General features: G+C 39.3%; 2 protein-coding genes and 1 pseudogene across 2 annotated transcripts; 2 read left to right on the top strand and 1 right to left on the bottom strand.

Annotated features, from left to right (window-relative positions):
* Positions 1 to 25,049: 25,049 nt before the first annotated feature.
* LOC136163428 (large ribosomal subunit protein uL18 pseudogene) lies at positions 25,050 to 25,909 on the bottom strand (annotated as a pseudogene).
* A 3,051-nt stretch (positions 25,910 to 28,960) lies between these two features.
* On the top strand, positions 28,961 to 52,282 carry NMI (N-myc and STAT interactor). Its single transcript, XM_065931518.1, has 9 exons — positions 28,961 to 29,192; positions 29,274 to 29,419; positions 37,738 to 37,827; positions 38,581 to 38,676; positions 41,183 to 41,345; positions 44,565 to 44,671; positions 44,756 to 44,942; positions 47,536 to 47,642; positions 48,422 to 52,282. The coding sequence occupies exons 3-9, from the start codon at positions 37,744 to 37,746 to the stop codon at positions 48,605 to 48,607; spliced, it is 930 nt and encodes a 309-aa protein (XP_065787590.1). The 5' UTR covers positions 28,961 to 29,192; positions 29,274 to 29,419; positions 37,738 to 37,743; the 3' UTR covers positions 48,608 to 52,282.
* Positions 52,283 to 58,048: 5,766 nt separating this feature from the next.
* Positions 58,049 to 67,626, top strand: RBM43 (RNA binding motif protein 43). The gene is made up of 4 exons (XM_065927844.1): positions 58,049 to 58,156; positions 64,436 to 64,643; positions 65,517 to 65,605; positions 66,403 to 67,626. The coding sequence occupies exons 1-4, from the start codon at positions 58,154 to 58,156 to the stop codon at positions 67,132 to 67,134; spliced, it is 1,032 nt and encodes a 343-aa protein (XP_065783916.1). The 5' UTR covers positions 58,049 to 58,153; the 3' UTR covers positions 67,135 to 67,626.
* The last annotated feature ends 4,463 nt before the right edge of the window (positions 67,627 to 72,089 follow it).

The raw sequence follows: 72,089 nt of genomic DNA, 5'->3' as shown, positions 1-72,089 counted from the left end.
GACTGTGAAGTCCACGAAATTTTCCAGGCCAGAATACTGGAGTGGGGTAGCCATTCCCTTCTCTGGGGAATCTTCCCAAGCCAGGAATCAAACCTGGGTCTCCCACATTGTGGGTGCTTTCTTTACCAGCTAAACCACCAGGGAAGTCCAAGAATACTGGAGTGGGTAGCTTATCCCTTCTCCAGCAGATGTTCCCAACCCAGGAGTTGAACCGGGGCCTCCTGCACTGCAGGTGAATTCTTTACCAGCTGAGCTACCAGGGGAAGCTCTTGGACCACCAGGGAATTCCCTACATTTAATTTAAAATTTTTACCAGAGTTTGCAAAGTCAGTTCTGTAAGACAAAATATAGCAACCTCTTGTCTGACCTCTCTTTAATCTGCCCCACCCATTTAATTTCTACTTCATGTCAATCATTTTAGATTCAGTAGTTTCTTTAGGTATTTATACCTCTGCATTTCTGTTATAATATGCTTATAGTACTATTTCTTAATTTTTAACTTTAAGTTATTATCCACTGGTTTTCTACTATGAAAAATGAAGATTTAGGTCTCTTATCTCCTTATCATCTCCACACTTTCCCACCCTCATCTTCCCAATAGAGTTGAAGTATAAACATTTATTTAAGTGCTTATGCTACTATGACTATGCATATACATAAATGGCTCTCTTTAGCTGAGTCAGGTAAGTATACTATGATTAAATATGCATTCCTGTATAAGATGGATATTTTCTCTGAAGATACTATCTCTGAAGGTAATACTTGCCTTTTCCCCCGTTTGTTCAGTTTTCTCTGCCTATATTGCTATTTCAGCTCTAAAGCTCCTGCAGAATTATATGGCAGCTTTCCATGTAGGCAAACATGTTCATGAAGCTATCTGTTCAAATTTGCCTGGAGATATCGCTAAGGCCCTTTGCAGAGGAGGAGGGTCTATTTCTTGGCTGTGCAGGGTAGTGGGAGACCTAGTGGTTGAACTGCTTTTATGCCAACCACCAGTCAATCTCGTTTACAACTGCATCTGCTTCCCCTGTTGTGGGAAGACAATTTGTGGCTCTAATTTCTGGGCTTTAAAGGATTTGGTGACTCAATCCACATGCTTCTTGGCGTTCTCTAGCCTCACTCTTGCTGCACACTTCATTTCTTCTTCCTCTAGTCTGCTAAATTATCCTGTCTGTTTTGTTGGTGTCTCTTAGCAGCTATCATCTCCTCTCCCATCCTCTCTATACTTGTAAATTTTTGAGGTTTTTCTTTTAAGCATTTTTCTACCATGATTCCAGTGAGATTTTGGGGTAATGACAATGAGGGTCAAGAGGTGTTTTTACTTTGCCATATTGGAATGGCAGTCCAAACTTCTCACGTTCTAATATAAATATAAATGGTAATTATTTCCCAATGGTCAAACTTATGGAGAATCAGAAGAAACTGTGACCCCGTTTGCTAATTGTCCTCCACTAATTTTTGGCCAATCAAATACAAAGAATTGATGAATACTAATTCTGCTACCTGGCATTTGGACATGGACAATATATATGCAGGAGGCACCCTAGAGATGGCAGATCAACAATGTAAAAAACCTGAATCCTTGACACTGTGATGCTGTCATACCCTTGTGCTTGCAAAGTTTTGTAGGAGAGAAATTAACTTCTATTTTATACAAACTTCTCTTACTGCTTTTTATTTATTTGGTTGGTTGGTTTATAGTCACTAAACCAGTATCTTACATAATGAACAACAATATTTTTTGTTAATGAAATCAAGATATGAGAATAATCATGAAGAGAAAGGTTGAAAAAGAGAGGAAGAAAGGAAAAAGAAATATTAATAAGTTTTTACTCTGAGTGATTTTATACTTCATTAAAATAAAACAACACTCCTTTAAAACTTAGAGTATAAAAATTCTTATTCTGCTTTTGGAAATCTTTCTAAAACAATCTTCTATGCACCATGAAACTTTGAGTTTTTTTCTTTAATATGAAAACGTTAGAGAAAAAGCAACATTATGTTCTACTTGGTAGTTGACTAATCTTAGGTTTATTTTTATTATTAGAGAAAAATGGAACTCTTTCCTCTATTCCTGTATTCTAGTCAGACATGATATCATGCAAGCTGACTGCATTAAAATAGTTTTTCTCTGGTGATTCAGAATCTTTCTCATTTCTTGCACCACCATGTCTAAGTTCCTGGGTTGGAAGAAGATGATGTTAGACTGATATGTTTTATTTAACATTGATTAAAAGAGTTCAGAATGTTGACAACTTTTGTTTTTAAGAACTAAGCCTAGATTACTTTTTAAAGACTTATTTTTACATTTTTTCTTTATCATTCTTTTAGTAGAGGTATAATTTACATAAAACGCACAGACTTTAGATGGTTTGTTCAATGAGTTTTTATTAAATAAGACATAGAACACTTCCAGCTCTCAGAACTTTTCCTGTTGCTCCTTTCCAGACAATACCCTTAGAACAACCCGAGGTAAGCCTTGTTCTAATTTCTTTCATCACAGATAAGTTTTGCCTATTTGGGAATGTCATTTAAATGGAATCATATAGTGTATTTTCTTTTACAGTTACTTTCTTTAGATATGTTGTTAGATGTATTATTGTTCTCATGTAGACAGGACTTGGTGCCTGAATGGATGCAAGGAACCCATGAAATAACTTCAGCATTCACAGGTTGGAAAATGCGGTTCTGAATAAGGTTGGCAGTTAGGTTCTTTGTTTTCTCAAAGTGTTCCCAGTCATGCTGTTCTTGTGCTTTAGTGCAAAACCTGAACCAAGAATTCTGGCAGGAAGTGCAAAGAAAGATGTGCTAAGGAGTGCAGCGCTGCTCGAAAGCAATCCTTCCAGCCAAGTTAGGGGAGTTTTGTCTCCATAGCCAATCATTGTCAATGAAATTAGGTACAGTTTATTTTAAAAGGATATAACTCAGAAATAGCCAGATGATAGAGATACATAGGACAAAGTTTGTGAGAAGGTGCAAGAAACTTCCAAGCTCTTACCAGGGTTTTATCCCTGAACCTCCACATGTTTACCAACTCAGATACTCCTTAGAAAATTCTTGACCACTATCTCCTCACATGCTTCTTTTCCCCATTCTTTCTCCCTTCTTTATGGGGATATAGTACATATAATATATGTTAGACCATTTGTTGCTACAACTCCTAGATTCACTGTTCCATTTTGTTTTCTTTTTTTTTTTCTGTGTTTTCACCTGTATTTGAGTTGATCCTTTCCTCTGTTCTGTGCAGACTTCTGCTGAGCTTATGAAATTGATATTTCTTGTTTTTTTGTTTCAGATATTTACAATGAGTTCTTTTTGGTAGGTTCCATCTCTAAAGAAATTATACATTATTCATGCATATCATCTAATTTGTCCCCCAAATCACTGAACATTTTTAACATAGTTACCTTAAAGTTCCTGTCTCTGGTCTTTAGTTTCAATTTTAGGTTTGCTCTCTTGACTACATTCTCTCTTAAAATTAGGTCACATCTTGCTGCTTTATATGTCTTATAAATAAATTTTTATTGTATGCCAAAGGTTTTGAGTGGAGACTTCAGTTGAGACTGAAGTAAACGAATGGCTTCCTCTGTTAGGCTGCAAGTCTAGTTGACTGCATCAGTCTAACCTATGATTTTCTCCTTCTCTCTCTGGTCTGCTAGTAATGAAAGCAGCTGTGAGTCTCATCTCTTCTAGAATGGGCTTATTACTTTCTATAATTTAGTTAACTGAAGAGATTTTTTGGGGGGGTGTTATTAGTTCTCTGAGATATATATATATATATATATATATATATATATATATATATATAAATTGACGTGTAATTGACATACATTGTATTCGTTTCAGGTGTTCTGATTTTTTTTTTAAACTATGGTTTTGTAGATAATACCTTGTTCTCATCAGTAGAGTAGAAGTAAGTGTCTCTCAAGACTTTGTAGATTTTAATTTGAAATAGAAATTTCTGTTTTTTTTTTTTTTTCTTAATATGTTTGTGGAAATACAGGCAAATGTGGAATTACATAGCTCAAGAATCAGGTTTTCTCTCCCTTAAAAGATCAGAATATAATGTGAAAGACTTTAAAGTGAGCAAAAGTTTACTGGTACCATTTTCAGTGGAAAACTAAGTATTGTACATTTTGCTCTTTACTTGTACCACAGCCTTGTCTAGCTCAATTAAACTATGAGCCATGCCGTGTGGGGCCACCCAAGATGGACGGGTCATGGTGGAGAGTTCTGACAAATGTGGTCCACTGAAGAAGGGAATGGCAAACCACTTCAGTATTCGTGCCTTGAGAACCCCATGAACAGTATGAAAAGGCAAAAAGATATGATGCAGAAAGATGAATTCCCCAGGTCAGTAGCTGCCCAATATGCTACGAGAGATCAGTAGAGAAATAACTCCAGAAAGATTAAAGAGACCGGTCCAAAGCAAAAACAGTTCTCAGTTGTGGATATGACGGGTGATGGAAGTCAAGTCCAATACTGTAAAGAATGAATACGTCATAGGAACCTGGAATGATAGGTCCAGAATCAAGGCAAATTGAAAGTGGTCAAACAGGAGATGGCAAGAGTGAACATTGACATTTTAGGAATCAGTGAACTGAAATGGACTGGAATGGTGAATTTAATTCAGATGACCATTGTATCTACTACTGTGCACAAGAATCCCTTAGAAGAAATGGAGTAGCCATCATAGTCAACAAAAGAGTCCTAAATGCAATACTTGGATGCAATCTCAAAAATGACAGAATGATCTCTGTTCGTTTCCAAGGCAAACCATTCAATATCACAGTAATCTACATTCTGACCCATAATGGGCAATCACATTGCCCTGACCGATAATGCTGAAGAAGCTGAAGTCAAATGATTCTATGAAGATCTACAAAACATTATAAAACTAACACCCCAAAAAGATGTCCTTTTCATTACAGGGGACTAGAATGCAAAGGTAGGAAATCAAGAGCTACCTGGAGTAACAGGCCAATTTGGCTTTGGAGTACAAAATGAAGCAGGTCAAAGGCTAACAGAATTTTGCCAAGAGAACACACTGGTCATAACAAACACCCTCTTCCAACAACACAAGAGAAGACTCTACACATGGACATCACCAGATGGTCAATACTGAAATCGGATTGATTATTTTCTTTGCAACCAAAGATGGAGAAGCTCTATACAGTGAGCAAAAACAAGACCAAGAGCTGACTGTGGCTCAGATCAGGAACTCCATATTGCCAAATTCAGACTTAAATTGAAGAAAGTGGGGAAAACCACCAGACCATTCAGATATGACCTAAATCAAATCCCTTATGATTATACAGTAGAAGTGACAAATAGATTCAAGGGATTAGATCTGATAGACAGAGTGCCTGAAGAACTATGGATAGAGGTTCATGACACTGTAGAGGAGGCAGGGATCAAGACCATCCCCAAGAAAAAGAAATGCAAAAAGGCAAAATGGTTGTCTGAGGAGGCATTAAAAATAGCTGAGAAAAGAAGAGAAGCTAAAGACAAAGGAGAAAAGGAAAGATATACCCATTTGAATGCAGAGTTCCAAAGAAGAGCAAGGAGAGATAAGAAAGCCTTCATAAGTGATCAATGCAAAGAAATAGAGGAAAACTATAGAATGGGAAAGACTAGAGATCTCTTCAAGAAAATTAGAGATACCAAGGAACATTTAATGCAAAGATGAGCACAATAAAGGACAGAAATGGTATGGACCTAACAGAAGCAGAAGATATTAAGAAGAGGTGGCAAGAATACACAGAAGAACTGTACAAAAAAGATCTTCATGACCCAAATAACCACGATGGTGTGATCACTCACCTAGATCCAGACATCCTGGAATGTGAAGTCAAGGGGGCCTTAGGAAGCATCACTACAAACAAAGCTAGTGATGGAATTCCAGTTGAGCTATTTCAAATACTAAAAGACGATGCTGGTGAAAATGCTGCACTCAATATGCCAGTAAATTTGGAAAACTCAGCAGTGGCCATAGGACTGGAAAAGGTCAGTTTTCATTCCAATCACAAAGAAAGGCAATGCCAAAATATGTTCAAACTACTACACAATTTCACTCATCTCACACGCTAGCAAAGTAATACTCAAAATTCTCCAAGCCAGGCTTCAACAATATGTGAACTATGAACTTCTAAATGTTAAGCTGGTTTTAGAAAAGGCAGAGGAACCAGAGATCAAATTGCCAACATCTGTTGGATCATTGAAAAAGCAAGAGAGTTCCAGAAAAACATCTACTTCTGCTTTATTGACTACACCAAAGACTTTGACTGTGTGGATCACAATGAACTGTGGAAAATTCTGAAAGAGATGGCAATACCAGACCATCTGACCTGCCTCCTGAGAAATCTGTATGCAGGTCAAGAAACAACAGTTAGAACTGGACATGGAACAACAGATTGGTTCCAAATCGGGAAAGGAGTACGTCAAGGCTGCTTGTTTATTTAACTTTAAATAAAGTTAACTTAACTTTATTTAACACCCTGCTTATTTAACTTATATGCAGAGTGCATCATGCAAAAATGCCAGGCTGGATGAAGCACAAAGTGGAATCAAGATTGCTGGGAGAAATAGCAATAACCTCAGATATGCAGATGACACCTCCCTTATGGCAGAAAATGAAGAAGAACTAAAGAGCCTCTTGATGAAAGTGAAAGAGGAGAGTGAAAAAGTTGGTTAAAGCTCAACATTCAGAAAACTAAGATCATGGCATCTGGTCCCATCACTTCATGGCAAATAGATGGGGAAACAATGAAACAGTGACAGACTTTATTTTGGGAGGCTCCAAAATCATTGCAGATGGTGACTGTGACCTTGAAATTAAAAGATGCTTACTCCTTGGAAGAAAAGCTATGACCAAACTAGACAGCACATTACTTTGCCAACAAAGGTCCATCTAGTCAAGGCTATGGTTTTTTCAGTAGTCATGTATAGATGTGAGAGTTGGACTATAAAAAATGCTGAGCGATGGGAAATTGATGCTTTTGCACTGTGGTGTTGGAGAAGACTCTTGAGAGTCCCTTGGACTGCAAGGAGATCCAACCAGTCCATCCTAAAGGAGATCAATCCTGAATATTCATTGAAAGGACTGATGCTGAAGGTGAAACTCCAACCCTTTGGCCACCTGATGTGAAGAGATGACTCATTAGAAAAGACCCTGATGCTGGGAAAGATTGAGGGCAGGAGGAGCAGGAGATGACAGAAGATGAGATAGTTGGATGGCATCACCAAGTCAATGGACATGAGTTTGAGTAGGCTCTGGGAGTTGGTGATGGACAGGGAAGCGTGCTTTGCTACAGTCCATGGGTTCTCAAAGAGTTGAACAGGACTGAGTGACTGAACTGAGTGACTAACAGATTCTTTACTCTAACGGACTTTATAGATGTCCTTGTGTTTCATTATCTGTGAGCTATTTCACAACCTAGTAAATTAAATAAAGCTGACAGTAATGTAACTTGTTCTCATCGATACATATGTAAGTAAACTTGTCCAACGGAGATACAATTATTGTCCTGTGGATATTGGTCAGTTTTGTGTTTATTAGTCAATTAATTTCAGCATTCCTGATGCTCTATATCTTGTGGGATCTCAGTTCCCCGACCAGGGGTGGAACCTGGGCCCATGGCCGTTAAAGCACCAAGACCTAACCACTGGACTGCCAGGGAACTCCCTATTTGTTTTTCTATTTTTAGCATTTTACTGCATTCCTAATTAATTAATGAGTTACAATGAAATATATGTTCATTTTATATTTTATTGAGAATTATGACTGTATCCTTTACAAAAATTACTTTTTAACATGAGTCACTTTTCTCTAGAAATGTTGGCCTGAAATCTTGTATTCTCTCTGCTGCCCCAAGTTACATGTGAATAAGTTACATGACTCAGCTTGTTGCCATTTTCTGGGCTTTTTGGGCACAGACTTTCTATAACATGCTATTTGCTCTTGCTCTCATTAAGCATCAGGTAAGCGTGTGATAAGGAGAAGGCAATGGCACCCCACTCTAGTACTCTCGCCTGGAAAATCCCATGGACAGAGGAGCCTGGTAGGCTGCAGTCCATGGGGTCGCAAAGAACACAACTCAGTGACTTCACTTTCACTTTTCACTCTCAGGCATTGGAGAAGGAAATGGCAACCCACTCCAGTGTTCTTGCCTGGAGAATCCCAAGTACGGGGGAGCGTGGTGGGCTGCCGTCTGTGGGGTTGCACAGGGTCAGACACGACTGAAGTGACTTAGCAGCAGCAGCAGCAGCAAGCGTGTGGTAAGCCTCAATTCCACTTAGAGCTCTTTTCCTTTATTTCCTACAACATCATCACTTAAAGTCGTAAAATGTTTTTATACTTTACTGAAGGATTTGGTAGATAGCAGATATCTGTTAGGGCTTCCCTTATAGCTCAGTTGGTAGAGAATCTGGCTGCAATATAGGAGACCTGGGTTCGATTCCTGGGTCGGTAGATCCCCTGGAGAAGGAAATGGCAACCCACTCCAGTATTCTTGCCTGGAGAATCCCGTGGACAGAGGAGCCTGGCAGGCTAAATTTCATGGGGTTGCAAGAGTTGGACACAACTTTGCGACTAAAGAGAGAAAAATACCTGTTATTTGTGACTAACTGAAATTTTTGAACACATTCTTCATATTTTGATGGTTAGCTATGGTAGAAATCTTGCCATATTAATGCAGAATCCAAAATCGTAATTTCCAGCGTCCTTTCTGCAGGGTGAGTATGGAAATCACACCAATCAGATGCATCACATGAGACTGGCACAGAAATAGTTACTTAATAAAATAGGCAGGACGCAGATCATCCCTTTTACTGGCATCAAACTAAGCAAGAGCAGTGTTGCGTTGGTGCTGGCTGCTTCGGCCAGCTTCTCAATCATGACAGATGCAGCAATGGTGTATTTTACATTGGGATGAATGAGTGCAATAGATTATTATACTAATGACCTTCAATGAATCATGTCTCTCCGTTTCTATGTCCCTGTGTAATATGACCTTGCATTCACTTCCTCAGGAAATGAGTCTCTTTCTTCACTGTCTGGGACCTGGTTAGCCTTGATCATCATACTGTGAAGATATCCAGATTGGCCTAGTGGAGAATATGGGATTGCATAGAGGAAAATCAAAGCTCCCCTGTCGGCAGACAGCATGATATTCTCAGAAATGTGGTGAGGTCTTCTTGAACTTTCCAGGCCAGCCTGGCTTCTGCTTAGAAAGAGTCACATGACCAGCAAGCCCATAGTTCAGGTGAGACCAGCAAAAGCATCCAGCATGCCAAACAGCAAAATTATAAGAAATAATAAATTATTAGGGATTCCCTGATGGCTCAGAAGGTAAAGAGTCTGCCTGCAATGTGGGAGGTCCAAGTTCAACCTCTGGGTCGGGAAGGTCCCCTGGAGATGGAAATGGCATGTCATGCCAGTATTCTTGCCTGGAAAATCCCATGGACAGAGGAGCCTGGTGGGCTACAGTCCCTAGGATTGGAAAGAATCGGACTTGACTGAGCCACTACACTTTCTTTCTTTCAATAAATTATTGTTGTTTCAAACAATAATTGGGTGGCATAGAGTGTTTTGCTCTATGTATAGAGCAATAGATAACTGAAACAGGAGTTGGGCTGTTCTTACGACAAAACCTTAAAATACTGGTTTGTGAATCAGGCAGCAGGCTAAGGCTAAGGAGATGGCAGGGAGAGACTATCAGTGGAGGTTGGAAGTCTTCAAAAAGGGAAACTGATATAATGTAGCAGTGGAAAAATTAGTGACATGGTCAACTTCTCCTAGTAAACTGGAGAAGGCTGATGACAACACTGAAGGTGCGAAATGGTTTCTTTTAGCTTGGGATATAAAGGAGTCATAAAATAGAGAGGAACTAAAAAAAGGAACCATTTTATCTGCAAGCAGAATGCAGGGGAAATGTGGACAGCCCGAAACTTGCTAACAAGTACCACACATCCTGTATTTCCTACCTGAGTTTATCTTCCTGTTTCTAAGCCTGCCCGTATATTGGTAATGGTATCAGTAACATCAGATGCCCACACTGGAAACTGGGACTGACTTTACACTTTGCCTTTTTTTATTCATGTATCTGATTATTTATTATGAACTTAGATACTTTGTGCCAGCAGATATAATTGTGTTTATCAATCCTGCATCTTCATAGACCTCATAACCTGAAAAGCTCTAATTGATCTCCAAGTTCCACTATTTCTGCTCCCTAAATATCACTGAACTCTATCCTTTCCTCTCCATTCTCTCAGCCCCTACTTTAGTCGGTTGTCATCCTCTGACTATTCTGTGTTCTGCCACATTTCTGCCTTCTATTAATTTGTTACTCTGATACAAGAGTAGTCTTTTTACATGCAAGTCAGAGAGTGTCCTCCCTTTCTTAAAATCCTCCAGAATAAAGTTTAAACTCTACAATTTGATAGTAACCTATATTTCCACTGTGCCCAAAGGTGTCATTCTTTTTCTCAAGTCTCTGTCTTTTTTCTCTTCTCTCTGAAACACATTTGGTGAATTCATTCTTCAAGATGATTGGATCTCCCTGGTGATCCAGTGGTTAAGGATCTGCCTCCCAATGCCAGGGATACGGGTTCAATCCCTGGCAAGGGAACTAAGATTCCTGCCTTCTAAAGGGCAACTGAACCTCATGCCTCAACTAGAGTGCTGTGGAACCTGGGCTCTTCAACTAGAGAAAGCCCACTCACCATATCGAAGCGTCCACATGCCCAATCATTCTATGCACATTTTTAATATAATACTTAGGACATGATATTATAAATCTTTTCTTGGTTATATTCCCCAGTTTTGAGTATAGGAATTCTAAGTATCCAGGAAGGTAAGAATTTGGTTATATTTGTCTTTGTTTTCTGAAATACTATCTGATATATAATTAATTCAATAAATTGTTTGAGTAAGTGAGTGAATGAATGAGCCTGTGTAACGGGTATAATATTAAGCTCACCAAATCTATGATCATTTTCTCTTACACATTTAGCAACTTTATTCAGCACTTATTTGTTTCACGTCTACTTTGTGCCAGACAGCAATCCCAAAACAGTAACAAATAAGACATAAAAAGTTACTGCTTTTGTGGAACTTATATTCTAGACACGGTGACAGATTAATAAAGTAATAAATAAATAAATGAGAAAATTATCAGATAATGATAATTGCTTTGCAGAAACAAAGTAAGGTGATATGATAGAGAAAGACTGGGAAGCTTCCAGAAAAGAAAGTCAGGAAAAGCATCTCTGGGGAAGTGAAATTAAAGCTTAGATCTGAATGAGGTGAAGAAAGCGTCAGGCAAAGATCAATGGCCAAGTGTGCCAGATAGATTGAAAGGCTGGAAAATATGCTCTGGGGCAATTATGAACTTGGCCTCTACCCCAGGGACAGAAAGGAGACCAAGGTGATGGAGCTGAATGACAGGGGAAAAGCAGGCAATGACCAGTACTATGTGGTTATGGAAGTCACTTCAGCAGTGGAGTCTAGTCTACATGCAATAGGAAACTATTGGTTGTTAAGCAGGAGATGTCCTAGGTGGTGCTGGTGGTAAAGAACCTACCTGCCAATGCAGGAGACATAAGAGGTGCGGATTCCATTGCTAGGTTAGGAAGATCCCCTGGAGGAAGGCATGGCAACCAACGCCAGTATTCTTGCCTGGAGAATCCCATGGACAGAGGAGCCTGGCAGGCTACAGTTCATAGGATTGCAGAGTTGGACAGAGGCAACTTAGCAAACATGCAAGCCATGATTTAATCTACGCTTTAGCAATATCCCTTTGGAATCTATTCAAAAAATAACTCATGGTGGGTTACAAAGGGAAACAGGAAGTCATGTAAGGAGGCCCTGCAGATATCCAGAGAGAGAAATGGGATGGTGCCATGGATAGTGGTAGTAGCTCTAAAGAAGAGGAAGTGTGCTGACTTGGGAATATTTTGGTTTGGAGGTTTGCTCCTGATTTTGATGAGAGGATAAGAGCTTTAAAGTGTAATTTGATTGAATCTAAGTCTTTTATTCACCTTTCTTACTAGCTCTTACTTATATTCATCACGAGAGGAAAGGGTGTAGGAGAAGATTCAAAGATCTTGCTTATGGCTATTGAACAGAAAATCAAGGTGGAGAAGAGTGTGTCCTTGGAGAGAGGGCATCCCTGGAAATACTGAGTCTTTCCTTGAGGAAGAGAGTGCCCAGGTTACAAATATTTAATAATTTTCCCTCTCTGTCTGACTTACAGACAGTGAAGGAGAAATGTCATATGACATCCCTTATTGTGGAATCTAAAAAGAAATGATACAAACAAGCTTACTTGCAAAACAGAATGATTCACAGACATAGAAAATGAACCTCATGGTTGCAGGAAGGAAGGCATATTTAGGGCTTTTGGCAAGGTCATGTATACACTGCTGTATTTAAAATGGATAATTAACAAAGACCTATTGTAGAGCACATGAAGCTCTGCTCAATGTTATGTGACAGCCTGGATGGAAGGGAAGTTTGGGGGAGAATGGATACATGTATATATTTGGCTGAGTCCCTTCATTGTTCCCCTGAAACCATCACAACATTGTTAATCAGCTATACCCCAATACAAAATATTTCTGGTGTTAAAAACAATTAAATTTAAAAAGCACTAATATTTAATAAGTCCAGGCCAAAGCTCACCAAAACAGATCAGCCGGAGGTACATAGGATCTGCCCATACCAGTAACATCAGAAGTTGAAGATACCAACACAGAAAGAGCTCCTGGGCTTTTCCTGTAGGTAACTGTGAGGTGTGCAGAGACAATGGGACATGGTAAACCAAAGTTTTTTCCTTTTTGTAACATTTATTTGGTTGCACCAGGTCTTAATTCAGGCACAGGAGATCTTCAATCTTTGTCGCCACATGTGGGACTTTAGTTGCAACATGAGAACTCTTAGCTGCAGCATGTGGGATCTAGTTCTCTGACCGGGAATTGAACCTGGGCTCCCTGCATTGGGAGTGAGGAGTGTTAGCCACTGGACCACTAGGGAAGCCCCTAACCAAAGTATTTCTGAAAACGCCTTCGAAGACAGCATCAGGTTGCCTACTGGAGCACTTTTCCAGCGAAACAGGAAAAGTGTGAGTGCCTTGAGAGCAAGGATTGTGTCTTAGTCATCTTTGAATTCTTACTCAAGGCTTAACAACAGGTGTGACATAAGATAAACCCTAAGGTTCAACATGTATTGAATAAAGGAGTGGGGTGGAGAATCAAGCAAAGAGAAAAATGACAATTGTCTCAGATAATGCCTCAGTCCTTTGTATTGTGTTATCTTCAACATCAATTTATGTATGTATTTTATGTATTTATGTATTATGGTTTAGTTTTGATCCTATGAATACTAATCTCTCTGTCCTTGGAAACAGAAGGCCATCACCAATTCCTTCACCCCATTTGTTTGATTAGACTCAATTCTCCCAGGTACATTTCAAAGTTAATTCTTATTTTTTATTGTGTTGCAAATATTATATCATTATATGAGCTAATCACCACTTCAATTCTTTTCACTTACATGAATAAGCACACTTTATAGATACTTTTTTTTTAGACATTTTCTTCTTCTTTATTGAAAATATAATAAACCTCAGTTGAATAAAAATTACAAGATACAAATAAACAAATACCCATGATTTTACTTGCACAGAAACTGTATATTTCTGTGGGGACCTTATACTAGGTATACACAGACACACATTTGGGAGGGGACAAAAATGGGATCACTATGGACATAATGTTTTGTAATTGGATTTTAATATTCTTTCAAGATAAAATTAATAAGTAAGAAAAACTTGACTTTTAGCTTAGAGTGTGCTTATTTCTTTTTGTCCTGAAAGTAGTTCTTTTGTAAGAACCGTCTATGAACTTAAAAAAAAATGAGTGAAAGATCAACTGAGTAGGATGCCAGCCCTACTGAAGGAACAATTGTGTAGAGAGGATTCAGGCATCTGTCTAACAGTTTGGACCACATGACCTCTGAACTCTCCACCTCTGAGATTCTGTGAATGAAGAGAGGAGACAGGAATTTCTAAGGCTAACCAGACTGAAATGGCTGAAGGAACTAGTATAAGGGAGTTCTGGGAAATTAGATTGGAAAGTCAGATTTCAACTTGGCTGCATTTATATCTTGGTTCCAAAGCTGGGAACATAGTGTGTGTGGAAGCTTGTGGGAGTGAATTTGTATGAAAGTGCCAAGGTCAGGAGTCATTTTCTTCCTCTTCTTCTTCCTCCTTCCTCTTTTGCTTTCTCCTCTTCCTCTTTCATTTACTTTTTTGTGGGATGATCAAGTCCTTTCAACATTCTGAGTCTCCTCTTTCTTGAATTCCCGTATGAAATAACTTGAGCTCACTTTCCAGATACATGAGAAATTTAATGCCAGATACACAAATCAGTCTTCTTTTTACCCCATCAATCTGGAAACAGTAAAACAGTGATTGATTTTATTCACATCATTTTACAATGTTATACAAAACTAACATGCAAATAGGACTACAATTTTTATTTTTAATTGTGGTAAATAGAATTTTGTTGTTGTTGTTATTTAGTCGATAAGTCACATCTGACTCTTTGCAACTTCATGGACTGTAGTCCACCAGGCTCCTTTGTCTGTGGGATTCCCCAGGCAAGAATACTGGAGCGGGTTGCCATTTCCTTCTCCAGGGGATCTTCCCCACCCAGGGATCAAACCCACATCCTGCTTTGGCAAGCAGACTCTTTACCATTGAGCCACCAGGGAAGCCCAAGTAGAATTTACCAGTAACCATATTAAGCTTACATTTCAGTGGCATCAAGTACATTCACACTGTTGTGTGATCATCACCATCCATCTCCGAGCCTTTTTGTCATCCCAAACTGAAATGCTATATCAAACTCTCCATTTCTCCCATCCCCCAGCACCTGGCAACCATGATTTTATTTTCTGTCTCTATGAATTTGACTACTCTCAGTACCTCATAAAAGTTGAATCATACAATATTTATTCATTTTTAACTAGCTTATTTCACCTTGAATAATGTCTTCAAAGTTCATCCATGTTGTAGCTTATGTCACATTTATTTCCTGTTTAAAATGATAACACCATTGTACATATTTACTGCATTTTATTTGTCCATTCATCTTACCAGACACTTTCTAATAGTAATCCTATAACCCATAGTTAAGGCCTTTTACGATTATTTCACTTGAAAGTTTCCCAACATTTCCAGATTTTGGCAGCCTAAAATTCTTTGAGTTGTTTTTTATTCTCAGACATAGCTGCTACTCTCCCAGGGAGGAGGTCATCTTAGGGCCAGGGCTGTGGTGTAAATAGGTAAAGAGTGTGGTCAAGGCCGTGAGTTGATTCATATTACCTTATTCAACAAGTATTTCCAGGTTGCTTCTGTGCAGAAGGCAAGCCCTTAGTCACTCTTCCGATAATGGCCAGATGGCCGTTTGGTGGAGAGAATAGACAAGAGTGCTGAAACAGTAGGCTTAGTAACTACTTCAGCCCTGTGCCCAATAACCAAGACAGATTGTTGGAGAGAAGTTGCGTGTTTCACTCACTGCACAGGGACTGCCATAAATCAAGAAACAGCAGAAGACAGTCAAGTGACTCTGCCTCCCCCTCTCCCCACCATCCCACCCTTCTCACCACCATTCCTTGCTTCTTGCAGCTTGCTTTTGACAGCATGTTGAATTAGCTTCACAAGATCAGGGGAATTACTTCTGATGCTCACTCCCTTGACCACCTGAGATCGCCTTGATCTCACACTGTCATCACAATGTTTGCACTATACAGAATGACAGAGAGAGAATTCATTTTCTCCTTTTCAGACACTTCCATATCCCATCACAGTTGTCAAAGTGGATGAAAACTAGGGCTGCACTGAGTCACAGCCTGTTTTATTGCATACCCTCTTTTGGATATGTGTCCAGAGAACTGATGTAATTCTCCAAAGAGTTCTTGGAAAATATCTACTGTTTTTTTGTGTCTCTCAGTAACATTACTTTGGTCTTTGGCCAAAAAAACCAAAGATTAGCTCTAATTTTTTTTTTTTTTTTTGGTCTAAGTGTAGTTGATTTACAATGTTGTGATAATTTCTGCCATACAGTAAAGTAACTTAGTTACACATGTATAAACATTTTTTTTTAAATTTTCCATTGTGGTTTATCATAGGATATTGAGTACAGTTCCCTGTGCTATATGGTAGGATTTTGTTGTTATCAATTCTATATATAATAGTTTACATCTGCTAATTCTAAACTCCCACTCTATCCGTTCTGCAGCTCCTCTCCCTTTGGCAACCACAAACCTGTTTTCTCTGTCTGTGAATCTGTTTCTGTTTCACAATTAAGTCCATTTGTTATATTTTAGATTCTGCATATAAATGATATTGCATGGTATTTTTCTTCCTCTTTCTGATTTACTTCACTTAGTGTGATCATCTTTAGTTCCATCCATATCGCTGCAAATGGCATTGTTTCATTCTTTTTTATGGCCGAGAAGTATTCCATTGTATATATGTACCACATTCTTCTTTATCCATTCATCTGTTGATGGACATCTTGTGTGTGTGTGTGTGTGTGTGTGTGTGTGATAGTTTCCGCTATACAGCAAAGTGAGTCAGTTATACATACACATATATCCACTCTTTTTAATATTCTATTCCCATGTAAGTTATTACAGAGTATTGAAAAGAGTTCCCTATGCTATTCAGTATGTTCTTATTAATTATCTATGCTCTATATAGTAGTGTGTATATGGGCTTCCCAGGTGGCACTTGTTGTAAAGAATCCACCTGTCAATGCAGGAAATGCAAGAGACACAGTTTCAACCCCTAGGTCGGGTAGATCCCCTGGAGTAGGAAATGGCAACCTGCTCCAGTGTTCTTGCCTGGAAAATGCTATGGACAGAGGAGCCTGGTGGGCTACAGTCCATGAGGCTGCAAAGAGTTGAACATGACAGAGAGAGAGAGTGTGTATGTACCCCAATCTCAGTCTCTCAATGAATCCCTTCTGATTGGCTCTAATTTTAATTGGTATTTACTGCCCTGTTTGTCCATATTATTATTTTCTGGGGTTCTCTTCACTATCCACATCTATTAATAATATCTTCATACTACTAGTGAGCTCCAAAAACAATCCAAAGATTAATATTAATAGTATACAGATTTTCTACTTTCTTCAAGAAGTAGAGGAAATCAGTGTGAAATATGAGGAAGTGGAATTTTTCAAGACTTTCATGTCTCTACGATAGCAGGGAGCTCCCTTATAAATAAGTGCTCTTCTTACAGAAAGAAAGAAATTTATTACAAGAGGCAAGTTAACTACCTTGGGGAGTTGATGGAAGTCCCATCTCTTTGAGTCATGGCGCGTAACTCGGTGGGAGTCAATTCCGTACAGAGTTCTAGTGATGATGATCTCACTGTTTTATACTTCACATCTATGTTTTAGTTTATGTGCCACGTTTGCTTTCCCTGCTGAACAAAATTCTATCTAAAACAAAGTTCATCTTACCCTTTGCTATGTTCCTGTCCTCCACAGTTAGATATACTTTGGCCAGTGGTACCTGTTAATGAATTCAACCAAAGATGGTCCCACTCCAGATTGTTACTGGCATTTGTTATCTGATATCTACAAGTATAGCTGGCAATGTATGCACTTTAGCTGAAACCATAGTCAGCAGTATCACATTCCCAGGGGAAACTGGACCATTACGGCAAGCATGTGGGTCCTGCTGCTCTTCTGCCTCCCAGGTAGAGGCAAGGAGATCGGCACTGAGATACTATAATCCCAGAGGTGACCTAGGATGAGCTTGTCTAAATATCTCTCACTGGCTTACCAAGGGAGCATCCAAGTTAAGTCTTTAGTAGTTGTAGGGCCTTGTTGTGGCCTAAGCCATTTGTCCTGCTCCAAGATGCTTCAAAACCTTATTAAAAATAGTACCGATGAACCTACTTTCAGGGAAGGAATGGAGATGCAGACATAGAGAACAGACGTGGACACAGTCGGGGAAAGAGAGGGTAGGGTGAATTGAGAAAGTGACATTGGCATATATAACACTCCCGTGTATAAAACAGATAGCTAGTGGAGAGCTTCTGTGTAACACGGGGAGCCCAGCCTGGGGTTCTGTGATGACCTAGCGAGATGAAACAGAAGTGGGGAGGGAGGCTTTCAGGGAAGGGCAAATTCTTGTTATACAGCAGAAACCAACATATCATCGTAAAGCAATTATCCTCCAACTGAAGGTTGGAGACAAATTCTTGTTATACAGCAGAAACCAACATATCATCGTAAAGCAATTATCCTCCAACTGAAAAAAAAAAAGGTTTGGATCCCTGGTGAAACCCCACTAGACTCAAGTTTACCAAGAGTTTTGGGTAGGAACAGGGTTGATGGGCTTCATTGTTTATAAAATCAAGACTGCTAATAAAAGAAATTGAGTTTTGAAAGCTTCAGGTCCGAGGCCTGCTCATAGTCATCATTAACCAGCTTTACTTGGAGTGTACATTGGGTGAAATGTGGTCTGGCTGTAAATGTCAGCAAGTTCTGTAAGACAGGAACATGAGACATTTGTACCCCTGTATAAGGGCCGTTTCCTTCATGGTGTGAATAAATGTACTTATAAGATGCAAAACCAAAACAAAATCCAGTTAATTCTTTAGGTTAGTGTTCTGGTTCTATAACATTCTTTTTAAATCACAGTCCTTAACCTAGATTCTATGGACTCCCAGGAATCTCTGAATGACTTTAGGGGATATATGAGATGCCTGAAATTGTATGTACAATTTTGTGTGGGTATTTCTGAGAAGAAAGTGTCTAGCTCTTCTCAGAGTCTCAAAGATGTCGGTAACTCCCTCACTTTATAAATGAAGTCATTTGAAATGACCACATTATGGTGTATATATATCCCAGTTTCTCATTCGGTCACTTTTTATTAATAAATATAGGATAAGTGATTGCCTAAAAAAGGCAAAGAAATATTTGACATTTAGGGAGAGACAGAGTTACAGTGTAACTCTTGTTTTGGAAAAGATTACCCTCAAAAGACAATTAACAATGCAAGGCTATGAATTATGACTACCTATTAAGTGGCATGGGTGGTGGCGATTTAGTCACTAAGTCATGTCTGATTCTTGCAACCCCATGGACTGTAACCTGCCGGGATCCTCTGTCCATGGAATTCTCCAGTAGTATGGGTAAAACATGCTAAAATAATTTAGAGGGGGTGGGATCATTGCCTCTGGGGTTGTTGTGCAGGAACTTAAGTTGAGCTTGGAGATGCAACAGCAAAGCTTGACACGTGTTCAGCCACTGTGCCCTGGGTGTTTTCATCTCAGATGTTAAATAATGAAATATTTCTGTGTCATTGGTTGCAGTCTGCCCCCCCAAGCCCACCCCAGTGCCTCTACTGCCTTGGCCATATCCCTACCAGGAATTCCCAACAGTTTCCCTCCTCCCTCCTCCTTCTAGGATCCAGTAACTGTAGGATTGATGCCTGGCCTGGAAAGATCTTCTAGATACCATTCCAGCCTTCTGGCTAGAGCTTTCCTAGGGGTTCAGTGTCTATTCTGACCCAGCTATTGATATCTTACATATCATCACTACATTTAAGGTATGATATGTGTTTGTTAGAAGTTCATGTGTACCATCGTATGACTGAAATCACTGAAAGGAAACAAAAAACATCTCAGGAAAGGGAAATGGCAAAAGAAACAAAGCCAGTTGATTGATAAGACTATTCTGGAGTTGGAGGATAGCTGACTAATTTGGTTGGATACAGAGAAGAAGAATGAATGAACACTAAAGTTGAAAAGATGAGCTGTAGCCAGCTTGATGAGGAAACAGTTTGGGCCTGGGAGCATGGGAGGGAGGCTGGGTCTTGCACTCTGGAATATGGGCTATATATATTAGATGTCGCTTGCAGATGCTTAAGGTGTGGAATGACATGATGACAGCAGAAATTTTAGAAGAATAATCTGGCAGGGGTGTGTAGGATGAAAGGGCGAAGGAATCATTAGCAAATAAATTCTAGATGTAAATTAGCCATCATGAAAAATCCCCTCCCTTTTGGATCTCCCTCCCACCACTCCCATCCCACCCATCTAGGTCATCACAGAGCTCCCCGTGCTATATAGCAGATTTCTGCTAGCTATCTATTTTACACATGGTAGAGTGTATATGTCAATCCCAATCTCCCCATTCATCCCACCCTCTCCTTCCCCACTGTGTCCGCATGTCTGTTCTCAACATCTGCAAAATACAAGGGGGTGTGAAGAAAAAGAGACAATGGCTATGGCACAGAATGAAACTGGGTAGAAGTGAAGTCTTAAGAAACCTGGACCATCTGATTGCAGTGTCCCTAGGAGAGGGCAGATGAGGTTAGTGGCCACAGAAAGGAGCCAGTAAAGAAGAGCATGGAAAACTGTATCTCTGCTTGGGGTATCATCAGGGTAGTAGGAAAGAGTGTGTGTGTGTGTGTGTGTGTTTATTAGTCCCTCAGTTGTGTCTGACTCTTTGTGACCCCCATGGATTGTAGCCTGCCAGGCTCTTCTGTACATGGGATTCTCTAGGCAAGAATACTGGAGTGCGTTGCCATTTCCTTCTCCAGGGCATCTTTTTGACCCAGGGATTGAACTGTGTTCTCCTGCATTGCAGGCAGATTCTTTACCATCTGAACCAGCAGGGACCCAGTAGAATAGAGACTAGAGCTCACACACACACAAAATACCACTCAACAATTACTTATCTGTCTTATGTAAAGTTCATAAGGTAACATGAAAAAATAGTTGGGAGAAACAGTAAGAATATGAATGAATCTTGAACTCGTTATTTGACTGACTTGCTCTTACTTGTTCTATCTAATTCTAGACCAGCAATCAAGCAAATTTTGGCTGTCTAGAGTTCCTCCCCAGCAGGCATTGCACATTTCTGGAACACTAGAAGTACAATGAACAACCACTGCAGTTATAGTCATTGCCTTGGTGACCCCGTGAGATTCTAAATTTTATTTAAATTTTCTAGTTATTTCTCCCATCTACAGTCACCTCATATCTCACGATTACCTCCTGTTTCACAATTACCTCTGAAAAATCAACTCAAAATCCAATATTAATAATACTATTTTTACATTTACTATTCAAAAAGCATTTTTATGTACATTAGCTCACCAAACACCTTATAATTGTTAGGTAGGAGTTATTATCTTAATTTTAAATTTGAGGAAACTAAGAAACAAAACCTTAGAAAATTCAAGGAAACATGATCAGAACGCACATTGTTTTGAGCATCTATTTTGTGTTAGATCCATCGCATATGCCCAGATTCACAGAGCTGGTAAGGGTCAGAGCAGAGATTATGCCTAGTTCTCTTGGAGATTTTAAGGTGATGCAATTTCCACGACAAGCCAATCTACCAGTTGTTGTTCATCCACCTGAGAAAGCTTCACTTTGAGTATTGGCACCAAAATTAGAGTTCTTATTCTTCAAATGATTGAAAAACAGCTGAGGTCAACCTCCCAAAGGCAATAATGTTTCTATTCCAATTCATAAAGTCACCAAGCAGATCTGAAGGACACTTCTTTGTTTTGTTTTCATTGGAGATGAAGATGTTTTTCCTTTATAATTTCTCTGGAGGAGTTCAAGCATTTAGAGGGATGAATTACCTCTGGTTTTATGTGTCCAACATTATCAAACTACCCCATGCAGATATTTTGTTATTAAAATGAGCCCTGTGTGTGAAGTCATTCTATCTTGTTACAGTGGACACCAGGGCAAACTATTTAGAATGAATTGAAATGAATAACTTAATGAAAAAGACAAGAATATCCTTTCAGGATCCCTGGATACACTAGTTCTGTTCTTTTTTTCTGGCTTCTGCTTACTTCTTTCCACTTTTGCATCATTTTGACCCATTCACCCTCATGGCTTATTCCTTCCTTTCCATTTCAGAGTAGCTGTAATGGCAGCCTAACGGCACACAAGGAGACTTTGTCCTCTGAAATAGATGGCGTGAAAGACAGGAACTGCTGTTGTCCTGTCCACCATGGACACCAGGAAATGCCTTGCCTTCTACCCGTGAACCTAGGCCAATAGGCTGGCAGACAGGAAAAGGTCTGTGCTCCCTGGCTGAGCCACACAGTCAGGCAGGAGTGCCATGGAGTGCCCCTTCCACTCCTCCTTTGTTCTTCAGTGAACTGGTTAGTCTACAGCCTTGCTGCTTAAAGTATAGGCCAAGGCCGGGCACCGTCAGCATCACCAGGCAAGGTTCAAAATGAAGAACCTCCACCCCATACCTGTGGTATCAGGATTTGCATGTTAACAAGATCCCCAGCTGATTCTGATGGACATTAAAGTTTGAGAAGCCCTGGTATACAGGGCGTTCTCTTACCCACAGACACATTTTCTTTTTTGTGACTTTGAGACATGATTCAACAGAAATCATATGCCACACTGAGATATATCTTAGCAGAAATTATGCCCCTACGTATAACTGGGTACACTAAGACCAAATAGAAAACAAGTTTAACTTAGAATGTTGAGCTCTTTGCCTGATATATTTTTAACGCTCTGAATAGATTGGTGAATTTCCTTGTTGCCATGACTTGACACCTCTTGTAGAGAAATATTCAAGCCAGGGGAATAATCAGAAACAACTTATTCAAACACCAACCCAAATCTTGCTACGTGGCAATTTTTAGAACCTCTCATACAGCTTCTCAGGTAAAAACAAACTGTAAATTCCCAAATCAAAAAATCACAGATAGTCAATCAAATTAAATTTCTTATCATATTTCTTTAGTTGTTTTCACTATGTTTATGCACATTCTCTTAACTGCTGAACTCCCTGAGAAGCTGCATTGATCTATTTGGATGCTTTGCCCTATTCTTTCTCATTTGAGATTTCTGGTGATAACATAATTAATTTAGAATATAATATCTTGATTTTTCCATCATTCCAAAGCTATGTTCTCTTTAAGTGCTCTGAAAATCTCAAGGTTCTTTAAACTTTTCCTCCCCTGTGATCTTAAGTTGAAGCCAAACGGTTGGATTTATCCTCCTATCATTTCACCCTGAGAGAATTCTGTCAGAAACAGTATTCGGTCTGTAAGCAAAGTAGGAAAATGTCAGCAATATTCTCATATTCCCTTAAAATAATTTCCATAATATAATATTGAGGTTTACTTGCCAGATACCTTACAGGCTTGGATATTAAGGATCAGTGTTTATTTCTGAGCATCTATTTCATCAGCAAAACAATTACTTGTTCTTTTCAGCATTTTCCAAAGACAGTAGCTTTATTCTCTAAATACTTTAACAAAAAACAGAATTTTCTGACTGATCATTTATGTTTATATGATGAGTCAGTGGCCCAGGCATGATTTAAGAAGGTAATGCCCTTTATTCTTTAATATTGTTATTGTTATTTTACTTGGATTAACTTCTGTTTCTAAATGCTTGATTGAGCTCACAATATTTTATTCACTTAGTCAAACTTTCATACACTAACATGAAAACCTATTCAAAGGGGTTATAACATTGGGCCCAGAGTATTTGACTCCTATTTTTGTATTTAACTACTAGTTAGAAATAAGTATTTATAATGCACGGATAAGGCAATGGCAATCCACTCCAGTACTCTGGCCTAGAAAATCCCCTGGACAGAGGAGCCTGGCAGGCTGCAGTCTATGGGGTCACGAAGTGTTGGACACGACTGTGCAACTTCATTTTCACTTTTCACTTTCATGCATTGGAGAAGGAAATGGCAACCCACTCCAGTGTTCTTGCCTGGAGAATCCCAGGGATGGGGGAGCCTGGTGGGCTGCCATCTATGGGTCTCACAGAGTCGGACACGACTGAAGCGACTTAGCAGCCGCAGCAGCAACAGTTGACACAAAAGAAATAAGATAGTAACAGCAGGGAGTTCTCTGGTGGTCCAGTGGTTAGGACTCTGCAATTTCACTGCCAGGGCATGGTTTGATCCCAGGTGGGGAACTAAGATCCCTCATGGTGAAGTGCGGCCAAAAGAAAAGATAGTAACAGCTACCTGGGCTACCAGTGTCAAGCTAATTGAGCACTTTTCCTGGGTAATGCACTGTGTTTAGCCTTTGACATGTATCAGTATCTAATTTACAACAGTTTCATTCTACAGAGGAGAAAAATGAGGCTGGAAAACTTCAGTAACTTGAAATTAGTATTCAAACCAACAACTCATACCAAAAGCATGCTCTTTATATAGTACTGCCTGCCTGATAGTGAGTAAGTGAAAGTCGCTCAGTCGTGTCCAACTCTTTGTGACCCATGGACTATCTTCAGTCCATGGAATTCTCCAGGCCAGAATATTGGAGTGGGTAACCATTCCTTTCTCCAGGGGATCTTCCTAACCCAGGGATTGAACCCAGGTCTCCGGCACTGGGAAGCCCAAGAATACTGTACAGTATTGCGGCAGATTCTTTTTTTTTTTTTTTTTGCGGCAGATTCTTTACCAACTGAACCTCCAGGGAAGCCCTGCCTGATAGTAAGGGATAGAATATTCATTTTCTTTTACTTTTTAAAAAACCTGTTGTCTACTATTTTACTTATTTTTTTTTTTACAGCTTTGTTGAGATACAATTGACAGATAATGTTGTGTGAGTTTAAGATGAACAGGCATACAAAGTATTGATTTGTTACATTTATATAGGATCAAATGATTACCGTAGATAATACTTCCATCATGTCATATAATTATCGTTTTCTCTTTGTGGTGAGAGCATTTGAAATCTACCTTCTTAGCAACATTCCTTTACTCTAGATATTTCAATCCCAACCTCTTGAAAACCAGCGTGATGTTACCTAATTCATTTGTGGGTTTCCCCAGTAGCTCAGTGGTAAAGAATCCAATACAGGAGACTCGGTTTCAATCCCTGGGTGAGAAGATCCCTTGGAGAGGAAATGGCAACCCACTCCAATATTCTTTTTTTTCTGCTGCTTGTTTAATAAGTTAATTATTGTCTTTATCTGAAAAATCTTGATAGAAAATTGTGGTTTGGTTTAACTCTTGGCAGCCCATTCCCGAGCTCTAAGGAAGCTTGCTTTTTTCTGAGCTACCCAATCTTTCTTCTGGGCAAGTGATATTTTGGGATGGTTCTACCTCTTCTTTTTAACTTCTTTCTTAGGCTTCTTCTCATACACTGGATTCTCTCGTATTGCAGCATGAGCTTTCTTATACATCTCCTCCAACATGTCTGGAGTTATGTTCGTTAGGTGCTGAGGGAATTGTTTCTTATAAGCATCCTCATCTTCTTCAATCAGGTAATGCATGTAATCTATAGCTTTCTGACTGAATTCTTTGCTTTCTGAGTCATAACCGGGGACCCGTTTGTACTGTGAGGGATAGACAAGCCTCCATTGACAGCTCCCTTTAGGGCCTCAAAAACTTTATTCCTGGTAGTAGTTCTGGCAAGTCCTGCATCTAGGTAACAAGTGAAGGCACCAGGTTGACCATCAATGCTTTCCACATTGTATTTATCTCCAGTCACCTTGACTTGGCCTTCATAAATTTTGTCCATACCAAACCTATTAATAAGCCTGTGGGCCAGCAGCAGGCTAGTACAATATGCTGCAGCATGATTTGTCAGGCCAAACTTCACACCACGTTTTGGGAGCTCATGAGCATAAGCTGCACAAACTATCATATCTCCTTCTATACAGGCATAAGAAATATGACAAATAATATCTCTGTTCGTTACATGAACGATCATTCTGTATTTAGGTGTGTTGTACTTATTTTTATCTTGGAATACCAGTCGTTTCCAAGCAGAGTAGTCAGTTTTGCTCTCTTGCTGTCTTCTGAATTTCACTTTGTATCTCTTGAAGTAGGCCTTGTTTTGGACAACTTTAACAATCCCCATCCGGCAGAATAGAGCCCTGACTCCGCAGCTTGCCGCAGAGCTGCAGGACCAGCATGGCTTCGGGGGCGGAAAAGCCCCACTCCAATATTCTTGCCTAGGAAATCCCATGGGCAGAAGAGCCTGGCAGGCTACAGTCTGTGGGATCACGAAGAGTCAGATACGACTTAGCGACTAAACAGTAACAATTCCGTTATATCACTCAGTACCCTGCACAGTGCTGGGCATGGACGGTACAAATGTTCCAACTTCCCCAAGCATGAATTGCAAACAGGATTACCAAAATCATGGCAACAGCAGTATAAATTTGGTGTGCTAGACCTTTTCTAAAAGAAAGAGTATAACATAAGAGGTATCAGGTGGTTTTTCCGTGGTTTGTGTACCCACTAAACTCTTGGTGCCTGCCGAGTTGCTTCTTTCTTTGGGGATTTTTCACCTGAACTTTGGTCTCAGGTCACTTCCTCTTGCCTTTGAGTGTGTGTGTGTGCTAAGTCGCTTCTGCCTTTAAGAGACAGCTCAATCTTCACGTCTTCTGCGGAGGGAACATTCCCTGACTTCTTGAGGTAGAAGGGACTGCTTTCACCTTTGTATTCTCCTACTCCTAGTATCACACTTCATAGCACGCGTGGTACAGAAGGTAACACTGATGTGTTTGTCCTGGGGTGGGGGTGAGGTGGTGCATTTACAGGGAAGCCTGGGAGAAGTTCATTGCCATCTGGTGGGGAGATAAATCTGTAACACAATATACATCTCACATCATGGCTGTGTAGATTTACATGACATGTTCAGATATATAAGTAGGTAGACAAGTAGGTAGATAGATAGAAAGAAGAAGTTTTCCTTGACCTTCATAGGATTCCTGGGCTAGGTCTAAAATATGAAACTGACAAAGACAGATGAGCAAGAAAAAAGCACACAAATTTATTTAATGTAAGTTTTACATGACATAGAAGTCTTCAAAAGGAAATGAAGACTCATGAGAATTCCCTGGCCATTCTGTAGTTAGGACTCTATACTTCCACTGCAGGGGACGCAGGTTCCATCCCCAGTCCAGGAACTATGATTCTGCATGCTGTGTGGCATGGCCAAAAAAAAAAAAAAATGAAACGAAGACCCATAGAAATAGTTAGACCTGAGTATTTTTATGCTAGGTTTGATGAAGAGAGGATAGTCAAGGAAGAGTATAATAGGTTAGAGGATATGAGGTAATCAAAGTAAACTGGGGAAAACTTAGCAAAGCCGATTTGTTAGGATTCTTCTCCGGGTCTTTGGAGAAAGAATGCTCGTTTCCTACAGCTATGGAGAGAGCACCTCTCACAGGAGGTTCTTTGAAAGGTAGTAGTGAGGAGAAGGTCAGAGTAACTGTCTTAGAGCTTCTATTGTTTTCTCAAACTCCTTCCACTTAAAATAGTCAATATCCAAGGTGCCATATTTTGAGGAATCAAGTCCTGGACCCCATCACTAGCAAAGCATAGTTCAAATTGCCCCACTAGAAACTTTTCAAGATTTAAATAGCTGTTTCTTGAAAAATAAAAAAGAAAATAAAGTCAAGTTAGTTTGATAAATTCAAGATTAAAGTTAAATTTTTAAATGTATGCTTTAATTTTTCCCCGCAATATTTTTCAAAACTCTTAATGTGTGGATGTGCATTGTGAACTCCCAAGTGTGAATCCAGTTTGCAGCATTTCCTAATCATAGGTGCCCATAGAATTCCTTCTTTTTTCATGCCCTGTAGAACACAATGTAGAGTTTGATTTCACGGTTGAGAATAAAGATATTAATGTCATCACAGATTCATTGCCTACATTTGGATCAGCATGTAAAGTTTCCTCATCTGCAAAATGGGGATAATACTTATTTTATATTGCTGTTGGCAAATCAGAAAAGGTTTATAAAATGCTTAGGTGTTTTCAGTAGATCTTCAAAATTATGACTATTAACAATAATATATCTGGGATCTTCAGAACCTCAGTGCTTTGCAGAGTCCTGAATCTGAAGCTGAGTTGAGTTCAGACTGTTACACATGGCTCAGCTTCAGTGTGTGGGTGGCCCAATATCTTCCCTCCTATCTGTATCCTTTTTCCTTTAACAATATTGGAGTCAATCTTAGATGAGTCCCATTGTGGTCATGGTCCTGTTGCTTAGTATCTTCTTATAAAAAACAAAAATAATAAATAAATAAAATGGAAAAAAAAGAAAAACCCAAAAGATAAAAGAAGAAATGAGGTTTGAACTGAATAATTTCTAGAGTTCATGTTCTCTAAAATTTTAAGGGATGGAATTTTCCTGGTGGTTCAGGGGTTAGGTCTCGGTGCTTTCACTGCTGTGGTCCCATGTTCAATTCCTGGTCAGGGAACTAATATCCCACAAGCTTCACGGTGCAGCCAAAAATAAAATAAAAAAATAAAATTCTAAGGGAGACCAGAAGTAATTCTCAAGCTGTATCAGGTAGTGTTTTGTTGTTCTTTTGACTGGGTTGATGAGCACAAGTGTCTACACACCACTTTATTTTTTTTCAGTTAGGAAGTCCAATGTAAACTAGATTGCCATCAATATTCTTGATATAAAGGAATTGATTTTGGTTAATCTTTTATCAGATTATATGTCAGTCTTACATACGACTATACAGCACTATTAACTAGAATTTCTATCTGGAAGTCATTTTCATGCATCTGCTCCCTGACCTATTTACAGTAAGTGCAGCTGTGGGGTGGTTCTCTAGGCAGGATTCAGAAACACTGCCGGTTTTGAAATGAACCAGATGTTTTCCGTTTCAAAGAAAAAGATCACACCTAGTGAAGTATTTGTTTACAAGCTTCACAATAATACCAAAGATTATAAGAAAAGTTTCAAGGGACATGGATCACAGAAATCAGTTGAACACCACACTTTTCCAATTTCCTGCGAAGTTACAAAAGGAACACACAAAAGTGGACCTTGTGCTGGCTGCGAGGATTTGTAGATTAAGGTTATAGCGACCAACAGATTACAGTGAGAGTTAGTCTGAAGAGAGACTGCCACTTGGCTTTATTTGGTTTCTGTCCATTTTTCCAAAAACACGTCTTGTGATACACATTCGAAGGAGGGGTTTTTAAAACATGTCCTAAAACGAGTGTTTATGGAGACTTCAGGAATACTTTGGGAGTAGATTTCCTCCAAACAAAAACGAAACCAACACATTTTAAAAATCGAAAGTGAAAATAGGTGTAACTTGTTAGTGAATAATCATTGGAGAACCGGGTTTGGTATTCGACCAGTGACTATACTGAAAGAAAATCATCATTTGGTAGTTTTCTTCTTCTTTTATTCTGTCTTTCTTTCTTTTTTTTTTTTTTTAAGGGAAGCAAACTGTTCTATTTTCTTAAAGGAAACAAACGGGCGAGCCATTTGGAAAAGGCTGAAGGCGCTTCCGGACCAGGGAGCCCCAGCCAGGCCCCGAGGGTTCCAGCGACTACCCGCGCCGCCGGCGAGGTTTCCGGGAACCTGGGCGCGGCGCTCGGCCGGGCGAGGCGGGTGAGTGGGCGACCCCTTCCCTCGCTGCCATTCCCGCTTCTAGTGGGCCCGGGCTGGAGAGGCCATGAATGGCGACAAGACGGGCTCCGCGGGACGGGGACCTCCGGGGGGGTTGAGGGTTGGTGGGAACGCCTGGCGGAGAGTGGGGGGTCGTGGGCTCTGCGCCCGCATGCCCTGCGCCGCCCTCCTGTGCTGCCCGCTGCGGAGGTCGTGGGGACCCCCTAGCCGCCGAGGGGGCGCGCCTGCCCGCGTCCCACGGGCCCGTCTGCCTGCAGTCCAGGCCTCTGACCCGGTCTCCTTTGCTTTGCTTCATTTAGAAAATTGAAACTTAAAATGGTTTGTGTTTCCCCACTGTTCCTGTAGTGTCTCTGGAGAAAGTTCTTAGGAAAACAGATTCCTTAAGGAGATTTAGTCTCTTGGCAGGTGCAGGGTTTGGCAGTCCTGCCTGATTTTTCAGAACATACAGGGATTTTATTTGAAGAGACATCCAAAAACAGAATGTGATGTTTCCCTATCTATGCGACACGCATGAGTTAAAAAACAACAAGAAGCAATCCTATCTGTGCGTCTCCACTTCCTCTTTTCCTTTCTTTGCCTAATTTCCTTTGTTTTTGCTGCCAGGCATGCCTATGGGAAGATTTGTCTCTTATCAGTCCTGGCACCACAGTGAATATGTGAGGGACATAGGTTCTGAACAGGTGGAGGTGATTTGTACCTTTTTTTTTTTTTATTTGCTGCCATAATATATTACCATGGACTCGGTAAAACCTTAAAAGCTACAAAATGTCTTAAAATTATATATGGAGGATTTCCCTGGCCGTCCAGTGGTTAGACTTTCTGTTTCCATTGCAGAGGCCGTGGGTTTGATCCCTGGTGGGGGAACTAAGGTCCTACATGCCCTGCAACCTGGCCAAATTACCAAAAAAAAAAAAAAAAATTCAGTATAAGTCTGGGTGCGCGTCACTAGGTTAAAATCGAGGTGTCAGCTGCTCTGCCTGCCTTTCTGGAGGCTAATGGTGTGAACCTGTTTTCTCGTTTTTTCTGCTTGTATAGATTGCTCATCTCCTTTGGCTCAGCGGTGCCCTGTCTCCATCCTCAAAACCAGCAGCGCTGCATCTCTCTGACTGTTCTTCCCTTGTCACATCTCACTCTGATTCTGCTCTTCTGCCTTCCTCTTTCACTTTGAAGAAGGACCCTGATGATTACATTGTTCCCCACCAATAATCCAGGAAGAACTTTATATTTTAAAGTCAGCTGTAAATTAGCACCCTTAATTCAGTCCATAACCTTAGTTCTCCTTTGCAGCATAATCTAACATTTTCACAGATTATGGGGGTTAGGATGTGGACCTCTTTAAAAGGGCCATTATTCTGCCTACCTTTTGAGTGCATAAAAAGAAAGCAATTACTATACATCCCATTCATCAAGGAGGGAAAGTATCTAGATACTAGATATGCTGTAACAAGTTCTGGGAATATTATGTAGTAGACCATTTATATGGGTTAAATGTATTATTGAGAGCTTTTATTACAAGCATTTAAGAGTAAACTTTAAGTGAAGTAAGCCAGAAAGATAAAGAACATTACAGCATACTAACACATATATATGGAATTTAGAAAGATGGTAATGATAACCCTATATGCAAAACAGAAAAAGAGACACAGAAGTACAGAACAGACTTTTGAACTCTGTGGGAGAAGGTGAGGGTGGGATGTTTCAAAAGAACAGCATGTATACTATCTATGGTGAAACAAATCACTAGCCCAGGTGAGATGCATGAGACGAGTGCTCGGGCCTGGTGCACTGGGAGGACCCAGAGGAGTCAGGTGGAGAGGGAGGTGGGAGGGGGGATCGGGATGGGGAATACGTGTAACTCTATGGCTGATTCATGTCAATGTATGACAAAACCCACTGAAATGTTGTGAAGTAATTGGCCTCCAACTAATAAAATTAAAAAAAAAAAAAAAAAAAAGTAAACTTTAAAAAGCAGTTAAAGAATGTTGCAGTTTCTGCTTTCTGGAAATGTAATGAGAACATTGCCTCGAACATCCCATGCCCTAGGTGTCCAGAGCTAAACAAATACCTGAGTCAAGATACCAGGCAGTCCTATAAACATTAAGTGTTTTCCATTTGTGAACTGGTGCTCTGAATGGATACAAGGAAGAGGGAATGTAGTCCTTGGCCTCAAGGTCATGACCATCTTGTCATGGAAAATGACATAAGTAACCAAATAAAGCTCCCCAAAGAGGTATTGGGGAAGAAGCAACATCGTTTGGGGGAATCAGAAAGACTTCAGGAACTTGGGGGGGGGGGGGGTTGGAATTTGGGATGGACACTGAAGAACAGTAGGATTTCTTTAAGTGGAAATTAAGGTTGGCAGGGGAGGGAGGTTGTGACATTGAGGGACAGGAGGGAGAAGAGAAACCCTTAGAGTGTTCAGTATGGTTAAGGAACTTGGTCCAGGAGATGTCTAAACAAGACTAGTTGGGGTTAAATTGTGTAAGATCTGGGATGAATACCCTTGTAAAGACTCTGCAGTTGTTGATGCAATAAGAACTACTAATATGTATCTTAAAAATTTTTTTAAACCCTTTCAAGCTTACAGAAAAGTTACAAGTAACAACTTTTCTTTTTCCTGAGTTATTTGAATGTAGGTATCATGACCCATTAATCTGGAAGTCTTGAGTATTTATTTCCTGTAAAAAAAAAAAAGTGTTCTTTGCATAACTACAATACAGCAATCAAGATCAGAAAATTAATACTGGTGCATTAATGCCATCTAATCCTTCGATCTAATTTGAATTTTGCCCACTGTCCCCATTACATAGTATATAGCACAAAGATCGTGTATAACAGAGTTAAGAATTATGCATAGTGTTTAGTTACGATGTATCTTTAGCCTCCTGTCTGGGACAGTTTCTCAGTCTTTTCTGGCTTTCATATGCTTACCACTTTTGAAGAGAACAGGCCAGTGTGTCTCCTGTTTCCTCATTCTTAGATTCAGTTTATGCATCTTTGGCAGGAATATCACAGAAGTCTTGCTGTGTTCTTGGTGGGCCTATCATATGTCAGATAATTTTGATGTATCTCATTATTTACTTTGACTATTTCATTATGGTGGCGTCTGCCTGGCTTCTTCACTAAAATTTGCTCTTTTCCCCTTTGAAATTAATAAGTGTTTTTTTGGGAAGTATTTCTTTTGTTTGTTTTGGTTTTTCTTCATAGTGACCCCAAACTGGAAACAACCAAATACCCACCAACAGGAGGATGGATGAACCAAGTGTGAACTATCCTTGTAGGGAATACTACACAGCAGTAAAAAGGAATAAGCTACTAATACATGCAATAACATGAACAAATCTCCAAAACTCTAGCACATATAAAAGGATACATGCTACATTATTCTACTTATGTGAAGTTTAAGAACAGGTTGCTCAGTGTAAGGAAACTTTAACACAATTTAAGAATATCATTTCTTGAGTACAAACTATGTCCCTAGCATTCTTTTGATATTGTTCCAGTATAGTTCTGGATGAAGTAGGACATACTTTCGAGAACAAAACAAAAATCACTGTCCTTGTGGTGCTTATATTCTTGAAGATCAGCTTGACATGTTCAATGCAAAAGGGCAAGCTGATAGTTATGCCTACTGAAGTTGTTGATCTCCTTCAGGGGTGGTCAATGCCAGGACTGGTGAGTACTCAAAACAACTAAGTGATTGAGATTGCCCTGGAATTTGGTTAGCAGTACTTATGGGTAAGTATTTTAAGCTACTTAAATGGTCCTTTTGTCACGAAAATATCAATTTATCTATCTGCTTTAGTACTAAATGGATTTAATTATTACCGTCATTATTTATGTCTCTGCTTAATCGATTCCCAAATTTTTCCAGTAAGAACCCCCTCAAGCTGGACTCTGTTCTTGTGACATATTCTCATCATTCTTTGAGCACTTCTTGCTTTCTGGCATCATAAAACGCTTGTCTTATACTTTTCCTGTCCCAGTTCTAGAAGCGGCCATTTCTCTGAATAGCCTTGGTTCCTGGTAGCTGAGAATGGTATTAAAAAGCAAATTCTGGATGCTAAATGTGTTCATTGCTATTGTCTTTGTTTCCAGGCCCTATTAGCAGACAGAACTGGGAAATATCACATATATGCACACTTATACCTATATTTAAATTTCTGTACTTTGCTATCAATCCATCAGAAATCATGAGATTATACTGATATCTCCAGTTCCATTTCATAGCATTAATTCTATTTTTTCCCCTTTCCATATTTACAGTCACCTTCTCTGACAATGAAGAACCTGGCTCCTGTTGTCCTCCACATATTTACTTACTTGATAAATCGTGTTTATGTACCTTTGGCCACTGGGAGCTCTGTGCTCATCTTGTGTATTCCTGCCCTTTTGAGGGCTCCTTTTTGCTCAAAGGAGATCCTTTCATTGGAAAATAGATTAGAAGTCAAGATCTAGGTGCTTCATGACCGCTGCTGCTTCTTTTTTTTTCTGATGTTAGTGAAAAATAATTGACATACACCACTGTATAAGTTTATATCATGATGGCTTGACTTGCACATATTATGAAATGATTACCATATTAGGTTCAGCTAACATCCGTCTTGTAATATAGATACAATAAGAAGAAAAGACAAAAAAAATTTCTCCTTGTGATAAGAACTCAGGATTTACTCTCTTAACAACTTCCTTTTGTATCATAGCAGTGTTAGCTACAGTCATCGTGATGTATATTATATACCTATTACTTGTTTATCTTAAAACTGGAAGTTTGTAGCTTTTGACCACTTTCCTCCAAATCACCCTCCATACCACCCTCTACCTCTGGTAAGCACAAATCTGATCTTCTTCTTCTATGAGTTTTATTTGGTTTCTTTTTTTCTTTTAGACTCTATGTGAGATCATAGAATATTTGTCTTTTTCTGTCTGACTTAACATCATGCCTTCAAGGTCCATCAATGTTGTTGCAAATGGTAGAATTTCCTCATTTTTTTATGGCTGAATGATATCACAATGTATATAATCACTACACACACACACACACCACAATTTGTTTATCTATTCATTCATCCACTGATGGACACGTAGGTTATTTCCATGTCTTGGCTATTGTAAATAATGCTGCAATGAACATGGGATATAGAAATCTTTTCAAGTTAGGATTTTCTTTTCCCTTAGATATATTTCCAGAAGTGAAGCTGTGAAGTTACAGGACCATATTAAACTAAACAGTTTCTGTGCAGCAAAAGAAACCATAAACAAAGTAAAAGACAGCCTATGGAATGGAAAAAAATATTTCCAAACCATTTATCTGATGTATGTGAATGTACAGTGCTTAGTCATGTCAGACTGTTTGCCACCCTTTGGACTGTAGCCCGCCAGGCTCCTCGGTGTATGGGACTTTTCAGACAGGAAAATCCAGTCCATTGGAGTGGGTTGCCATTTCCTTCTCCAAGAGATCTCCTCCATCAGGGATCAAAACTGTGTCTCCTGTGTCTCCGCATTGCAGGTAGATTCTTTCCCGCTGAGCCACAGGGGAAGCCTCGGTATATCTGATAAGGAGTTAATATCCAAAATATATAAAGAACTCATGAAACTCAATACCAAAATATCAAATAACTCAACTAAAAACTGGGCAAAAGGACTTAAAAAGACATTTCTCCAAAGAAGATATATGAAAGATCGATAGGAACATGAAAAGATGCTCGACATCTCTAATCACTAGTAAAATGTAAATTGAAATCCCAGTGAGATAACACCTTACATCTATTGAAATGGCCATCATAAAAAAGACAAAAGTTGACAAATGCTATGAGGATGTGGAGAATAGGGAACCTTGTGCACTCTTGGTGTGAATGTAAATTGGTGCATTCACTGTGGGAAACAGTTATGGAGAATCCTCAAAAAATTGAAAGTAGAATTACCATATGACCCATTTTTTGGACGCTGCTTGGATTCACACTGAGTAAACTAAGCCATAATTAATTTTTTGCTAATCTTCTATTGTATTTTTAAAGAGCAATACCTTTCTTTTCTGTTTTTTTCTATAAGGATAGTGAGAATTTAATCAGTTGAAATCTTGGAAGATTGTGTTAATAGACACATTATTAATATGCTTCTAAAACAGTAAAAATAGTTCTGATATTCCTTGTGTCATATTTGACCTAGGACTTCTTCATTTCGGTAAATTCATATGCAGGCAAGAGTTCTTACTGTTTTGATGCCAGTCTGATAAAGTCTATGAGCTTTTCTGAAAAAATTTTTGAAGTCGTTTAAAACAAAATATAGAGAATTATAAAAGAAACCAATTATATTGAAATATGATTATCAGTGTTATTTAAAAAGCAAATTTTTAATTTAGTAATGTATACCAGTATACTGATACCTTCCCAGGTGGCGCTAGTGGTAAAGAACCCGCCTGCCAATGCAGGAGACCCAGTAGGCTGGGGTTTGATCCCTAGGTCAGGAAGATCTCCTGGAGAAGGGCATGGCCACCCACTCCAGTATTCTTGCCTGGAGAAATGGATAGAGGAGCCTGGTGGGCTACAGTTCATGGGGTCGCAGAGTCGGACACTACTGAGCGACTAACACTGTACTTCACTTTCCACTTTACCAGTATACTACAGTTTATTATAAGATTGTATTATTATGGTCATGAGTTTAATAGCTGTCATAATTTTGAAGCAGAGTTAAGCACAAGCAATGTTTCAGGCTATCTGGGAGAGTTAAAATATTTTATGAAACTATCTGCCATCCTGGTGATGTTTTAAAAAATAATTAATTGCTTAATTTCTGGCTGCGCTGGGTCTTCGCTGCTGAGGGCTTTGCTCTAGGTGTGGTGAGGGAGGGCTGCTCTCTAGGTGCAGTGTTTGGGCTTCTCACTGTGCTGGGTTCTCTTGTTGCAGAGCATGGATTCTAGGGCACAAGGGCTTCAGTCCTTGAGGCATATATGCCCTGGTGACTTTTGTCACAGGTGCTACAAATACCACGTGACTTCTTGCCTATATTCATATTTGAAGAGAATGCCATTTGTATCAGAGATTGTTAGAAATAAATATGAATTTTTTTCTTCATGTTCAAGTGTATGAACTCAGGGGAAGTTTTGTGAAAACCTCTGTTATCATAGAGGAAAGGTGTTTGGAGATATTTTCACTCCATTACATTCTTGGAGTATAATGAGGAGAATTAAATATTTAAATTAAAGCCTTTGGAAAAAGTCTAGAGGACTGAAATAATAGTCTTTTAAAATGGAGCGTCATATCATGATTGAGATGAGAACTACAAAGGAATGTTAATACCTATTATGTTCTATTATGGTATTAAAATGCAAGGGATTTTTATAATCTTTTAAATATTTATAGATGTGAAAGTTATTTGAAATACAGAATTTGTTTGAATATAATTCACATGATAATAAAGACTTTGGTGGTAGGGGAAAAGATATAGCAAAGAAGAGATGTTTTATCCATAAAAGGATAAAAGATATTTTTTCCTCTTGACTGTGTGTATGTACCATTTTTGAAGTATTTGTTTATTTATTTTAATTTATTTCTTTTAATTGGAGGCTAATTACTTTACAATATTGTGGTGGTTTTTGCCATACATTGACATGAATCAGCCATGGGTGTACATGTATTCCCCATCCTGAACGCCCCTCCCACCTCCTTCCCCATCCCATCCCTCAGGGTCATCCCAGTGCACCAGCCCTGAGCACCCTGTCTCATGTATCAAACCTGGACTGGCGATCTATTTCACATATGATAATATACATGACTCAATGCTATTCTCTCAAATCATCCCACCCTCGCCTTCTCCCACAGAGTGCAAAAATCTGTTCTTTACATCTGTGTCTCTTTTGCTGTCTCACTTACAGGGTCATTGTTGCCATCTTTCTAAATTCTACATATATGCATTAATGTACTGTATTGATGTTTTTCTTTCTGACTTACTTCACCGTATAATAGGCTCCAGTTTCATCCACTTCATTAGAACTGATTAAAATGCATTCTTTTCAATAGCTGGGTAATATTCCGTTGTGTATATGTACCACAGCTTTCTTATCCATTCATCTGCTGAGGGACATCTAGGTTGCTTCCATGTCCTGGCTATTATAAACAGTGCTGCGATGAACATGGGGGTACACGTGTCTCTTTCAATTCTGGTTTCCTCGCTGTGTATGCCCAGCAGTGGGATTGCTGGGTCATATGGCAGTTCTATTTCCAGTTCTTTAAGGAATCTCCACGCTGTTCTCCATAGTGGCTGTACTAGTTTGTGAATTATTTATTTTTTATAATAATTAGGGAGTCATGGCAACTGATGAAGATAACAGAGAACAAGTTCTTAAGGAATATGAGCAAACTGAAGAAGTTATGAAAGATAAACAAAACCAGGTAAGAAGGGAAAATTACTGAGTACTATTAAAAATTGACTTACATCTATTGGTTTTGCAGTGAGGCATGTTTCATATGTCTTTGTCCAACATTAACTTGAATTTGGAAGAATATTAGGGTTTTCAGTTTTTTGTTTTTTTTTTTACTTCTAGTATTCAAGACTGACAAGAAGAATCACATTTCTTTCTCTTACACAACTCACATTAACTGCTTTTTCACTTCCTCTCATTTCTTTGACTTGCACCTAGAAGTTAAGAGTTTTGTTAACAATTATATGATCAGACCCAAGATGGAATGGAGGCTATGCTGTAAACTACCTGAGCCATACTGTGGAAAAAAAAATCTTTAATTGCCCCAGACTAACATATGTCCACAATTATGGTGCAATTTAAAATTCATATTGGAGTCACAAATAGCTAGGAACGAGTTGGTAGAGTACTGAGCTAGGATTCAGAAGACATGGGTCTCAATCCTTGCTCTACTATAAACATTTCTGTGACTTTGGTCTAGCATGAAAGGTGGTTTCCTTGTTTGTATGATAGAAATAATAATCCTTGGCAGTGGTAGGAAAATCAACAGATAATGATGTATAATGTTGTACAAATGTTTATTCATGTGATCATATTTGTTCTGAGACTATCTAATATCTTTCTTTGCCTTGTTCAGAGAGAGAAATTTTGCTTCTTTAACTCATTTGGAAAAATGAGGTTGGGGCTCTTTAAATTTGGACTGTTATTTTATTTTATTTTTTAGAAATTAATTAGTGAAATTACAAAGGAAAATATTCAGTTAAAGGAGAAGATCCAAAAACTTGAAGCTGATTTACAGGAGACCACCAGGACCTCCCAGGTACCCCTTTAATTATTTTTGTATCTCATTTTTAACAGGTGTTGTTTTTTTTTTTTTCAGAAAAAGAAATTTAATGATACAGAAGTCATTTCTAAGACACTATAATTATTCATGTCACCACTGTTTGCAATAGTTCCAAACTGAAAACAACTCAACTCTCCTTCTATAGTAGGATGAATTTATAAATTGGGGTGTATTCACATAATGGAATACTACACTGCAATGAAAATGAGCAGGCAATAACTATATGCAATAATATGGATGAATTTCATAGACACAGTGTTGAACCAAAAAAGGAAAAAGAGGGCATATCATATGCTTTGACTTAAGTAGATCACAAAAGCACAGTGTTAGGAGTTAGTATGGTGCTTACTGTTAGAGGCAGATAGAAACTGGAAGGGAACCCCAGAGGGCTTCTGAGTAGTTGGTCTTGTTCTGATGATTGATCTGGGTGCTGGTCACAGGTGCATGATCCCTCCATAAAATTTCATCTTGCTATATATTTATGCTGGGATTCCCTGGTGGCTCAGATGGTAAAGAGTCTGCCCGCAATGCTGGAGACCTGAGTTCAATCCCTGGGTCCACAAGATCCTCTGGAGAAGGACATGGTAACCTACTCCAGTATTCTTGCCTGGAGAATCCCATGGACAGAGGAACCTGGCAGCTACAGCCCATAGGGTCGCGAAGAGTCAGACACGATGGAGCGACTTCACACACTCACTCACTCACATGTTTATGCTAATACATGTTTTAATATTCATGTACACATTAATGCAATACACACAGCCCCCAGTGATGGTCATTATCAGTCACTTTTGGATCAAATTCTTGGTCTTCTCGCTGAGTTCTTTCATTGCTCTCCTCATCCAAGTAATAATTTAAGTGAGTTTCACGGTTTTAAAAAGAAATTGGAAGAGTATCTTTACCATTTAAATTCTTTCTTAATTTTTCCTTTGTTTAAATTAGACAGCTCTCACTCCTTTTTTCTTCATCAAAACCCAGATTGTTAAAATACTTACTTTAAAGCATTATCATTTTTTATTTCTGAAGTTGGGGGTAGAATGTTAAATATCAAAAGTGAAGTTTCTTGTGTTTGTAAGGTTTAGAGAAGTCTCTGTTAAGATCCTGCATAATTTTTAGACCAGAGCTAGAATCACTTAATCCTACAACCCAAAGGGCTTTGGGAACCCAGCTAGCTCAGTTGATCCACTTCACAGAGGACTGAAAACTGGGGTCTAGGGACCATGAGTGCATTGCTCCCTGCCATGGTGCACTCAGGACTAGAAGTAGGCAGTCTCACTCTCACTGGGGAAAGCTCTTGACACTTCTGGACATACTGGATGTCTCTCTGTTATTGGGAAATACTGCCTTTTCACACTGCAGATTGTTTTGAAATCCGACTTACCATAGTCAGAAATTCTACTGAAGTGACATGTCAGATTATAGAATAAATGTCAGATTAGACCAAATGACTCATTGGCTCTTTCTAATCTCTTCATGATAACACTTCTTCTTGCAACATGTAAAATAACCATGAGAAATAGAAATGAAAACACCTGACTCATTTGTGCATTTATGTGTGATTGTACTGTCTGTTCAGGGCTTCCCTGGCAACTCAGTAGTAAAGAGTCTGCCTACCAATGCAGGAGACATGGATTTGGTCCCTGGATCAGGAAGATCCCCTGGAGAAGGAAATGGCAACCTACTCCAGTATTCTTGCTTGGGAAATCCCATGGACAGAGAACTCTGGTGGGCTGTAGTCCAAGGGGTTGTAAAAAAAGTCAGACATGACTTAGAGACTAAACAACAAAAACCTGTTCATCCTAGTGATTTTCAGCACCTAAGTATAACCTCTTAACTTTATCCTCCAGACTTCTTTTTTTTTTTTTTTTAACAAATCTTGCTAGTGGTATCCCTTCACATTTTTATAAACCTAGTTTTGGGAATGGTTAAAAAGTTGATGGACAGGTGTTGAGGAAGGGGGAATTGAAATTTGATAAATTTTAAGTCACTGAACTGAATTTAGGAGTTTTTCTTTGGATGACATTACCTGAGTTTGCTGTCAAAATAACTTCAGTATGCACCACGTCTATTTCATACCTCTTTGCAATGAGACCAAAGATACTGTGCAATGATTCCTTTGTGAAACAGCCTATTATTGGCATAATTGTTTAGAAGATACTTTTCTGCAGAAATGATGTAGGCTTAAGAACCAAATAACATACAATATTGACCAATTTAAACATTGATTAAAAAAAGTGAGAGACTATATACTTAAAATTTCATCTGTGAAATAATATTAAATGATCAGCATTTGACTAGATTACTGAGTACTTTTCTGGGAAGAAGCAATTACTAGTGATATTAAATAAGACCACACTCAGTATTCTATGGGGTTCTGAAGTCAGTAGAGAATGAATTACTGGATGATCAGATGACATTATCATTGGAATGACTTAAGTTACTTCTTGTGTTGATTTTAATCAAACCTTTCTGTTTGAATTAGATTAATGAGGATATTCCTGAAACAAAGATAAAGTTCACATCCATGGAGAATCCTGAGAGTGACAGCGAGTTTTCAGATATCTCCTATTCATGTCAAGTGAGCTCAAAAGTCCCTTATGAGCTGCAAAAAGGACAAGCACTTATTACCTTTGAAAAAGAAGAAGGTATGACTAATGTTCAAAAACTTGACCATGTTACCTTTAGAAAGCACTGGGACTTCCAAAGAGTTTTTGTAGATATTTGGCCATTGCTTTACAATTTATTTATATATCATTTCATCTCATCCTCATAGGGGTGCCCCAAGGTAGGTATGATTATCCCTGTTTTACAGACCAGAAAACAAGATTCTGAAATGTTGAATGGTTCGAACATGATCACTAGCATAGAATGTGAGTGCTCTAGAAATCAAACCCGTGTTGTGATGTCCAATACCATTGTTTTTTTACTACTCCTGATACCTGCAAATGATAATACTAGTAATAATGTTTCAAGGTAGCAAAGCAGAGAGTTCTGACAGACATGATCTCATTTTATACTCACATGACTCTATAAAAGTATTAAGATAGAGATACTATTTACATTATTAAGAAACCAGATTCTCAGATGTTTAAGTGATTTACCTAAGTGCACAAGGCATGAGAATTAAAAGCGCTCTGGAGTCAAAAGATTTGGAGTGGGACCTGATGTTTGCCATGGTGTGGAACCTTCTTGAGAGCTGGGGACACCTTAATGAGGAGAATCTGGCTTTGAATGCCAGCTTTGCCTCTTTTTTTTATTAATCAAACCAAAACAGCACTTTATTTATTTATTGACCATGTCGGGTCTTAGTTGCATCACTCGGGATCTTTGTTGTGGTATGTAGGCTGCTGTGTGGTATGTAGGCTGCTTTGTTGTGGTTGCTGCGGCATGTGGGATCTTAGTTCCCCAACAGGAAGTCCAACGCATGTCCCCTGCATTGGAAGGCAGATTCTTAACCACTGGACCACCAGAGAAGTCCCAATATTTTTATTTATTTGTTTGACTACATCAGGTCTTAGTTGTGGCATATGGGATCTAGTTTCCTGATCAGAACCGACCCTGGGCTCCCTGCATTGGGAACAAAGAGGTGTAGCCACTGGACTGCCAGGGAAGTCCCCAGCTTTGCCTCTTTACAGAAGTGTAGTTTGGGTTGGGTTCTTTATAAATCTCAAGTTTTTATGGCAGGCTTTCTGATAGTGCAAACCTCATGGGTTTGCTTTGAATATCAAATGAGAAGTGTTGAAAAAATATTTAGCACAGTATCTGATACATAATAAACACTTAATAAATGTTAGTTGTCATTATTGCTCCATGTTAAGAAATTTTTCAGCCAAGGAAACAAAAGCTTACTTGCACAAGGTCCATACAGGTGATAAACTGCTGAGCTGAGAACCAAACCCCGAGTACCGTCGTACTTTCTCCTGGACCATTATTCCTCTGAGCAGGCCACCATCTGGGCCTCTGTTCTCGTATTTGTCAAGTGATGAGTGGGATCAGATAGTCTTCACAAGCCCTTCCAGTGCTCAGGTACTGGGAGTCCAGGATTATAACTCATGTCTCCTGATGCCTGGTTAGTTACCGTAGCCTGAAAATAAATAGAAAGGCATTCTGGCAGGTCACTACTTGCACACACTTTGTCTGCCCTGGCTCCCCCCTGTAGCTGTGGATGGAGGGTGAGGTCAAGAGCCCTGTTGGCCATTGGCAGTGGTCACTGGGATATAAGTGAAAGATGGAAGTGAGGGTTTGGGAAGTTGGGATCCCGCATAGAAGTTACCTGGGGATGCTGAGAATAAGATTCTCTTCAGAGATAGCTGTGTCACTGCTCCCACCCTTGGCATGAATCTGACGTCCTGCTCCTCTGGGACAATTTCGGTTTCCTACACAGATCAGTGGGAGTTGGCTTTTGACAGAGTCACAAGGGTTGAGACTCAAGTAGTGCCTCTCAACTGCGTCAGATCACCAGATGTTGGAGGTTTGGGGGGCGAGGGAGAGGGGGGATTGGGAGGGAAAGGTCATCATCTAAGTATTACTTATAGTTGGCATCCTCTGTTATTGTTGCCGGTTGTCATTAACAACAACAAAAACGCTGTAATTCAAGTTATAGAGTCATATCATGGTACGAGGCATCTGAATTCCCACATGACAACGCCCTGTTTTCCAGCCCTCTTTCTCTCTTTCTCTGGCTGTGGTGTGCTGTCTGGTTGTCATAAACACGTGTGAAGTTTATAAGCCCAGGACTGGGCATCTTTTGTCTTCATGACTTATTAGAATAAACAGCTCCAATATCAATGAGTAAAGTGTTTTAAACTCTTATGTCACACAGTTATAAAAAACACATACCCGCATGCATTTTAAACTGACATATAGTTGCTGTTGGATTTCTAATGATTTTTGGCAAAATTATATTACTGAGCCTCTCCTATTTGCATGGATAAATTAGATTTGATAGTTTTGTGGTCAGTTTTATCAAGGCTGTTGACTTTTTAATGAATGATCTCAAGAGTGTTTTAGTGAAAGTAGAATTCTTTGTTAAACATGACCTGCCTTCCAAAAAAAAATGAAGACTCACTCTTTGGTATTTAAGTCTATGTGGTCTTTAATATGTATTCTTTGGGAAAGACAGAGATAAGAACAAATATTTGTTTTTATGGTGCTTGTAACATATTAAGAAGAAGTGAGGAATGATAAATAAGATTAATTGTCAGAATGACACTGACCTACAAAAGTCTTCCCAGCTTACTCAGCCTGGAAGAAATTTCTGGCTGTGCTTAATGTACTGAGGGAATTCTCTGATGAGTCTGTCAACAGTGGAAAGGAAGGGTGTTGACTGTACTGAATTTCTAAAGGATCATCAAGCTTATCTCTTAAGAGATGAATCTAGAACTCGAGAATTTCTACATTGTAATTTTTTGCAGATGTATTTTGACATTAATATATCTTAGTATGGTGGCAACACCATTATCATGTAGAAATCCTAAGAAAAATGTAAAAATAAGATCCCTGAAAATTAAAGAAAATTTGGGGACTTCCCTGGTGGTCCTGTGGTTGAGAACCTGCCTGCCAATGCAGGGGATGCAGCTTTGGTCCCTAGTTTGGAAACTAAGATCCCCACATGCCATGGGGCAACTAAGTCAGTAGCACCACAGCTACCGAGCCCATACTCTAGAGCCAATGTACCATGACTAGACAGTAAGCCCCACTCGCCGCAACTCAGCATCACCAAAAATAAACAACACCAAAAAAATTTTTTTAAATTAAAAAATTAAAGAAAAGTTAAACTATCCAGGATTATTTTTTTTGTTAAGCCAGATGTGTAAGAATGTATTGAAATATTGGAGATTAATACTTCCCAAATTATTTTTCAGTTGCCCAAAATGTGATCAGAATGGAACGCCATCATGTGCAGGTACAGAATGAAAATGTGATGCTGATGGCCAGCCCAGTTCCGTTAAATTCAGGACTCAAATTCCAGGTAACACGGTGATCAAAGCTTTTTAGAATGCTATTAAGCACAGACACTTCTCATCCATATTCTGAACATGAAGCAATTTCCCAGGTTCACGTAGCAGTGTCTAAAATGAAAATCAACGTTACTGACATTCCTGATGAACTGCCAGAAAGTCAGATGAGAGACAAGCTAGAATTGAGTTTCTCCAAGTCTCGCAACGGAGGCGGAGAGGTGGAGTACGTGGAGTATGACAAGCAGGCCCGGAGCGCCCTCATCGCCTTTGTGGAAAGTGGAGGTATTCCGGCACTCAGAGAGTTAAACAGTCCTCTAGCGTTTAAATTATGCTTTGCCAGGTCTGAAAATATTTCTTTTTCTACTTCTTTTATTTGGAATTTATTAGGTAGCATAATAACAGGGGTTTTTCAACCTTATAAAATGATAGTGTCCTGAAAATGATTTTCCTGCATACTATTAAGAATAAGATTAGAAATAACAAGTCCCTCCGTGTTAGTGCCTTCCTATCACCTGCCAGGCATGGAGCCGGGTGTTTTATACATATATCTCCTCTGATCCATAGCACAACTCTGAATGTAGGTGTTATATTCATTTTAACGATGAGGCAGCTAAGACATGCAAGATAAATAGTTTACCGAAGATCACACAGTGGGTGTGTGGCAGAGAAATTTTGCGACTCCATGGACTGTAGCCCACCAGTCTCCTCTGTCCGTGGAATTCTCTAGTCAAGAATACTGGGGTGGTTAGCCTTTCCCTTCTCCAGGAGATCTTCCTGACTCAGGGATTGAACCCCAGTCTCCTGCATTGCAGGCAGATTCTTTACCAGCTGAGCCACAAGGGAAGCTTGTTTTATATATATATGTATATATACATACACATATATAGGGCCACCAGCTGAGCCACAAAGGAAGCTTGTTTTATATATATATATATATATATATATATATATACACACACACATATATAGGGCTTCCCTTGTGACTCAGCTGGTAAAGAATCTGCCTGCAATTCGGGAGACTTGGATTCAATCCCTGGGTCGGGAAGATCCCCTGTAGAAGGAAAAGGGTACCCACTCCAGTATTCTGGCCTGGAGAATTCCGTGGACTATACAGTCCATGGGGTCACAAAGAGTCGGACACTACTGAGTGACTTTCACTTTCACCACTTTCACACATATGTATCTATATGTGTGTATATATATATATATAAAACTGTCTCTTCCATCTCTCTTTTGACCATTGACAAGGGTCTCTTAGATGGAGGGAATCGTTTCCAGGAAGAAAAAGGGGGAAATGGAGAGAAGAGCTGTTCCCTTTTTCAGTAGAAATGGACTTTTATCAAATCATCTTAGGGAGGTTTACATTATTATGATTAAAAATAAAAGATTCTCCAGCTGCTTCTGTTAATATGTTCAAGTGACTTTCTTTTTTATTAATTTATTTTTAATTGGAGGATAATTGCTTTACAATATCGTGTTGGCGTCTGCCATATAACAATGTGAATCAGTCATAAGTATACATATGTCCCCTCCCTCTTGAACCTCCCATCAATCCCCTACCCCATCCTCCCCAGGCTGCCACAGAGCACCACGTTGAGCTCCCTGTGTTAACTTCCCACTAGCTATCTATTTTACATATTTCAGTGCTACTGTCTCAGTTCCACCCACCCTCTCCTTCCCCCACTGTGTCCAAAGTCAAGTAATTGTCAATAAAAAAAGTCTCTTGCTCTGGTTAGTTCTCAGGGCTCCTCCTGGGTTTATTACATATGATAGAAATCCAACCATACAATTAAAAGCCATTGCCCGATTAGGTTTTTTCCATAATAAAAAAATACATGCTTTTTAAATAAAATTGAAATAATAGAGAACATTAATTTAATAAAAATTGAGACATTTCCTTAAATTTCCAAACTTCCCTTTGTCCTGTTATGTAGTTATGGTTAGGTGAATGTTTTTCAAAATCTTTCTGGAATTGCTAGGTAATATGGTAATTCTATATTTAATGTTTGAGGAGCCGCTGTGCTGCTTTCCACAGTGACTGCACCATTGCATTCCTACCTGCAATGTATCAGGGTACCAATTCCTCCATGTTCTCACCAGCAAGGGTCTGCAGTCTTAATCACTGTACCACCTGGCTGATTCAAGGTGGACTGGTGAGAGGAGAAAAGAAGTGATCAGGTATTCTTAAGAACTGTTTCTGTTAAACTTTATGCAAGCTTGACACATTAGCTGTTTCCCCTCTAGGAGAAAAATGCTGCTAAAAATAATTCTGATTATTTTTTATGTTGGAGAAAACCGATGGATTTTTTTTACTTGCATTCATGTTTTCTGGGTGACATTCAGCACCCCTCCTCCTTTGATTAACATCGATATAGAGGTTTACTGAATGTCATGTATCAGTTAGAGTAATTTTATATATATCATAGTAATATAGTAATTTTCCATAAATCTCTCACATAAAGATAGAGAGAGAGTATTCTAATTGTATTTTTCACATATACTTCTTGACAGATTGGGAAATACTGGGTTTTGTTAGGGTAGCTGGGTTACCTTTTGCAGATGGTTATCCCATTTTATGTAGCTCAAGGTGGGTCTATCTGAGTCCTTTGTAGCACACTGTCCATCAACTGATTGATAGTTTAAGATAGATGGAGCTATCTAAGACTCATTATCATTTGGTCTTGTGTTTTTCAAAACTATGTACTGTGAATTGTTTAAAAGGGACTTTAGAGTTTCTTAAAAATTAATCACTCAAGTCACTGTTTACTTTGACGTTCTATTTGAAGGAAGTTTAACCTTTGGTTAAAAATGTTTATGACAAAGAAGAAAATGTCTATAATAAAGAAGAATATAATTTTTAAAAATTTATTTCTAGTTGCTGACAGGATTTTGAGAATGAAAGACTATCCTCTTTATATAAATCAAAACTGCCATAGAGTTACAGTTTCTCCATACACAGAAACACACTTGAAAAAGTTTCAGGTAAAGTCATCTCTTTTCTTTCCTTTTGGAAGCTAATTGCTTGACTCCCCACCCCCACAGAAGTATAAAGTTATGGTTCTGTTTTCATTTGAATCTTATTAATGAGGGATATCAAAATAGTTCTTCATATCTGCTTGGTACAGAATGAATTTTTCTATTTTAAGAATACTTTTTTAATGTGAAACTGTACCTTATTTATTATTCACTTTTTAAAAACTGAAATTACTCAGACTATGGCACAATATTTTTGTATGTGAAGACATAACTATATTTTTCTCATATATCTACTATCATTGGGCATTAAAAATGGTTTTCCCTTCTTATTTTCTCTGAATTCATTATCTTTACTCCCAACCTGCTGCTTTTTTCTGTTCCTAATAGAAAGATTATGTTTTCTGTTCCTCAAAAGGTCATCATGATCTACCTAGTCTACCATCCTGAAAACTAGAACTCATGCCTAACTCTTGGTTTAGCTTCACTTCCAACATCCATTTAATCACTCAATTTTTTCACTTCCACTTCTCACTACTTCTCTAACTGGTCTCTCTGTCCATAGAGTTGCCTTCTTTTCCTCCACTCGTCACAGTTCTGCCAGAGTTATCTTTCTGAAACTCAATGTCTAACTGATATTCTCTTCCTTGAAAAATCTTCCCGAGGCCCCTTGTCTCTTTTAGGATAATGTCCAAAATATTGAGCAGAGCTTACAAATGTAAAGTTGTGCAATTCAAAGTTCTTAGAAAATTGCTATTTATCTTTTATTTTTCTGTTTTCCTCCTTAGGTATTTGCAGGAGTGTCTAAGAGGACAGTGCTTCTGACTGGACTGAAAGACCTTCAGACGACGGATGAAGAAGTTGTAGAGGATTTCATTAGCATTCACTTTCAGCGGGAGAAGAATGGAGGTGGAGAAGTCGAGGTGGTCAAATGTTCCCTCGGGCAACCTCACACAGCATACTTTGAAGAATAGACTGATGAAATCTATGAAAATTAGAGCTCCAGAACCCAACTTCCTGTCAGTGCTTGACAAAAATGGAAGTCCCTTTCCTTAAAAAAAAACGAAAAATGTAATTCTTCAGCTTCCATTCATTCTTAGATAAAAAATATATTTCTGTGTTTTTAAATTCTTTGTTTCCAACTGTGCTGCATGTTTACAAATGCAGTAACAGTATTAAAACAGTTTTGTTCGGAGATTTTGTGGCTGGATGCCATGTCTGTTGAGAAGAACCGCAAGTCATCTAGTTGTCCGCCCGCCATGTTGGCTCCTTCTGTCATAGTCTTGTGGGCTCCAGTCTGTTTTGGCTGTAGGTCCCCCAGCATGCAGACTTGACTCTAACATTTCCCCAAAGAAATGTTGCGTTTAGCAGTTTGTAACTTCTGTAGACTTTACTGACTTATCAAGGAACTTCAAGAGCAATACTTTTCCACTTGGCCCAGCATTTCATCTCACAGCCCCAAAGTCTTTCTCAGAGCTGAGTGTGGCCTATCTCTTGAACTTTCACCCAGAATGCCAAGTGTCCCCTGATTCCTTTCAAGACATCCCCCTTCCAAATTGAACTTGTAAATACTGGAATTTTCTTTTACACTTATAATGTAAGGAGTCAGTTTAACGGATTGAAAACCTTGGAATAAAGAGAGAGGTAAGTGCAAAGCTAGTGACTCATCACACATCTTGGGGGATGCTGGGAATGAATGTCTGCACCATACCTACCGGTTAGGGGCTTAAAATTTAGTTGGAGAGAGACTGAGTTTACTAGCATCATGCTGTTTTTAACTTGCAGAAATTAAATGGGAAAATTCAAGGTTCCTATCAAAGAAGGTAAAATTTGCTTTGATAAAGAATATTTGGACAGTTTTAATCCTAATATGTTTCATGAAGAGCCAACAGCAGAATTGAATTCATATTAAAATGATGGCAGAAATGAAATGCTTTTAGAAAAGATTATAAACCTAAACCTATCCAATGCTGCCTGCCATCTAAAATAAACAAAATGGAAAACTAAAGAGAAAAAATATTGGTTTTGCTTCTGATATTTTATTTTTAGGTTTTAAAGTTGTTATTGTGTGTGTGCTCAGTCATGTTTGACTCTTTTGTGACGCTACGGACTGTAGTCCACCAGGATTCTCTGACCATGGAATTTTCCAGGCAAGATTACTACAGTGGGTTGCCATTTCCTCCACCAGGGGATCTTCTTGACCCAAGGATTGAACCAGTGTCTCCTGCATTGCTGGTTGATCCCTTACCGCTGAGCCATTGGGGAAGCCCTTAAAGTTGTATAGTACCATCAGAAATATTAATTACTCTCATATTTCTCTTTGGAATAAGAAATGGTACCTAAAAACTGGGCAATTTATGATAGATCTTTGTGTTCACCATTAGGGGAAATAAGATCTCTCATTTTGTCAGTTGTTCTTTGGAAATAGTAAGATTATTTCAAGCTTCCCAAAATATTAAGAAGAATTTAAAGAACCTCATTTAATTTTGACTGACACAGTCTCATAGCACAGAGGGTGTCATTTTGAGTCTGTAGCAGACTACCAATCAGAAATAAATTTTTTCTAATATTTACAACAAAGTTGGACACTGTCACTTTTGTTCCTCTGGGGGCCTTCTTTAGGCAGTACAATGGATAATTTCATTTCATTTTAAATTTTCACAATGGTTTTGATATGTTACTTATTCTAGAAAATTATACTTTTCCTTTGGGTTCTTTCACCATTCCACCTAGTGTGATCTGACTGAAACTCGGAAATCAAGCATTGACACACTTGCTTATTTCCAGAGTTTTAGAGATTTTACAAGAGGAAAGTTTTCTTTAAAAGTTTACCAAAAAATACTGTATTAACTGTTTAATATATTGCATATAATGTTAAGAATCCTTCAATTGTGCATCCAGGGTCAGCTAGCACCACTTACTAATGTGTGAAAAGATTTTGTCAGTGTATGTCAGGAAAAGACAGGTATGTGACGTTACATGTGCATTTTGCTGTTTGTAGATTTATCAGTCAGGAGAGGATAGGTCACACTCAGATAACACAACCTTCCAAGTCTTGGAGACCTAGCAGAATAAAAGTATAATTCTCACTCAGGCTAACTATCGAGCAGAGATTGGTAAGGGACTCTGTCCTGATCACTTCAGGCCCCATCTTGAGGCATGCTTCCAGAATCATCAAGGTGGGGAAGCTGAAGTCTGGAAAGTCTTGCCCCAGAAATGAAATGCTGTGACCCGAAAGTGACCTGTGTTATTTCCTCTCACATCTCTCTGGCCAGGAAGTCACGTGGCCTCACTGAAACAAGGGGACTAGAAAATTTTGTCTTATAAAAATGAGAAGAACCAGATCTAGCTGAGCCCAGAATACTAATAAGGGTAGTCTGTGCTGTCCTACTGGTTATCAATATTTGGATCACTCTTCTTCACACACAACATACACTCACCCCATCTCCAAGGTCAAAAATCCTCAAATTTCACCCAATTGTAACATCAAACTCAAGGTGCAAAAACTCTTGGTGATATGTGGAAATTTCTATATCAAGTCTGAATGTTACTCCTCTTTATCTGGAGAACCCCCCACACAGACAATAGTAGGACCAGAATAAGATAACTGCTCTCTTGCATTTGGAAAAGAAAGAATGGGAAGTACAAAGCCGTCACTGGGGCAGAGCCATTGTGAAATCCTATGGGGTTTTTGATGCGGCTGTGACATCCTGGAAATTCTTCTCTTGCTTATTGTTCTCGTAGGTCCTGGACCTTCTTCTTTTTCCATTATTCTCCTGGGCCATATCTAGAATGGACATTCATAATATATTTTTTTGGAGGCTGAAAAGCTTCCTCACTTGGTGCACTTTCTATGATAAATGTTTGGGACCAAGTTTTTAAAGTTATGAACAGTCATAGTTTCTTTACCTGGGCCAGTGGCTGGTTAGCTGGTATATTTAAAAATTTTACTAGGCTTTTCTCTATTAAAATAGACTAGAGTCTGGTCAGCTTACATACGCTAACAGCCATACCTTTGGTTTTGGTTTTGTTTTCCTAGACTTCTGTTTTCAGCTGTGCTCAGTTGTGTCCGACTCTTTGACACCCCCTCTGTCCATGGGGATTCTCCAGGCAAGAATATTGGAGTGGGTTGCCATGCCCTCCTCCACGGGATCTTCCCAACCCAGGGATTGGAACTCAGGTCTCCCTCATTGCAGGCAGATTCTTTACTGTCTGAGCCACCAGGGAAGGCCAAGAATACTGGAGTGTGTAGCCTATCCGTTCTCCAGGGGAGCTTTCCGATCCAGGAAGCGAAACGGGGTCTCCTGCATTGCAGGCAGATTCTTTACTAGCTGAGCTGCAAAGGAAGCCCTCTTTTTTTTAGAGTAGCTATAATTCTCTACTTTTTTGGCTCCCTTCTTCTCTCCCTGTCTTCACTTGATTTGAGTCTATCAGGCCAGTTATAATTTCTTTTCCCTGAATTAGTTTGTCTAATTGAAAGTGCTTATTGAATTCCACAACCTTAATTGCCATTTTTACTCTGAGGGACCCTAACTTGTTCAGATTTAAACCTTGATTTGATCACTGATTTTATCCTTGCAGAAGATCTAATCAGCTTTTTTTACTCAAAGGTTTTTTTTCAGTTTTATCTTTTAAGAATGAAAAGGATTGTATGTGCAACTCTGCAAATTCCCATAGTTTTGGACTTTATTCCCTATTTTTCTTGCTTTCAAACTGGCCAATTCTTTTTAAAGCTCATTTCTTTCTTATATTACTTTGTTAAACTCACTGAGACATATGCTACTAATTCTGGTTTTCACACTGTCTTTAAAAAACAAAAGAAAACTGCAAGCTAATAGGTACATTATCTGCCTTCCATGGTTTTACCAAATGTTTTCCCACTACATAATATGGACTACCATCCTAATCTCTATTTTCTAATCATCTGCCACTTGGACTCTGAGCCAAAGCCAAGTGTTTTAGATTGTGTTGTGGATTGTCTTTTTCTTTTTTTTTTTCCCTACAAGATCCTTTGGAGGAGGAAATGTCAACCCAATCCAGTATTATTGCCTGGAAAATTCCATGGACAGAGAAGCCTGTTGGGCTACAGTCCATGGGGCTGCAAAGAGTAGGACACGACTGAACACCCGAGCGCGCACACACACACACACAGAGCAATACTCCACTTCAGAATGCCAATTTCTGTATTAATTGTTTTAGAATATGTGATGTTGATGTGATAAATTATCTCTAAGTTTTAGAGACCTAAAACAACAGAAGTTCACTTACTGCTCATGCTACATGTCCATGATGAGTCGACAAGAGGAATGCCCATGGTGGACACTCAGTGACCACCAGCTTTATTGCTGGATGCAATGCCAGAGAAAAAGAGTTTTGAAGAGTCTGGAACTGACAATGAAATTCTTGGTCCAAATATGTTCCTTCCATTCACAAATATGGCTTCACCCAACTGTAAAGGAACTTGGATATTCAGTCCCATCATATGCTTGGAAGGCAGAAAGCCAAAGCTGTGTACTGCATAGCATTAATGATATCTAGTTGATACTTAAAAAGAAAAGGATGCTTATTCTTGAAAAATACACAAAGTATAATGAATATGATAAAAAAAATCATTAAAAGTTTACCCTCACGGATGATGGAAAATATTTTTATGTCCTCTTTTCTAGTTTTTCATTTTTTAATCATGTTACATTTAATCTTCTGAATATATCCTATGCTATTATTTCCCCAATTGTTTGACATTAAGATTGTTTCCATTTTTTTCACACTTAGAAGTGGTAAATTGTACATAAACCCTTGTATATCTCGTTACACAATATTTTTCTGCAGTGCTGACCTTATTTCAAGGTGATACTTATTAGCCTGATATGTTGAGGATCTTAAATTATGGCTTTTAAGTTAACTTTTAAGGATCTTAACTTATGGCTACAATTGCTTTCTGGAAAGGTAGGCATCAGTCTATACTTGTATAAATTGAGCAGCAAAGGACTATCCCACTGCTGCATTTCAGCACTGACTGCTACACCTTTAAAAATAATTTTCTTTCTATCCTATCTTTGGAAATCTTTACAGTGAATACCACATCTTATGAAGATAAGTAATTATCAAGATACAGGTGACATATGTAGCAATAGGCTTTGTTTTTGTTTTTCTGGTATCACAGATTAAAAACATTCAGAAAAATGTCAATTTGATTTTACTTAAGCTGTGAGACAGAAAAAAGTGTAGTGAGACAGGAGGCTTTCTAACTGGGCCTATAATAGGTTAAACGTTTTTCTTTTGGATGTAGTTTTAGTAATAAACTGCCAGAACTATTTTGGCAACATTTGGAGTCATGCTTCCTCAGAGACAGTCTGGCACAGTGGGGGAGAAACAGGTTTTCCTTAAGCCTCTTAGGGTGCCTAGCTGGATATGGAAATTACATGGATAAAGACAGATTAATAGAAGAAAAGTATACACATTTATCTAATATCAGTTTTATGTGGCATGGGAACCTTCATAAGGAAATTAAGACCAGAAGAAATGGTTACACCTGAGTGTCTGTCTCCTTGCTAGAGTTGAAGAGTGATGTTGTAGAACGAGGACAATGATAGGATACAGATTATCAGCTAAGTGTGCTTCCCCACTGGCTCAGCAGTAAAGAATCTGCGTGCCAGTGTAGGAGACAAGGGTTCGATCCCTGGGTGGGGAAGATCCCTTAGAGAAGGAATGGCAACCCACTCCAGTATTCTTGCCTGGAAAATCCCATGAACAGAGGAGCCTGGCAGGCTAAGTCCATGGGGTCATAAAGAGTCAGACAGGACTTAGCGAATAAACAACAACATCAGTTAAGTGTAGTAAAAGGAGTGGAGATTAGTGAAGCCTATTCACTCAGATTCCTCTTTGTGTCTCTCTGTCTTTGGAGATCAGGATGTTCCTTTCCCATGGGTACGGGGAGAGCACCTCTCACATGAGGATTTTATGACCTGCTTCAGGAGAAGTTCAGAAAGTCCTTCTAGTACCTCCCATTTCCTTCAGCTTGAAATATTCAATATGCCAAGCAGTCATTTTGCAGGGTAGTGTATGCAGAATGCTATAAGCACATACATGTTGGAATAGTTGGCACATACGATGTTAAGGGTCAGTCTAGGCCAGGTTTGATTCCACAGGTGAGTTAGCCCTGCATTATTGACTCTGTTCTGAGATCTCTCATTATTCCCTGGAGAGGAAGGATCCCAATTTGGATTATGGTGTTCATGTCCATCTACAATTAATCTTTGTTTCCACCTCCAGCCCAAGGCACTGCTTTTCTACGTTCTCTCTTCACATATTTGTCTTTTCTGGTTAAGTGTGGCATTATGCGTCTAGTTTTTTTATACTTAGCAGGATTTTTTTGAGCTTCATCCTTGTTATAGCATGTATCAGTATTTCATTCCTTTTTATTTCCAAGCAGTATTACCTTGTGTGTGTATATATATATATCTCAACATAATGCATTTTATTTATCTATTAAACAATTGATGGCCATTTGGGTTATTTCTGCTTCTTGGCTATTATGTATAATGTTATGAATTTTTGCTTATAAGTGTTTGCTTGCATGTTTTCATTTCTCTTGGGGGATTATTCAGGAGTGAATTTTCTTGGTCACATGGTAAATTTATGCTTAACTTTTGAAAAATTGATCAACTATATTAAAAGATGGCTGTAACATTTTACTTCCCCACCAGCAATGCACGAGAGTTCTCACTTCTCCACATTCTTGACATTTGCTGTTGTCTTTTTGATTACAATCAGTATGGAGTGATATTTCACTGTTTTAATTTGCGTTTCTTTAATGACTAATGATGTTGAGCACATTTTCATGTGCATACTAGCCATTCATGTATCTTCTTTGACAAAAATGTCTATTCAATTTTTGTCCGTTTTAAAGTAGGTTGTCTTATTTTTGAGTTGTAAGAGTTCTTTGTGTATTCTGAACACAAATCCCTTACCAGATGTGTGATTTCCAGATATTTTCATGGGGTTCTTTTATTCTAGTGGCTTGGATATATTAGTCAGAGTATGCTAGGTGATACTGCTGAAAAAAATTTCAGCGGTTTTAAATATCAAAGTTATTTCATAATCATGTAAATTTTGTTTTGGGCTCAGGCAGCTGTGTTCTATGTGTTGGCTTACATGTTCCTTTCAATACATGCTTCTATGAGCACCAAGGCAAAGACAGCATTGGAAACTCTTGGGCTAAAGCAGTGAAATTCTCCCATCCAAATATGAGACATATCAATTCTCCTTACATTTCTTGGCTGAATGAATCATATGACCATATCTACCATCAAAGGGAGAAGGCCAGTCCCTCCACAAATTGAATCGAGGAAAAATGGAATATTGGTGAGCAGTGCTACTGTTAGGGATACCATTGAGCAAAACTGCCCACCCTGGCCAGGCCTGATAGTAAGCCCTTGCTTGAGTTATCTTAACTAACAAGCTACTACCCACCGGAAGAATTCAGGAAAGGACAAAAGGAGAGAGGAGATGCCAGCCCATATGTCCTACCAACCTCCCAGAATCCTTCTTGCTGGATTTCATCTTGGCTGAGCAATGAACAGCACACCGGGGAGGACCCTGAGTCAGAATGATTGGCCAGAGAGCCTGGAAACTAATCCCATCACCATAAAACCTGACACTGTCAGCCACATGGCGGAGCAGTTCTCCAGGATTCCCTTACCCTCTCGCTCTCCACCCCATTGCCCCTTCCCAATAAAATCTCTTGTTCTGTCAGCACGTGTGTCTCCTCGGACAGTTCATTTCTGAGTGTTAGACAAAAGCCCACTCTCCTGCCCTGAAGGGGTCCCCCTTCCTACTACCCTACTATGTATTGTGTTGGTGCAGGTGACAGGTTAAGAAAAAAGAAACAAAGGTATGAAGATACTTTTAGAAACAGGTGAGTGCTATTAAGATGGAATAATAACTGGGGGGACAAATTCGGACTCAATGATCAGAGTCTCTCTGAAGAGGGCTCACTGGAGCTAAGGCTCCAAAGAAAGTGAGGCAGTTAAGTGAATATCAGGGAGGAGCCGATGAGGCCAAGAGGCAGAAGCAGGGCCGGGGAAACCCCCCGTGGTGGGGACGTAAATCTTATTCAAAGTGCAATGGAAAAACAGTGAAGGGTTTGAACAGTGATCAAAGCTGATGTACATTTAAAAAATATCTTACTGGGTGTGGTATCCAGAATGAATTGAAGGGGAACTAGGCCGAAAGGCTGGGTTGATTTGGGTGGTAGAAATAAAGTTGGAGAGAGTGTGCAGTTAATGGAATGTACTAACCAAGCTAGGAAAAGAGGGATTAAGGAAGACAAGTGAGTCTTGAATTGAAGCTCCTTGGTGGGTGCTAGTGCAGTTTACCAAGAAGGAAGAATGGGAGAAAGTTCTCACTAAATTTTACATGCTTATCAGACATTAGAGTGGGCTTTTAAGTGTAGGGATCTGAATATAAAATATAAATTAGGGAATTACACATAGATTTACTTCATTGTTTTAAAATCTTCATAGCCATAGGCCTGGCTCACTAAATGTGCCATTGGCCATATAATAAATAGTTATATTCTTGGTTAAACTGGGTGGATTCCAGAGTCTGAAAAAAAAATTGTATTACAAGCAATGCACAGTTAAAATTTCTGTCCAATATCTTAGTTATTCTTGTGTACTGTAACTTTAGTTCAGTTCTGAAAATGGAGTTGCTAATTCTAAGGATATATGCATTTTTTCTTTTTTTTGCACTTTACATTTTTGAGAGGGGCCAAAATCCTTAGAAATGTTTATACCTTGTCTAGGCTTGCAACAACACTGATGCTTCCCCACATTGGGCAACAATGGGTATTACCAACACTTTAAAATTTTTGCCAATCTAATCCTCAGAGAAAGGGATCCTGTTCTGATTTCAGCTTGCATTTCTTAGTCGTGGAATTGGATTTCTGCATACTAGTCAGCCACCTGCTTTTCTTACTCATGCTCTCTTTGACTCTGAAGCTATGCATATAGATTCCCTGTGTCCCAATAGGTGTCTGGCTGAGGCTGAGCACAGGGTGGACAGGGTGGTGAGCTCTTTTTTGGCAGGGACAGTGAGCCGTCCATCCTGTGCCCTTCGCACCTGGCTACTGGCCCTGGGTAGGTAACGAGAGGAGAAACAAGCGTGGCGTGGGGAGAACAGGGCTAGGGAGATAATAAGGGCGTAAAGAAGGATCATCAGATTCTACTGCGCGCAGGACACAGCCCCGGGGAAAATCCCCGCACTCCCGCCGGGGAATCCTCTGGCCGCTCTCCAGCTAGATTTCAAAAGTTGCAAAACTACCGGGGGCGTCCTGACAGCCGCTGTCCCAAGTCCGGGCTCCCCGCCCGAGGGCCCCAGGCCGCAGAACCGCGGGGTGGGGTGGAGGGGCGGTCTCCAAGAGAGCGGGAACAGAAAACCGAAACCAAAACCTGCCCGCCAGCCCAGGCTCCCCCAGCTCTGGGCCCCGCCGGCCGCCAAAGGCGAGTCTCTCCTCCGCCATGGCAAGTTGCTTTTGTTTTGGGTTTTGCAGGGCGGAGTGGTCCCCGTGCCGTCATCCGGTCCCCCAAGATCCGGAGGACGGGCGTGAGTGAGGGGTGACCGGGGGAGGCGCGAGGAGGGCCCCAGAGGCACACCCAGCCCAGCCTGTCCGCACCTGCCCGGGGGCAGTTCGGCGCGCTCCTGAAATTGACCGCAGCTGGGCGGCCAGCTCCGAAGGCGCGCATCGCCGCGGCCGCCTCGCCCACTCGGTGCCCGGCCGGCCGGGACACAGCCGTTTGGTCCAGGGGCGGCCGTGTTAGGGCTAACTGTTGTCCTCCCACGTTTTGGGAAACAGGAGCGGAGAAAATTGCCCAGAAATGGAGGCCACCGTTTCCCTTTGTTAAAGGGCCAGCCAGAAGGGTTGGAGCCAAGGACACAAGTTGGGAAAGCAGCCTGGTGTCTTAGCGGGAATTCCTTTCTCTTGTGGCCTTAGTTCTTTCTCTAGACACAAAGGGCTTTGTGTTGTCACCGTCTCTGATGCCTCGCAAGAACTGTTAGCAAATTTAAGATTTTAGCCTTCCGTGTTCTTTCCATCGGGTGGGGAAAATCCCCTGGAGGAGGCCATGGCAACCACTCCAGTATTCTCGCCGGGGAAATCCCGTAGACAGAAAGGAGCCTGGAGGTCTGCAGTCCAGGGGGGTCCCACAGAGCGAGACAAACCTGAGCGACCAAGCAGGCGGGCGCTTTTTTCCATCAAGCGCCTGAAAACAGTGGCAGGGCCCTTCCCTTTCAGGTGAGAAACGCCAAAGCAGTTGTGAGTTTCAAGTGTGATTTTGTTTACCGGGGGCGGTAAAGGCAACATGAATGAAACCAATTTTAAGAAAAGGAATGTAAGTCAACAAAGTGGATAAATTTAATTATCTCAGCCTAGTGCTTTCCTTACAAAAATAAATTCAGTTTTTCTTTATATCTCTTTGCTTTCTGATAGGATGGTCAAAAGTCTCTTAAAACGTATCACTGATACAGGGAAAATGCCATCACCTTGATACCTCCTGCTCAGAATGTTGCTCTTCAAAAAAACTGTATCTCCATGTGATAACTATTGAAAGCGCTATCTCTAAGACCTCTCTTTTTCTTCTTAATGTTGGATGAAAGAGATGAATAGCCGTCTGTTGATTTCAAAGATAAATTTTAGACATTTGAATAAAGAAATATAACACTAGTATTGCTGAAGATAGTGGCGAGGAAGTAAGATTCTGTGAATTTAAATTGATTGAAAGTTTTTCTTTGATATTGATGAAGGACAAAAAGGATGCTTATTCATTAGCCACTTTGACCACGGACTGTTAGAGCCAGATGCATAGTGAGTCAAGACAAATCATAGTGAAACAAGATTCCCTGAATGTCTGAATAGTCTGTCATTTCTTTTTTTCCCTCTTCTAGAACTATTTTGAGATAATTACATCTTACACTTGGGGCTAGGATGGAGGAACACATTTTTATATTTTTACTGTCTCCTATGCAATCTAGTTGTCCCCAAGTATTTTAAGAAACTGTTTTGTTCCATTGAAAGTACCTACGATAACAAAGATTCAGTTATGAATTTCCCTTTTAGGAAACACGAAGGACCTTTGCTTTCTTTGTCTCAACAGAAGCTATTTGCATCCTCCACTCCACTCTGTCCCTTTGTTTTGCTGTGAACTCTTTTTACATTTTTAATTAAATTTGACCATTAATTAAAATTTGACCTCAGCCGTCAAGGTCTCTTTCATGAAGCCTACTTTGACTGCTTTAGCCAGCATTAATCTTGCTTCCTAATTCTGAATGGCTTCTATTGTGTGTTTTAGCATTTTCTTGTGAATGGTCTTGTATCCTTCTCACATTTTGGGGTGTTGGTCTGTTCTTCTTGTAAAGAAGAAGACCTTCCTTTTTTTGTGCCTACCAAGCACCGCTAAAATGATTTATATATGTGTCTGCCTCCTCCTCACCCATGAGGGAGGTCCCCTTTGTGTGTGTGTTGGTAATCCTAAAGCCTATCCAGGTGTCCCACATATAATAAATGTTCAGTAAATTTTTATGTTTGTGGTGGAACAATATCAGGGTAAGGGGTGTTTTATATCTTGCGTGTGTCATCTTTGGTACCCAGCATATTGCCAGGGACAGAGCACATGCTTAGTTAATACTGTATTAGCTAATTGATCAACTGATTGACAAGATATTATGTATTCTAAGAAATGCAGGTACATTTTTGCCACCCTATTTTAATAACTACCAGCTTAAATATCAAAGGAGATACTGAGAGATCAGTTATCATTGACTTTAGTCATTTCCTATTGAATTCCTGTTGTGATAAATGAGGATTTCACTGAAGTGAACTCTGACTTTTCCCCTCTTCCAAGTTTGGAAGTTTTAATAGTATTTTAAATTCCCCTATGGACTATTTTTGTTTCTTTCATAATACACTTAGATTTTGATAGTATTTACATGATTTTCTGTAATATAAGTATAGAGTTTTCTTTTTTTCTCAACTTCTGTTAGTTTTGCCTTTATTCTTCTATTGATAGGGTTGAATGATTCCATTTTATTCTGTAATCATATTTAAGTCTTCGGTAATTTTGAAGATTTTTACAGAATTCATCTAAAAGTTTATGAGAGTGTTCATATTATTATGCAAACAGTAAATATTGTTTACAGCAGGGTCTAATAGAGTCTGTATTACGTTTTCTCCTTTTGGTCCTATGTCATGTGTATTTTTCCTTTTTCCAGTTACAAAAAAATATTCCTAACAGCTGTGTCAAATAGAGTCTTTATTTGTAGTCTGTAATTTATTCCAAACATGTTATGCTTTAATTTTCTGATGATCTTTGGGCTTGGGCTTTTTCAAATACCAGAAAGGGTGGGAGGGGTGTTTGCCCATACTAGCAGGTCAGATTCTCCCTAGAATGTTCATTTAGTTTTGTCTTGCTGCTAGCTTTTCAACTAATCATTCTGGTTTTGGTCCTTTTTTTAATTTCTGAGGTTCTGCCAAGAAGGTTGTCCCCTTTCCATTGCAGCCCCCACTTCTTTACTCTGGGTTTCCCCTGTCATATCCTTCCACATACTTTTATGTCTTTCCAATCTTCAAGAAATTTGTTGGAATCTCTCCTGTGCTGCTGATTGCTCCCCTTAACTGGATTTATTCTCTTTTTATTCTATTTTCATCTTCATTTTAATGTACTCTTGGGATAGGACATTGTATGTGTGCTTAGACTGTTTTCTTTATCGGGGAGGTCAGAAGCAGTTTGCCTATTGCCAGTAAAGTCTGACTGAGTTTACAGAGTCCTCTGAACTGAAAACCAAACCATCTTTGTGATTGATCAACCATGACTTGGACCCGTGAGAAATCCTGTCCTCCTTGGGGATAATTTAGGAATAGATTATATCTGAGCTCTGGTATGATCAGGCTGGACTACATATACAGCATTGGGAGAAGTTTATAGGTCCATTTCCCTAAATGAGCGGGGGAATAAATGAAAACATTAGTATAAGAAGTTAACAGAGAGTGTATTATAATCATGGGCTTCCCAGGTGGAAGTGAGAGATAGATTTAGGGGACTAGATCTGATAGACAGAGTGCCTGATGAACTATGGACAGAGATTCGTGACATTGTACAGGAGACAGGGATCAAGACCGTCCCAAGAAAAAGAAATGCAAAAAAGCAAAATGACTGTTTGAGGAGGCCTTACAAATAGCTGTGAAAAGAAGAGATGCGAAAAGCAAAGGAGAAAAGAAAAGATATACCCATTTGAATGCAGAGTTCCAGAGAATAGCAAGGTGAGATAAGAAAGCCTTCCTCAGTGATCAATGCAAAGAAAAAGAAGAAAACAACAGAATGGGGAAGACTAGAGATCTCTTCAAGAAAATTAGGGAAACCAAGGGAACATTTCATGCAAAGATGAGCTCAATAAAGGACAGAAATGGTATGGACATAACAGAAGAAGAAGATATTAAAAAGAGGTGGCAAGAACACACAGAAGAACTATACAAAAAGATCTTCACAACCCAGATAACCACGATGGTGTGATCACTGACCTGGAGCCAGACATCCTGGAATGTGAAGTCAAGTGGGCCTAGGAAGCATCACTGCGAACAAAGCTAGTGGAGGTGATGAAATTCCAGTTGAGCTATTTCAAATCCTGGAAGATGATGCTGTGAAAGTGCTGCACTCAATATGTCAGCAAATTTGGACAAAAATCAGCAGTGGCCACAGGACTGGAAAAGTTCAGTTTTTATTCCAGTCCAAAGAAAGGCAATGCCAAAGAATGCTCAAACTACTGCACAATTGCACTCATCTCACACGCTAGTAAAGTAATGCTCAAAATTCTCCAAGCCAGGCTTCAGCAATACATGAACCGTGAACTTCAGATGTTCAAGCTGGTTTTAGAAAAAGCAGAGGAACCAGAGATCAAATTGCCAACATCTGTTGGATCACCGAAAAAGCAAGAGAGTTCCAGAAAAACATCTATTTCTGCTTTACTGACTATGCCAAAGCCTTTGACTGTGTGGATCACAATAAACTGTGGAAAATTCTGAAAGAGATGGGAATACCATCTCTGACCTGCCTGACCTGCCTCTTGAGAAACCTGTATGCAGGTCAGGCAGCAACAGTTAGAAATGCACCTGGAACAACAGACTGGTTCCAAATAGGAAAAGGAGTACGTCAAGCCTGTATATTGTCACCCTGCTTATTTAACTTATATACAGAGTACATCATGAGAAACGCTGGGCTGGAAGTAGCACAAGCTGGAATCAAGATTGCTGGGAAAAATATCAATAACCTCAGATATGCAGATGACACCACCTTATGGCAGAAAGTGAAGAAGAACTAAAGAGCCTCTTGATGAAAGTGAAAGAGGAGAGTGAAAAAGTTGCCTTAAAGCTCAACATTCAGAAAACTAAGATCATGGCATCCGGTCCCATCACTTCATGGCAAATAGATGGGGAAACAGTGGAAACAGTGGCTGACTTTTTGGGCTCCAAACAGTGGCTGATTTTTTTGGGCTCCAAAATCACCACAGATGGTGATTGCAGCCATGAAATGAAAAGACGCTTGCTCCTTGGAAGGAAAGTTATGACCAACCTAGATAGCATATTAAAAAGCAGAGACATTACTTTGTCAACAAAGGTCTGTCTAGTCAAGGCTATGGTTTTTCCAGTAGTCATGTATGGATGTGAGAGTTGGACTATGAAGAAAGCTGAGTGCCGAAGAATTGATGCTTTTGAACTGTGGTGTTGGAGAAGACTCTTGACATTCCCTTGGACTGCAAGGAGATCCAACCAGTCCATCCTAAAGGAGATCAGTCCTGGGTGTTCATTGGAATGACTGATAATGAAGCTGAAACTCTAATACTTTGACAACCTGATGTGAAGAACTGACTCACTAGCAAAGACCCTGATGTTGGGAAAGTTTGAGGGCTGGAGGAGAAGGGGACGACAGAGGATGAGATGGTTGGATGGCATCACCGACTCAATGGACATGAGTTTGGGTAAACTCAGGGTGTTGGTGATGGACAGGGAGTCCTGGTGTGCTGTAGTTCATGGGATCGCAAAGAGTCAGACACGACTGAGCGACTGAACTGAACTGAACTGAACAGAGAGTGAGTTCAGGGAAAGATCTATTTGCAGCTGATCCTCTGTGCCCAGGGTTCCATGGTCTGCAATAGCGTGTGCTCTCAGCGGTTGGGTTGTATCTCAGATGTGTGCTGAAAGGTAGGATTTACTCCACTGCAGTCCCAATATTATTGCTAGGGTTTCATTCATTTATTTTTTTCTCTAGTTTTGACCAAGAAAAAGAAAAAAAAAGAAAGAGAGAGAATGTATTTCTTATTGTCTTATGTACTTTCAACTTTACATTCAAGAAGATACACAGTCAACTCCAAACTACCACATTTTGTGATTAGCTTGAGTTTTAAAAAAAAATTTGATTTAGAAAACTCTCCCTTAATTTTTTCCTTTGTGATTACAATAATTTTGGGGTCTTTCTAACATCTGAAAAATATTAATCAATGTTTTCCATTTCTTAAAAAAAAGAGTTTACTTTTTACATTTTAACTCTCAAATTTATATAGCATTTATGCTGGTATATGGTGTGAGGCCAGGCTCCTATCCTTGATATTTTTCTTTTCAGGCATCTGATCGGTTCCAAGAGGGCCTTTATTAAATAAAGGCAATTAAATAAAACAGCCTTTCCAACTGGTGTGTAATATTGCCTATATTAAGTAGAATCATATACTTAAAAATTGTCCTATTGTTTCTTTCACAGGCATCAGTTTTGAATGTTAAGGAATCCAAAGCTTCTGAAAGAACAATTGTAGTTGCTGGTCTTCCAATTGGTCTTAATGACCGGTTACTGACCACATTAGTGAAGATTCACTTTGAAGATACTGACAATGGGGGTGGAATTGTTGAAGATGTGACATATCCAACAAGAACTAAGGGAGCTGCATATGTAACATTCAAAGAGAAAACAGGTATTTCCAAATCAAATTTTTATAACCTTAGAAATACTTCTGGAATGAAATTAAAAATTGAACTTCAGTAGACCAATTCATGAGGTGGTTGGATAACATCACCAACTTGATGGACATGAGTCTGAGCAAACTCTGTGAGATAGTGAAGGACAGGGAAGTCTGGTGTGCTGCAGTTCATGGAGTCACAAAGAGAAGGACACAGCTTAGTGACTAAACAATAGCAGCAACAAGAACAACAACAAAAAAATAATTCATGGGGTTGGTAAAGTTTAAATTTAAAAAGTAGTAATTCTATTCTTGAATATAAAAGTGGCACGATAGTGCATTAGGAAGACTATATGGACTGGGGAGATATGGCTTGGATCTGAGGTCACATTGAGCCATTCTCTTCCTGGCCTATACCTGACATAGGTGAGAAAGTTGGGTCTGTGGAGCTGTTCACCCCTTTAGCCTCATGGATGGTGCATGTCAATGCCTTGAGAGAAGGGGGAGGGAAGGACAATTAGTGAAGGAGACTGACCAGGTCAGCCAGTGAATCAGGAAAACCAGCTGGGATAGTGTGATACCCTGGATTCAGAAAGGTGAAGTCTCCTCATGACCATAATTAACGGAGTGGTGGGGGATTTACTTTTAGGTGTTATGTATGTAACATACATAACATACCTGTGTTTTATATATATATATGTATGTATGTATGTATAAATTTTAATATGTTAAACTAGAAGGAAAAAGGATTTAAATGCTGAATTTAGAGGAAAAGCGGAAAAAAATCTTAGGTATTTTAAAAGAACTGAACATCTCTATTACTATTAATTAAAATAATTATTACTGTATTGTGCCACAAACCTTTCTGATGGCCCCTCTTCCACTTAGTTGCAGAGAATGTCGTCAGAAAAAAGAAGCACTGTCTAGCAGACATGGTTGGATATGCTCAACTCACAGTCTCCCATTTCAGTGAAAAGGTAGGTGTGATGGCTGCAGGCATGCCGATCGTCTAGATCCCATGTTTTCTGGCAAGTGTCTCCTACATGGGAGGCCAAAGCACCCTCACCCTATGACTTCTAGAAAAGAAAGTGCAAGCTCCTTAACGTGGGTCAGTGTTAAAGGCCAAACCTGTGTCCTGAAAGATTTTTGGTTATTGCTTGTTCTGTTTTCCTGTTTTTCTATGATGCTCTTGATACTTTTAAAGTGACAGTGAACTCTTATACTGTCATGGATGATGTCTGGCATCTACCTAAAGACTTATTTTGTGGGGTGAAAAACCAATTTGGATGAACATTAAAAAGGAGCTTTGAAGACACAAGTAAGGAGGAAATAAGAGGAAAATAAAATTCAAAGCACTGATTTAAAACTTTATTCTGTAACAAAGGTAGGGTTCTCTGCAACCATCCAATGAACTTCTCACGAGGAGGGAGGGCTCTCTCCAGGGACCCTATCCACGGAGCACCACTGGAACAGTTTATCTGTGCGTTCTGCTTAAAACTCTGATTCAAAAAAATATTCTGCCTCTAAATAATATTTAATCAACTCTATCTGGGGGAATCCAGTGAGGAGCTGTGAACCCCAAAATCAAACACTGTGACCTTGATAGGTTGTGGGGCCCCTTTAATGGACAGCTATGGGGTAAGAAGCCAAACTGTGAGGCTTTGGAGGCCTGGCTAGGGCTGCTGCTGGGCAGACAGAAAGTGGCAAAACAAGAATGTATTTATGCAATCTTTCCCCTAGGTGGTGCTGTTTTAACTTCTCTATTTAATTTTAGGTCTTCAGCTCTGTAATGGCTGTCCTTGATCTTTCTATTTTTCGGAGTCAAATCCGTCTAGAAAGTCTGGTAATGGACCTGAAAAGCGAAATCCCAACGTTATGCTTAAGTCCTTTGGACGCCAATGGAAGAATCTCCGTTCAAGGAACATTTCTGGCTATTGAGAAGCTCAAAGAATTTTTGCTATTAAAAGCAAGTTTTCTTTTAGAAAAAAATAGGAGTAGACAGAGCCCCAGGGGAAGTACACGGAGAAGTAGTCACTCTTTAAAGCCACCCAGGTCGTTGACACCTGAGACTACGAAAAAAGGAGAAAGTCTTGTTCTTGACACAGACACTTTCCTTTACCTGAAAAAGAAGAGAGAAGTTTATGAAAGCACACTGAGAAAATTTCATGTTCTATGTCAAGAGACAGTGGATGGTGAAGTTACCACACTTTGTATAAAGAATGCTCAAGGTGGTTCTCAGCCAAACAATGAAAAACAGGTAAAAGAGTTCATTGAGAAATATTCACATGCTCTTCACTTTGAGCTTAGAAAGGAGACATTTATTTTAGAAGGAAAGGAAGATAAAGAGAAAAAAAATATTAAGTTGGCATGTGAGCAGCTAAGTTCAAGTTACCCTCAGGTTCTGGTTAATTTCTATAAGACGCACATTGATGTTATAGGACCTCCTTCTGACACATACTTGTTTAAAAAAGACGTCATGGAATTCATAAGGCAAAAAGTTAGGTAATAAAATCCTCAGCAGTAGTAACAAGAAGGGCTGACTGATTCCTTCCCTTACTGAGCAGTGGTGATGTCATGCGTGATGCCCGCATTACACACATTATCTCATTTAGGTTTTTTTTGGGCAGTATCGCACAGCTTATGGGATCTTAGTTCCCCAACCAGGGATCAAACCTGGGCCCCCTGCAGTGGAAGCGCCGAGTCCTAACCACTGAACTGCCAGGGGACTCCCTACCTCATTTAATTCTTGTGACCATCTTTCGCCATAGGCATTGCCATTCTCATGCTACAGGAGAAGAGACTAGGATTTGGGAAGGTAAAAACCTTTGTCTGAAGTTATGTAGCTGTCCATCAGTAAGAGTTAAACCCAAAGATAATATCTAAGGTATAAAACTTAAAAAACTCACTAAATTTTGAGGAAGCCTCACTTTTTCTGCAACCCCAAATTCTTAGGAAAAAAATAGCCTTCAGTGAACTCAAACTGGGGCTCTGTGACAACCTCGAGGGGTGGGAGGTGGGAGGGAGGTTCAAGAGGGAGGGAGCATGTATATACCTGTGGCTGATTCATGTTGATGTATGGCAGAAACCAACATAATATTGTAAAGCAATTATCCTTCAATTAAAAATAAATTTTAAATAGAGCCTTCATTCTAACATATAAGAAGTTTGAATGATTATTATTATGCCATTGACTATTTATACATTTATAAAGTTATATAAGCTTAACATTTATAAAGTTTAGGTTTACTACAAATAGAATTAAAATGTTAGCAAAACTTGCCTGAGAAGCTACTTAGATGGTAATTATTTCTGATGCAGGTAGTCAGTACTTGACTAAATCCCATATTGGTATAAGGCTACTGGACATACAGGACATTTTTCCTGCCGCTTACTTAGCCTGAGTGCTTATATAAAATGTTGGTTCTCTTGTTGAAATTATGTAGTGTCTATTTTATAATTGTAAAAGTAATAGCATTACAGCAATAGGATCGTGGACGATGGGAATAATAGCAAACACTTACTTGCTAGGCATAAGTTTAAGTGCATTGCATATCTTTACTCATTCAGTCCTGACAGGAACCCTGTGAGGTAGGAGCTGTCTTTGTCCCCCTTTCTCAGATGAGGAAACTGGTGCCTATTGACATAATGTAACTTGCCCATACTCTTGGTTAGTGAACCATTCTTCTGATTGCTACTTAAACAATTGAGAAATGTTTCCTTAAAGATGACAGATTGCTACTTAAACAATTGAGAAATGTTTCCTTAAAGGTGACAGAAGGATTTGAAAGCTTTTTACTGAAGAAGGGAAGTAAAACTTGTAAGTTATTGGGTTGTCTGTGACTGTCCTGCATTTAGTTTAGCATTAAGCCAGTTTTCAGTATCTGGGGCACTGCAGAGACCCTCCCAGGATTATAAAACATACATTTTGCTCATCTCAACATAAACAAACATGATTATGATGATTTGAACTGTTTGTAGCAGTAGAAAAGCTTAAGACAAATCTATGAGTTTCCCTTTTTCTTAGCTACCTAAATTCCAACTATGTAAATTATCTCCATTTCTTTAAATGTCTTATTTCATTTCTGTATGGCTAAACTTTTCGTCATGGGAAACTTCTGTTTATATTAAGTACCAAATAAGGTATCTTTAAAAAGGTGCTTGATTTTCATTTTGCTTCTGGGGTATTGTCTCAGTCTAGGTCCGATCAGGAGAGGAGGCATACAGTAATTTGAACAGGGAAAGTTTAAGATAAAGAATTGTTAGCAATGACAGGGAATTGGAATAATGAGGGACTGGCTCATAAGAAATAGAGAAAACTTCACCAGATATAGGAATAGCAGATATAAGGAGTTGAGATAGAGCACCCAATGAAAAACCTCCTCCAATCCACCATGCACCCCAGAACTGAAATCCAGACTTCACTGGAGGGTTTGTGCCAGGGGATCTTGCTAGAAATCCATCCTCTAGGGTACTGGAAGAGCCTGTTCACAGTCTTGTCTAACCAGGGACCCGCCCTTACAACATGCCTGAGGGGGTTCCTGCTGGCCGATGCGTACTACAGCTGCTGAGTGGGGGGAGGCCTTCTGGGGGGGGGGGTGCTGCAGGGGCCTAATGTTGGAGAAGCTGCCTGTGCTGAAGAAGCTGGGTAGGTATGGGAGGACGCTGGATTCTGAAGAGCCTGCCAGTTTAATCCACTGAAGCAATTTAATTCACTTTCTTCCCGCAATGCCTCTCCAGCGCCCTCTACTGAGAAAGCCTAACATCTTGTCAGCTACAAGGGGAAAATATTTAAAGGGCCCAGATTTGTTACTGAGCAGGCATAGAGGATGAATTTCAAGCTGAGTTAATAAATTGATAACTGGTGCAGTTATATTTGATAGCTGCACAGGTTTTCATTATTACCACAAGTTTAACACCAATAGAATAGTCTTTCAGCAAAGAGCTGGGTCAGAGTAATGATCCTTCCTTGATTGGATAGACTGAATGCGGCTAACTGGTTTACAGGTATGCATATTGCATCTGCTGTTTGAGAAGATTATTATTATTTCAGGTGTTTTACATATTGATATCCATTTTAGAGTTCATTTAGTGACACTTCCCTTATAATATGCTTGTGTAGCCAATTTCTATCCTTAATAAAAACTGACTCTTTAATCTTCAAAATGGTAGTAGTTATTTTTATTAAAATTTATTTTTGAAAGTTACCTAGGAAGATAATGCGAATTCTGTTCTGTTGTCAAGCCTAAACCCTCCTATGTGTCTGCCATTGGGAGAAAAACTTGTCATTTATTTAGATAGTAAGTTGGTACTTTTCAAAGAGGCTGCAGATGGTGATAAGAGCCATTATCAAATTAAAAAAGAAGATATGTGAGTTTCAGCTCCTGATGAACAAAGGAAAAGAGTAGGAGAAAGGACTCTGAATGAAACATTTGAGTAAGAAACTCCGGGATTTTTGTTGTGCCTGTCCTCTGGGTTCTGGGGACAACAGTGTGACGTTAACAGAAATATTCACTGACTGTTTAGAATTCAACATGTATCCTGGCAGAGAAAGAAAGTAAACAAGTCGTTACAGCAGTGCTTGCTATATACACACTTGGGGTAGAGTTGGAGAGTCAGTTCTTACCTATGATATGTTAGTCATTTCCCAATTTTTAGCATAATTCTCATGGAAAAGGTGTGTTAAAGTTTTATCTCCCTTATATTGAGGAGTAAATGAGCATAATGACAAAACTGATTCAAAAAGAACATAAGAAATGAAATTTAAAAGTCAACAGGAGAAAGCATGTTAGCAAAAATTGCTAAATTAGAAACAAAACTTGTCAATGCAATAAACCTGATTTGGAAGGTTGTTTTCTCGGCTAAACAGAAAATAACCACACCTTAGCAGTTTTTTTAAGAAGTTGAACTTCTAATTTTACAGAGTTGTAAAATGTCATTGCCCTAATCAATTGTGATATTAAGTGAAACGAACTTATATTCCTTAAAAGAGATGACCCCAAAGTGGGCTTATTAGAGCTTGTCTAGCATGGCATTAATGGAGAAGGCACTGGCGACCCACTCCAGTACTCTTGCCTGGAAAATCCCATGGACGGAGGATCCTGTTAGGCTGCAGTCCATGGGGTCGCTAAGAATCAGACGCGACAGAGCGACTTCACTTTCACTTTTCACTTTCATGCATTGGAGAAGGAAATGGCAACCCACTCCAGTGTTCTTGCCTGGAGAATCTCAGGGACGGCGGAGCCTGGTGGGCTGCCGTCTATGGGGTCGCACAGAGTCAGACACGACTGATGTGACTTAGCAGTAGCAGTATGGCATTAAAAGGTCACAAAATTATTTTTTGCCTTCTCTTTGTGTTTTGAGTAATTTTCTTCAGTGAGTGTCAGGAGAAGCTCCCAGAGCTTATGAATGAGAGCCTATGGATGGATGTTAGTCCAATGGAGGGATGAGACGAGAGAACAGGACAGTACTTGGTTTGGTAGATGAATGCCATGTTTAGGGATGGCTGAATTTCTTTTTTAATGCTTTGTAAAAGAGGTAATTTATTGGATAAAATATAGGAATGCAAACATTGCCAAATCATCAGTAAAGATTTTACTCCAGTATTTTCATTTTTCCAAATAATGCCTATTTACAAATCATGGAATAGTTGTGCTTTTTCATATATGAAATTTTTATTTAATATGTGGAATTTTAATTTGTAGAATTTTAACTGCAGTTAGCCATTCAGAAGTTAAAGTTCTGAGTATATTGTCAATTAATAAAATTTAGCTATAAAGCATGTTGCTATTCAGAAATTAAAATTTACAGATAAACCTTGGACAAATAGCGCATTTTGTATTGCTTTTATGTTACTGCCTTTCTCTGAGAACAGAGCATCTCTCAATTTCCATTAATAACCTATATAGGAACTAACTGGATGGCTCTTAAAAATGCTTTTACATATAAATATAAAATCATACTTCAAAATGAGAAGGATGGCTGAATTTTGACAGCTTTAGTTATTATATACAAACTTCTAACTTAGGGACAAGATTCTTTCATTCCTCTATAGAAAACTCACATATATAAAGGAGTAAAGGGAAGGAAATGTCAAATTTGTCATCTAAACCTTGTTAGCGACAAGGTATGGAGCTCCCCAAAGACAGTAGTTTAAGGAATGTAACTATCCTGTCAAAATGTCATTACTCTGGGACCATTTCCTGGTATGAATATTGGCTTAGGAAACTCAAGTGGGAACTCTTCCATATTCTCCACCCACCCTTTCCCTTTCATCTTTTACCTCCTCCAAACTGAGTGGTTCTGGAAAAGTCCTTCACCCCTCTAGCTTCAGTGTTCTCAGTTGTAATCTGAAAATAATACCTATTTTGCAGGGTCCTTGAGTTTTAGAAAACATGTTAAGCAAGAGATGGTCAAGAATAGTTGTTGTAGTAAATTCCCTGGAGGTTCGGTGATTAGGACATT

The sequence above is a fragment of the Muntiacus reevesi genome, chromosome 3 (genome assembly GCF_963930625.1).
Source record: "Muntiacus reevesi chromosome 3, mMunRee1.1, whole genome shotgun sequence".
Classification (NCBI taxonomy): domain Eukaryota; kingdom Metazoa; phylum Chordata; class Mammalia; order Artiodactyla; family Cervidae; genus Muntiacus; species Muntiacus reevesi.
The sequence above is the reverse complement of the archived record's forward strand: the minus strand, read 5'-3'. Positions and strand labels throughout refer to the sequence as shown.

Excerpts from the sequence above, each read along its gene's own strand:
- NMI (XM_065931518.1), top strand. The coding sequence starts at position 37,744 with ATGGCAACTGATGAAGATAACAGAGAACAAGTTCTTAAGGAATATGAG. Across the intron at positions 44,672-44,755 it reads ATTCAGGACTCAAATTCCAG|GTTCACGTAGCAGTGTCTAA; the intron begins GTAACACGGTGA and ends GCAATTTCCCAG. Across the intron at positions 44,943-47,535 it reads CGCCTTTGTGGAAAGTGGAG|TTGCTGACAGGATTTTGAGA; the intron begins GTATTCCGGCAC and ends ATTTATTTCTAG.
- RBM43 (XM_065927844.1), top strand. Across the intron at positions 64,644-65,516 it reads AACATTCAAAGAGAAAACAG|TTGCAGAGAATGTCGTCAGA; the intron begins GTATTTCCAAAT and ends TCTTCCACTTAG. Across the intron at positions 65,606-66,402 it reads TCTCCCATTTCAGTGAAAAG|GTCTTCAGCTCTGTAATGGC; the intron begins GTAGGTGTGATG and ends ATTTAATTTTAG.